Source organism: Pristiophorus japonicus, unplaced genomic scaffold (assembly GCF_044704955.1).
Source record: "Pristiophorus japonicus isolate sPriJap1 unplaced genomic scaffold, sPriJap1.hap1 HAP1_SCAFFOLD_29, whole genome shotgun sequence".
In the NCBI taxonomy this organism is placed as follows: domain Eukaryota; kingdom Metazoa; phylum Chordata; class Chondrichthyes; family Pristiophoridae; genus Pristiophorus; species Pristiophorus japonicus.
Window position 1 is genome coordinate 14,615,252 of NW_027252668.1, and position 72,089 is coordinate 14,687,340.

The following is a 72,089-nucleotide window of genomic DNA, read 5'->3' on the forward strand; positions in this document are numbered from 1 at the left end:
GGGCAGTGGGATTAGTTTGGGGATTGATACAGGACTATGGGGAGAGAGCGGGACAGTGCGATTATTTTGGGGATTGATACAGGATTATGGGGAGAGAGCGGGGCAGTGGGATTAGTTTGGGGATTGATACAGGACTATGGGGAGAGAGCGGGGCAGTGGGATTAGTTTGGGATTGATACAGGACTATGGGTAGAGAGCGGGGCAGTGGATTAGTTTCGGGATTGATACAGGACTATGGGGAGAGGGCGGGGCAGTGCGATTGGTTTGGGGATTGATACAGGGCTATGGGGAGAGAGCGGCGCAGTGGGAGTAGTTTGGGGATTGATACAGGACTATGGGGAGAGAGCGGGTCAGTGCGATTGGTTTGGGTGAGATTGATACAGGATTATGGGGAGAGAGCGGGGCAGTGGGACTAGTTTGGGGATTGATACAGGCCTATGGGGAGAGAGCCGGGCAGTGGGATTGGTTTGGGTGAGATTGATACAGGGCTATGGGGTGAGAGCGGGGCAGTGGATTAGTTTGGGGATTGATAGAGGGCTATGGGGAGAGAGCGGGGCAGTGAGAGTAGTTTGGGGATTGATACAGGACTATGGAGAGAGAGCGGGGCAGTGGGATTAGTTTGGAGATTGATACAGGGCTATGGAGAGAGAGCGGGGCAGTAGCATTAGATTGGGGATTGATGCAGGGCTATCGGAAGAGAGCGGGGCAGTGAGAATAGTTTGGGGATTGATACAGGGCTATGGGGAGAGAGCGGGGCAGTGGGATTAGTTTGGGGATTTATACAGGGCGATGGGGAGAGAGCGGGGCTGTGGGATTAGTGTGGAGATTGATACAGGGCTATGGGGAGAGAGCGGTGCAGTGGGATTAGTTTGGGTCACATTGATACAGGGCTATGGGGAGAGAGCGGTGCAGTGGGATTAGTGTGGAGATTGATACAGGGCGATGGGGAGAGAGCGGGGCAGTGGGATTAGTGTGGAGATTGATACAGGGCTATGGGGAGAGAGCGGTGCAGTGGGATTAGATTGGGTCAGATTGATACAGGGCTATGGGGAGAGAGCGGTGCAGTGGGATTAGTGTGGAGATTGATACAGGGCTATGGGGAGAGAGCGGTGCAGTGGGATTAGTTTGGAGATTGATACAGGGCTACGGGGAGAGAGCGGGGCAGTGGGATTAGATTGGGGATTGATACAGGACTATGGGGAGAGAGCGGGGCAGTGGGATTAGTTTGGAGATTGATACAGGATTATGAGGATAGAGCAGGGAAGTGGGATTAGTTTGGGGATTGATACAGGACTATGGGGAGTGAGCGAGGCAGTTCGATTATTTTGGGGATTGATACAGGTTTATGGGGAGAGAGCGGTGCAGTGGGATTAGTTTGGAGATTGATACAGGGCTACGGGGAGAGAGCGGGGCAGTGGGATTAGATTGGGGATTGATACAGGACTATGGGGAGAGAGCGGGGCAGTGGGATTAGTTTGGAGATTGATACCGGATTATGAGGATAGAGCAGGGAAGTGGGATTAGTTTGGGGATTGATACAGGACTATGGGGAGAGAGCGAGGCAGTTCGATTATTTTGGGGATTGATACAGGTTTATGGGGAGAGAGCGGGGCAGTGGATTTGTTTGGCGATTGATACAGGGCTATGGGGAGAGAGCGGGGCAGTGGGAGTAGTTTGGGGATTGATACAGGACTATGGGGAGCGAGCGGGGAAGTAGGATAAGTTTGGTTGAGATTGATACAGTGCTATGGGGAGAGAGCGGGACAGTGGAATTAGTTTGGGGATTGATACAGGACTATGGGGAGAGAGCGGTGCAGTGCGATTATTTTGGGGATTGATACAGGGTTATGGGGAGAGAGCGGGGCAGTGGATTAGTTTGGGGATTGATACACGGCTATGGGGAGAGAGCGGGGCAGTGGGAGTAGTTTGGGGATTGATACAGGACTATGGGGAATGAGCGGGGCAGTGGGATTAGTTTGGGTGAGATTGATACAGTGCTATGGGGAGAGAGCGGGGCAGTGGAATTAGTTTGGGGGTTGATACAGGACTATGGGGAGAGAGAGAGGCAGTGGGATTAGTTTGGGGATTGATACAGGACTATGGGGAGAGAGCGGGGCAGTGGGACTAGTTTGGGTGAGATTGATACAGGGGTATGGGGAGAGAGCGATGCAGTGGGATTAGTTTGGAAATTGATACAGGGCTATGGGGAGACAGCGGGGCAGTGGGATAAGATTGGGGATTGATGCAGGGCGATCAGAAGAGAGCGGGGCAGTGAGAATAGTTTGGGGATTGATACAGGGCTATGGGGAGAGAGCGGGGCAGTGGGATTAGTTTGGGGAATTGATAAAGGACTATGGGGAAAGAGCGGGGCAGTGGGATTAGTTTGGGTGAGATTGATACAGGGGTATGGGGAGAGAGCGATGCAGTGGGATTAGTTTGGAGATTGATACAGGGCTATGGGGAGAGAGCGGGGCAGTGGGATAAGATTGGGGATTGATACAGGGCTATGAGGAGAGAGCGTGGCAGTGGGATTAGTTTGGGGATTGATATAAGGCTATGGGGAGAGAGCGGGGCAGTGGGAATAGTTTGGGGATTGATATAAGGCTATGGGGAGAGAGCGGGGCAGTGGGAATAGTTTGGGGATTGATACAGGGCTATGGGGAGAGAGCGGGGCAGTGGGATTAGTTTGGGTGAGATTGATACAGGGCGACGGGGAGAGAGCGGTGCAGTGGGATTAGATTGGGGATTGATGCAGGGCTTTTGGAAGAGAGCGGGGCAGTGGGATTAGTTTGGGGATTGATACAGGGCTATGGGGAGAGAGCGGGGCAGTGGGATCAGTTTGGTTGAGATTGATACAGGGCTATGGGGAGAGAGCAGCTTAGTGGGATCAGTTTTGGTGAGATTGATATAGGGCTATCGGAAGAGAGCGGGGCAGTGGGATTAGTTTGGGGATTGATACAGGACTATGGGGAGAGAGCGGGGCAGTGCGATTATTTTGGGGATTGATACAGGACTATGGGGAGAGAGCGGGGCAGTGGGATTAGTTTAGGGATTGATACAGGACTATGGGGAGAGAGCGGGGCAGTGGGATTAGTTTGGGATTGATACAGGACTATGGGTAGAGAGCGGGGCAGTGGATTAGTTTCGGGATTGATACAGGACTATGGGGAGAGGGCGGGGCAGTGCGATTGGTTTGGGGATTGATACAGGGCTAAGGGGAGAGAGCGGCGCAGTGGGAGTAGTTTGGGGATTGATACAGGACTATGGGGAGAGAGCGGGTCAGTGCGATTGGTTTGGGTGAGATTGATACAGGATTATGGGGAGAGAGCGGGGCAGTGGGACTAGTTTGGGGATTGATACAGGGCTATGGGGAGAGAGCCGGGCAGTGGGATTGGTTTGGGTGAGATTGATACAGGGCTGTGGGGTGAGAGCGGGGCAGTGGATTAGTTTGGGGATTGAGAGAGGGCTATGGGGAGAGAGCGGGGCAGTGAGAGTAGTTTGGGGATTGATACAGGACTATGGAGAGAGAGCGGGGCAGTGGGATTAGTTTGGAGATTGATACAGGGCTATGGAGAGAGAGCGGGGCAGTAGCATTAGATTGGGGATTGATGCAGGACTATCGGAAGAGAGCGGGGCAGTGAGAATAGTTTGGGGATTAATACAGGGCTATGGGGAGAGAGCGGGGCAGTGGGATTAGTTTGGGGATTTATACAGGGCGATGGGGAGAGAGCGGGGCTGTGGGATTAGTGTGGAGATTGATACAGGGCTATGGGGAGAGAGCGGTGCAGTGGGATTAGTTTGGGTCAGATTGATACAGGGCTATGGGGAGAGAGCGGTGCAGTGGGATTAGTGTGGAGATTGATACAGGGCTATGGGGAGAGAGCGGTGCAGTGGGATTAGTTTGGAGATTGATACAGGGCTACGGGGAGAGAGCGGGGCAGTGGGATTAGATTGGGGATTGATACAGGACTATGGGGAGAGAGCGGGGCAGTGGGATTAGTTTGGAGATTGATACAGGATTATGAGGATAGAGCAGGGAAGTGGGATTAGTTTGGGGATTGATACAGGACTATGGGGAGAGAGCGAGGCAGTTCGATTATTTTGGGGATTGATACAGGTTTATGGGGAGAGAGCGGTGCAGTGGGATTAGTTTGGAGATTGATACAGGGCTACGGGGAGAGAGCGGGGCAGTGGGATTAGATTGGGGATTGATACAGGACTATGGGGAGAGAGCGGGGCAGTGGGATTAGTTTGGAGATTGATACAGGATTATGAGGATAGAGCAGGGAAGTGGGATTAGTTTGGGGATTGATACAGGACTATGGGGAGAGAGCGAGGCAGTTCGATTATTTTGGGGATTGATACAGGTTTATGGGGAGAGAGCGGGGCAGTGGATTTGTTTGGCGATTGATACAGGGCTATGGGGAGAGAGCGGGGCAGTGGGAGTAGTTTGGGGATTGATACAGGACTATGGGGAGAGTGCGGGGCAGTGGGATTAGTTTGGGTGAGATTGATACAGTGCTATGGGGAAAGAGCGGGGCAGTGGGATTAGTTTAGGGATTGATACAGGAATATGGGGAGAGAGAGAGGCAGTGGGATTAGTTTGGGGATTGATACAGGACTATGGGGAGAGAGCGGGGCAGTGGGATTAGTTGGAGATTGATACAGGGCTATGGGGAGAGAGCGGGGTAGTGGGATTAGATTGGGGATTGATGCAGGGCTATCGGAAGACAGAGTGGCAGTGGGATTAGTTTGGGGATTGATACAGGGCTATGGGGAGAGAGCGGGGCAGTGGATTTGTTTGGGGATTGATACAGGGCTATGGGGAGAGAGCGGGGCAGTGGGATTAGTTTGGAGACTGATACATGACTATATGGAGAGAGCGGGGCAGTGCGATTATTTTGGGGATTGACACAGGGCTATGGGGAGAGAGCCGGGCAGTGGGATTAGTTTGGGGATTGATACAGGGCTATGGGGAGAGAGCGGGGCAGTGGATTAGTTTGGGGATTGATAATGGCTATGGGGAGAGAGCGGGGCAGAGGGATTAGTTTGGGGATTGATACAGGACTATGGGGAGAGAGCGGGGCAGTGGGATTAGTTTGGGGATTGATACAGGGCTATGGGGAGAGAGCGGGGCAGTGGGATTAGTTTGGGGATTGATACAGGACTATGGGGAGAGAGCGGGGCAGTGGGCCTAGTTTGGGTGAGATTGATACAGGGCTATGGGGAGAGAGCGGGGCAGTGGGATTAGTTTGGAGATTGATACAGAGCTATGGGGAGAGAGCGGGGCAGTGGGATTAGATTGGGGATTGATGCAGGGCGATCGGAAGAGAGCGGGGCAGTGAGATTTGTTTGGGGATTGATACAGGGCTATGGGGAGAGAGCGGGGCAGTGGGATTAGTTTGGGTGAGATTGATACAGGGCTATGGGGAGAGAGCGGGGCACTGGCATTAGTTTGGAGATTGATAAAGGACTATGAGGAGAGACCGGAGCAGTGCGATTATTTTGGGGATTGATACAGGGTTATGGGCAGAGAGCGGGGCAGTGGATTAGTTTGGGTGAGATTGATACAGTGCTATGGGGAGAGAGCGGGGAAGTGGGATTAGTTTGGGGATTGATACAGGACTATGGGGAGAGAACGGGGCAGTGGGATTAGTTTGGGATTGATACAGGACTATGGGGAGAGAGCGGGGCAGTGGGATTAGTTTGGGGATTGAAACAGGACTATGGGGAGAGAGCGGGGCAGTGGGATTAGTTTGGTAATTGATACAGGACTATGGGGAGAGAGCGGGGCAGTGGGAGCAGTTTGGGGATTGATACAGGATTATGGGGAGAGAGCGGGGCAGTGGGATTAGTTTGGGTGAGATTGATACAGTGCTATGGGGAGAGAGCGGGGTAGTGGGATTAGATTGGGGATTGATGCAGGGTTATCGGAAGACAGCGTGGCAGTGGGATTAGTTTGGGGATTGATACAGGGCTATGGGGAGAGAGCGGGGCAGTGGATTTGTTTGGGGATTGATACAGGGCTATGGGGAGAGAGCGGGGTAGTGGGAGTAGTTTGGGTATTGATACAGGACTATGGGAAGAGAGCGTGCAGTGGGATTAGTTTGGTTGAGATTGATACAGTGCTATGGGGAGAGAGCGGGGCAGTGGGATTAGTTTGGAGACTGATACATGACTATATGGAGAGAGCGGGTCAGTGCGATTATTTTGGGGATTGATAAAGGGCTATGGGGAGAGAGCCGGGCAGTGGGATTAGTTTGGGGATTGATACAGGGCTATGGGGAGAGAGCGGGGCAGTGGATTAGTTTGGGGATTGATACAGGACTATGGGGAGAGAGCGGGGCAGTGGGATTAGTTTGGGGATTGACACAGGACTATGGGGAGAGAGCTGGGCAGTGGGATTAGTTTGGGGATTGATACAGGGCTATGGGGAGAGAGCGGGGCAGTGCGATTATTTTGGGGATTGATACAGGACTATGGGGAGAGAGCGGGGCAGTGGGATTAGTTTGGGTGAGATTGATACAGTGCTATGGGGAGAGAGCGGGGCAGTGGGATTAGTTTGGGGATTGATACAGGGCTATGGGGAGAGATAGAGGCAGTGGGATTCGTTTGGGGATTGATACAGGACTATGGGGATAGAGCGGGGCAGTGGGACTAGTTTGGTTGAGATTGATACAGTGCTATGGGGAGATAGCGGGGTAGTGGGATTAGTTTGGGGTTTGATACAGGACTATGGGGAGAGAGAGAGGCAGTGGGATTAGTTTGGGGATTGATACAGGACTGTGGGGAGAGAGCGGGGCAGTGGGACTAGTTTGGGTGAGATTGATACAGGGCTATGGGGAGAGAGCGGTGCAGTGGGATTAGTTTGGAGATTGATACAGGGCTATGGGGAGAGAGCGGGGCAGGGATATTAGATTGGGGATTGATGCAGGGCTATCGGAAGGGAGCGGGGCAGTGGGAATAGTTTGGGTGAGATTGATACAGGGCTATGGGGAGAGAGCGGGGCAGTGGGATTAGTTTGGGGATTGATACAGGACTGTGGGGAGAGAGCGGGGCAGTGGGACTAGTTTGGGTGAGATTGATACAGGGCTATGGGGAGAGAGCGGTGCATTGGATTAGTTTGGGGATTGATACAGGGCTATGCGGAGAGAGCGGGGTAGTGGGAGTATTTTGGGGATTGATACAGGACTATGGGGAGCGAGCGGGGAAGTGGGATAAGTTTGGTTGAGATTGATACAGTGCTATGGGGAGAGAGCGGGGCAGTGGAATTAGTTTGGGGATTGATACAGGACTATGGGGAGAGAGCGGGGCAGTGCGATTATTTTGGGGATTGATACAGGGTTATGGGGAGAGAGCGGGGCAGTGGATTAGTTTGGGGATTGATACACGGCTATGGGGAGAGAGCGGGGCAGTGGGAGTAGTTTGGGGATTGATACAGGACTATGGGGAGAGAGCGGTGCAGTAGGATTAGTTTGGGTGAGATTGATACAGTGCTATGGGGAGAGAGCGGGGCAGTGGAATTAGTTTGGGGTTTGATACAGGACTATGGGGAGAGAGAGAGGCAGTGGGATTAGTTTGGGGATTGATACAGGACTATGGGGAGAGAGCGGGGCAGTGGGACTAGTTTGGGTGAGATTGATACACGGGTATGGGGAGAAAGCGATGCAGTGGGATTAGTTTGGAAATTGATACAGGGCTGTGGGGAGAGAGCGGGGCAGTGGGATAAGATTGGGGATTGATGCAGGGCGATCAGAAGAGAGCGGGGCAGTGAGAATAGTTTGGGGATTGATACAGGGCTATGGGGAGAGAGCGGGGCAGTGGGATTAGTTTGGGGAATTGATAAAGGACTATGGGGAAAGAGCGGGGCAGTGGGATTAGTGTGGAGATTGATACAGGGCTATGGGGAGAGAGCGGTGCAGTGGGATTAGATTGGGTCAGATTGATACAGGGCTATGGGGAGAGAGCGGTGCAGTGGGATTAGTGTGGAGATTGATACAGGGCTATGGGGAGAGAGCGGTGCAGTGGGATTAGTTTGGAGATTGATACAGGGCTACGGGGAGAGAGCGGGGCAGTGGGATTAGATTGGGGATTGATACAGGACTATGGGGAGAGAGCGGGGCAGTGGGATTAGTTTGGAGATTGATACAGGATTATGAGGATAGAGCAGGGAAGTGGGATTAGTTTGGGGATTGATACAGGACTATGGGGAGAGAGCGAGGCAGTTCGATTATTTTGGGGTTTGATACAGGTTTATGGGGAGAGAGCGGTGCAGTGGGATTAGTTTGGAGATTGATACAGGGCTACGGGGAGAGAGCGGGGCAGTGGGATTAGATTGGGGATTGATACAGGACTATGGGGAGAGAGCGGGGCAGTGCGATTAGTTTGGAGATTGATACAGGATTATGAGGATAGAGCAGGGAAGTGGGATTAGTTTGGGGATTGATACAGGACTATGGGGAGAGAGCGAGGCAGTTCGATTATTTTGGGGATTGATACAGGTTTATGGGGAGAGAGCGGGGCAGTGGATTTGTTTGGCGATTGATACAGGGCTATGGGGAGAGAGCGGGGCAGTGGGAGTAGTTTGGGGATTGATACAGGACTATGGGGAGAGTGCGGGGCAGTGGGATTAGTTTGGGTGAGATTGATACAGTGCTATGGGGAGAGAGCGGGGCAGTGGGATTAGTTTGGAGACTGGTACATGACTATATGGAGAGAGCGGGGCAGTGCGATTATTTTGGGGATTGACACAGGGCTATGGGGAGAGAGCCGGGCAGTGGGATTAGTTTGGGGATTGATACAGGGCTATGGGGAGAGAGCGGGGCAGTGGATTAGTTTGGGGATTGATAATGACTATGGGGAGAGAGCGGGGCAGAGGGATTAGTTTGGGGATTGATACAGGACTATGGGGAGAGAGCGGGGCAGTGGGATTAGTTTGGGGATTGATACAGGGCTATGGGGAGAGAGCGGGGCAGTGGGATTAGTTTGGGGATTGATACAGGACTATGGGGAGAGAGCGGGTCAGTGGGCCTAGTTTGGGTGAGATTGATACAGGGCTATGGGGAGAGAGCGGGGCAGTGGGATTAGTTTGGAGATTGATACAGAGCTATGGGGAGAGAGCGGGGCAGTGGGATTAGATTGGGGATTGATGCAGGGCGATCGGAAGAGAGCGGGGCAGTGAGATTTGTTTGGGGATTGATACAGGGCTATGGGGAGAGAGCGGGGCAGTGGGATTAGTTTGGGTGAGATTGATACAGGGCTATGGGGAGAGAGCGGGGCACTGGCATTAGTTTGGAGATTGATAAAGGTCTATGAGGAGAGACCGGAGCAGTGCGATTATTTTGGGGATTGATACAGGGTTATGGGCAGAGAGCGGGGCAGAGGGCCTAGTTTGGGTGAGATTGATACAGTGCTATGGGGAGAGAGCGGGGAAGTGGGATTAGTTTGGGGATTGATACAGGACTATGGGGAGAGAACGGGGCAGTGGGATTAGTTTGGGATTGATACAGGACTATGGGGAGAGAGCGGGGCAGTGGGATTAGTTTGGGGATTGAAACAGGACTATGGGGAGAGAGCGGGGCAGTGGGATTAGTTTGGTAATTGATACAGGTCTATGGGGAGAGAGCGGGGCAGTGGGAGCAGTTTGGGGATTGATACAGGATTATGGGGAGAGAGCGGGGCAGTGGGATTAGTTTGGGTGAGATTGATACAGTGCTATGGGGAGAGAGCGGAGTAGTGGGATTAGATTGGGGATTGATGCAGGGTTATCGGAAGACAGCGTGGCAGTGGGATTAGTTTGGGGATTGATACAGGGCTATGGGGAGAGAGCGGGGCAGTGGATTTGTTTGGGGATTGATACAGGGCTATGGGGAGAGAGCGGGGTAGTGGGAGTAGTTTGGGTATTGATACAGGACTATGGGAAGAGAGCGTGCAGTGGGATTAGTTTGGTTGAGATTGATACAGTGCTATGGGGAGAGAGCGGGGCAGTGGGATTAGTTTGGAGACTGATACATGACTATATGGAGAGAGCGGGTCAGTGCGATTATTTTGGGGATTGATAAAGGGCTATGGGGAGAGAGCCGGGCAGTGGGATTAGTTTGGGGATTGATACAGGGCTATGGGGAGAGAGCGGGGCAGTGGATTAGTTTGGGGATTGATACAGGACTATGGGTGAGAGCGGGGCAGTGGGATTAGTTTGGGGATTGATACAGGACTATGGGGAGAGAGCTGGGCAGTGGGATTAGTTTGGGGATTGATACAGGGCTATGGGGAGAGAGCGGGGCAGTGCGATTATTTTGGGGATTGATACAGGACTATGGGGAGAGAGCGGGGCAGTGGGATTAGTTTGGGTGAGATTGATACAGTGCTGTGGGGAGAGAGCGGGGCAGTGGGATTAGTTTGGGGATTGATACAGGGCTATGGGGAGAGATAGAGGCAGTGGGATTCGTTTGGGGATTGATACAGGACTATGGGGATAGAGCGGGGCAGTGGGACTAGTTTGGTTGAGATTGATACAGTGCTATGGGGAGAGAGCGGGGTAGTGGGATTAGTTTGGGGTTTGATACAGGACTATGGGGAGAGAGAGAGGCAGTGGGATTAGTTTGGGGATTGATACAGGACTGTGGGGAGAGAGCGGGGCAGTGGGACTAGTTTGGGTGAGATTGATACAGGGCTATGGGGAGAGAGCGGTGCAGTGGGATTAGTTTGGAGATTGATACAGGGCTATGGGGAGAGAGCGGGGCTGTGGGATTAGATTGGGGATTGATGCAGGGCGATCAGAAGAGAGCGGGATAGTGAGAATATTTTGGGGATTGATACAGGGCTATGAGGAGAGAGCGGGGCAGTGGGATTAGTTTGGGGATTGATACAGGGCTATGGGGAGAGAGCGGGGCAGTGGGAATAGTTTGGGTGAGATTGATACAGGGCTATGGGGAGAGAGCGGTGCAGTGGGATTAGTTTGGAGATTGATACAGGGCTATGGGGAGAGAGCGGGGCAGGGATATTAGATTGGGGATTGATGCAGGGCTATCGGAAGGCAGCGTGGCAGTGAGAATAGTTTGGGGATTGATACAGGGCTATGGGGAGAGAGCGGTGCATTGGATTAGTTTGGGGATTGATACAGGGCTATGCGGAGAGAGCGGGGTAGTGGGAGTATTTTGGGGATTGATACAGGACTATGGGGAGCGAGCGGGGAAGTGGGATAAGTTTGGTTGAGATTGATACAGTGCTATGGGGAGAGAGCGGGGCAGTGGAATTAGTTTGGGGATTGATACAGGACTATGGGGAGAGAGCGGGGCAGTGCGATTATTTTGGGGATTGATACAGGGTTATGGGGAGAGAGCGGGGCAGTGGATTAGTTTGGGGATTGATACACGGCTATGGGGAGAGAGCGGGGCAGTGGGAGTAGTTTGGGGATTGATACAGGACTATGGGGAGAGAGCGGTGCAGTAGGATTAGTTTGGGTGAGATTGATACAGTGCTATGGGGAGAGAGCGGGGCAGTGGAATTAGTTTGGGGTTTGATACCGGACTATGGGGAGAGAGAGAGGCAGTGGAATTAGTTTGGGGATTGATACAGGACTATGGGGAGAGAGCGGGGCAGTGGGACTAGTTTGGGTGAGATTGATACACGGGTATGGGGAGAAAGCGATGCAGTGGGATTAGTTTGGAAATTGATACAGGGCTGTGGGGAGAGAGCGGGGCAGTGGGATAAGATTGGGGATTGATGCAGGGCGATCAGAAGAGAGCGGGGCAGTGAGAATAGTTTGGGGATTGATACAGGGCTATGGGGAGAGAGCGGGGCAGTGGGATTAGTTTGGGGAATTGATAAAGGACTATGGGGAAAGAGCGGGGCAGTGGGATTAGTTTGGGTGAGATTGATACAGGGGTATGGGGAGAGAGCGATGCAGTGGGATTAGTTTGGAGATTGATACAGGGCTATGGGGAGAGAGCGGGGCAGTGGGATAAGATTGGGGATTGATACAGGGCTATGAGGAGAGAGCGTGGCAGTGAGATTAGTTTGGGGATTGATATAAGGCTATGGGGAGAGAGCGGGGCAGTGGGATCAGTTTGGGTGAGATTGATACAGGGCTATGGGGAGAGAGCAGCTTAGTGGGATCAGTTTTGGTGAGATTGATATAGGGCTATCGGAAGAGAGCGGGGCAGTGGGATTAGTTTGGGGATTGATACAGGACTATGGGGAGAGAGCGGGGCAGTGCGATTATTTTGGGGATTGATACAGGACTATGGGGAGAGAGCGGGGCAGTGGGATTAGTTTGGGGATTGATACAGGACTATGGGGAGAGAGCGGGGCAGTGGGATTAGTTTGGGATTGATACAGGACTATGGGTAGAGAGCGGGGCAGTGGATTAGTTTGGGGATTGATACAGGAATATGGGGAGAGGGCGGGGCAGTGCGATTGATTTGGGGATTGATACAGGGCTATGGGGAGAGAGCGGCGCAGTGGGAGTAGTTTGGGGATTGATACAGGACTATGGGGAGAGAGCGGGTCAGTGCGATTGGTTTGGGTGAGATTGATACAGGATTATGGGGAGAGAGCGGGGCAGTGGGACTAGTTTGGGGATTGATACAGGGCTATGGGGAGAGAGCCGGGCAGTGGGATTGGTTTGGGTGAGATTGATACAGGGCTATGGGGAGAGAGCGGGGCAGTGGGATTAGTTTGGGGATTGATACAGGACTATGGGGTGAGAGCGGGGCAGTGGATTAGTTTGGAGATTGATAGAGGGCTATGGGGAGAGAGCGGGGCAGTGAGAGTAGTTTGGGGATTGATACAGGACTATGGAGAGAGAGCGGGGCAGTGGGATTAGTTTGGAGATTGATACAGGGCTATGGAGAGAGAGCGGGGCAGTGGGATTAGATTGGGGATTGATGCAGGGCTATCGGAAGAGAGCGGGGCAGTGAGAATAGTTTGGGAATTGATACAGGGCTATGGGGAGAGAGCGGGGCAGTGGGATTAGTTTGGGTGAGATTGATACAGGGCTATGGGGAGAGAGCGGTGCAGTGGGATTAGTGTGGAGATTGATACAGGGCTATGGGGAGAGAGCGGTGCAGTGGGATTAGTTTGGAGATTGATACAGGGCTACGGGGAGAGAGCGTGGCAGTGGGATTAGATTGGGGATTGATACAGGACTATGGGGAGAGAGCGGGGCAGTGGGATTAGTTTGGAGATTGATACAGGATTATGAGGATAGAGCAGGGAAGTGGGATTAGTTTGGGGATTGATACAGGACTATGGGGAGAGAGCGAGGCAGTTCGATTATTTTGGGGATTGATACAGGTTTATGGGGAGACAGCGGGGCAGTGGATTTGTTTGGGGATTGATACAGGGCTATGGGGAGAGAGTGGGGCAGTGGGAGTAGTTTGGGGATTGATACAGGACTATGGGGAGAGTGCGGGGCAGTGGGATTAGTTTGGGTGAGATTGATACAGTGCTATGGGGAAAGAGCGGGGCAGTGGGATTAGTTTAGGGATTGATACAGGAATATGGGGAGAGAGAGAGGCAGTGGGATTAGTTTGGGGATTGATACAGGACTATGGGGAGAGAGCGGGGCAGTGTGATTAGTTGGAGATTGATACAGGGCTATGGGGAGAGAGCGGGGTAGTGGGATTAGATTGGGGATTGATGCAGGGCTATCGGAAGACAGAGTGGCAGTGGGATTAGTTTGGGGATTGATACAGGGCTATGGGGAGAGAGCGGGGCAGTGGATTAGTTTGGGGATTGATACAGGGCTATGGGGAGAGAGCGGGGCAGTGGGATTAGTTTGGAGACTGATACATGACTATATGGAGAGAGCGGGGCAGTGCGATTATTTTGGGGATTGATACAGGGCTATGGGGAGAGAGCCTGGCAGTGGGATTAGTTTGGGGATTGATACAGGGCTATGGGGAGAGAGCGGGGCAGTGGATTAGTTTGGGGATTGATACAGGACTATGGGGAGACAGCGGGGCAGAGGGATTAGTTTGGGGATTGATACAGGACTATGGGGAGAGAGCGGGGCAGTGGGATTAGTTTGGGGATTGATACAGGGCTATGGGGAGAGAGCGGGGCAGTGCGATTATTTTGGGGATTGATACAGGACTATGGGGAGAGAGCGGGGCAGTGGGATTAGTTTGGGTGAGATTGATACAGTGCTATGGGGAGAGAGCGGGGCAGTGGGATTAGTTTGGGGTTTGATACAGGACTATGGGGAGAGAGCGGGGCAGTGAGATTAGTTTGGGGATTGATACAGGGCTATGGGGAGAGAGAGAGGCAGTGGGATTCGTTTGGGGATTGATACAGGACTATGGGGATAGAGCGGGGCAGTGGGACTAGTTTGGTTGAGATTGATACAGTGCTATAGGGAGAGAGCGGGGCAGTGGGATTAGTTTGGAGATTGATACAGTGCTATGGGGAGAGAGCGGTGCAGTGGGATTAGTATGGAGATTGATACAGGGCTATGGGGAGAGAGCGGGGCTGTGGGATTAGATTGGGGATTGATGCAGGGCGATCAGAAGAGAGCGGGGTAGTGAGAATATTTTGGGGATTGATACAGGGCTATGAGGAGAGAGCGGGGCAGTGGGATTAGTTTGGGGATTGATACAGGGCTATGGGGAGAGAGCGGGGCAGTGGGAATAGTTTGGGTGAGATTGATACAGGGCTATAGAGAGAGCGGTGCAGTGGGATTAGTTTGGAGATTGATACAGGGCTATGGGGAGAGAGCGGGGCAGCGCGATTATTTTGGGGATTGATACAGGGTTATGGGGAGAGAGCGATACAGTGGATTAGTTTGGGGATTGATACACGGCTATGGGGAGAGAGCGGGGCAGTGGGAGTAGTTTGGGGATTGATACAGGACTATGGGGAGAGAGCGGTGCAGTGGGATTAGTTTGGGTGAGATGGATACAGTGCTATGGGTGAGAGCGGGGCAGTGGAATTAGTTTGGGGTTTGATACAGGACTATGGGGAGAGAGAGAGGCAGTGGGTTTAGTTTGGGGATTGATACAGGACTATGGGGAGAGAGCGGGGCTGTGGGACTAGTTTGGGTGAGATTGATACAGGGGTATGGGGAGAGAGCGATGCAGTGGGTTTAGTTTGGAAATTGATACAGGGCTATGGGGAGAGAGCGGGGCAGTGGGATAAGATTGGGGATTGATGCAGGGCGATCAGAAGAGAGCGGGGCAGTGAGAATAGTTTGGGGATTGATACAGGGCTATGGGGAGAGAGCGGGGCAGTGGGATTAGTTTGGGGAATTGATAAAGGACTATGGGGAAAGAGCGGGGCAGTGGGATTAGTTTGGGATTGATACAGGACTATGGGTAGAGAGCGGGGCAGTGGATTAGTTTGGGGATTGATACAGGACTATGGGGAGAGGGCTGGGCAGTGCGATTGGTTTGGGGATTGATACAGGGCTATGGGGAGAGAGCGGCGCAGTGGGAGTAGTTTGGGGATTGATACAGGACTATGGGGAGAGAGCGGGTCAGTGCGATTCGTTTGGGTGAGATTGATACAGGATTATGGGGAGAGAGCGGGGCAGTGGGACTAGTTTGGGGATTGATACAGGGCTATGGGGAGAGAGCCCGGCAGTGGGATTGGTTTGGGTGAGATTGATACAGGGCTATGGGGAGAGAGCGGGGCAGCGGGATTAGTTTGGGGATTGATACAGGACTATGGGGTGAGAGCGGGGCAGTGGATTAGTTTGGGGATTGATAGAGGGCTATGGGGAGAGAGCGGGGCAGTGGGAGTAGTTTGGGGATTGATACAGGACTATGGAGAGAGAGCGGGGCAGTGGGATTAGTTTGGAGATTGATATAGGGTTATGGAGAGAGAGCGGGGCAGTGGGATTAGATTGGGGATTGATGCAGGGCTATCGGAAGAGAGCGGGGCAGTGAGAATAGTTTGGGGATTGATACAGGGCTATGGGGAGAGAGCGGGGCAGTGGGATTAGTTTGGGGATTAATACAGGGCGATGGGGAGAGAGCGGGGCTGTGGGATTAGTGTGGAGATTGATACAGGGCTATGGGGAGAGAGCGGTGCAGTGGGATTAGTTTGGGTGAGATTGATACAGGGCTATGGGGAGAGAGCGGTGCAGTGGGATTAGTGTGGAGATTGATACAGGGCTATGGGGAGAGAGCGGTGCAGTGGGATTAGTTTGGAGATTGAAACAGGGCTATGGGGAGAGAGCGGGGCAGTGGGATTAGATTGGGGATTGATACAGGACTATGGGGAGAGAGCGGGGCAGTGGGATTAGTTTGGAGATTGATACAGGATTATGAGGAGAGAGTGGGGCAGTGGGATTAGTTTGGGGATTGATGAAGGGCTATCGGAAGAGAGCGGGGCAGTGGGATTAGTTTGGGGATTGATACAGGACTATGGGGAGAGAGCGGGGCAGTGGAATTAGTTTGGGGATTGATACAGGACTATGGGGAGAGAGCGGGGCAGTGGGATTAGTTTGGGATTGATACAGGGCTATGGGGAGAGAGCGGGACAGTGGATTAGTTTGGGTAAAATTGAGCACCCATTTTACATGAGATGCGTGGTTGACCATTTTACACAAGGACACGTGTCTGGGTGATCTGTGAACAAACCTGGTTTGCCTGCCTGGGCTCGGGGCTTTGTGTATTGGTCCCAGTCTCGGGGTCCTTCATGTGTTTGAAGCGTTTGAAGTTGGTCACACAATTTCATTCTTTCAGGGCATTGATGGTAAACAGCTTCAATCCTGTGTATCTGTGAGGGGGCGACACAATCGAATCTACCCCTTATTTAAACCAACAAAACTTGCTTCTCCATTTCCTGCCCTGCGAAGATATCCCACCGTTCCACAATGCAGCATTGTCTGAATCAGCCTTTGATCCCATATACTGCTCAATCTGAAACACTCAAAGCTTTGAGATGGAGAAACGAGATTTACCCCACACATTCCGACCCACAATTGGATGGTTGGCAAATCAAAAATGTCCCAGAAATGTGATTTCTTGTTGTGGGTTTAAACAGTCAGATTGCAATATGTCAAGTTACTTTTCAATCAAGGAAACATCAGAATGGGAATGAGAGACAGGGAGAGAGAAAAAGAGAGGTGGACAGAGAGAAGCAGTGAGAGAATTAGGGATAGAGAGAGTGTGCTGGCAGAAAAAAGAATGAGAGAAATCGGAAATGGACAGCAACAAAGATAGAGGAAAAAGTGAAAGAAATAGATGGATATAAATTGGGAGCGAGGGATAGAGTGAGGGAGCAAGACGGAGAGAGTGAGACAGAGAGACTGACAGAGGGCGAGAGAGAGAGGAACAGTGATACAGAGAGGGAGAGAGAGACAGGGAGACTGAAAGAGAGAGCGAGAGAGAGAAAGGGACACTGATACAGAGAGGGAGAGATACAGGGAGACTGAAAGCGAGAGCGAGAGAGAGAGTGGGAGACAGAGAGAGACAGAGAGAGAGTTAGAGAGACAGAGATATATCGTGAGGCAGAGAGAGAGAGAGAGAGAGACATCGAGAGAGTGAGAGAGAGAGACAGATAGAGAGAGACAGAGGGAAAGAGAGAATGAAAGACAGAGAGGGCGAATGAGACTGAGAGAGAGATTCAGAGAGAGAGTAAAACAGAGAGAGAAAGACAGAGGGAAAGAGAGAATGAAAGACAGAGAGGGCGAATGAGACTGAGAGAGAGATTCAGAGAGAGAGTAAAAGAGAGAGAGAAAGACAGAGGGAAAGCGAGAATGAAAGAAACACAGAGAGAGCGAATGAGACTGAGAGAGAGATTCAGAGAGACAGTAAAACAGAGAGAGACAGATTGACATAGATACGTAGAAACATAGACAATAGATGCAGGAGCAGGCCATTCTGCCCTTGGAGCCTGCACCACCATTCAATAAGATCATGTCTGATCATTCCCTCAGTACCCATTTCCTGCATTCTCTCCTTACCCCTTGATCACTTTGTCTGTAAGGGCCATATCCGATTGCCTTTTGAATATATCCAATGAATTGGCATCAACAAATCTCTGGGGTAGAGAATTCCACAGGATAACCACTCTCTGAGTGAAGAAGTTACTCCTCATCTGGGTCCGAAATGGCTTACACCTTATTCTTAGACTGTGACCCCTAGTTCTGGAACTCCCCAACAGCGGGAACATTCTTCCTGCCTCTAACCTGCCCAGTACCATCAGAAGTTTATATGTTGCTGTGAGATCTCCTCTCATTCTTCTAAACTTCAGTGAAAAAAGGCCCAGTTGATCCAGTCTCTCCTCCTTTGTCAGTCCTGCCATCCCGGGATTCAGTCTGGTGAACCTTCGCTGTACTCCCTCGATAGCAACGAACACCCTTCCTCAGATTAGACCAAAACTGAACACAATATTCCAGGTGAGGCCTCACCAAGGCCCTGTACAACTGCAGTAAGATCTCCCTGATCAAATACTCAAATCCTCTAGCTATGAAGGCCAACAGACAATGAGAGAGAGAGAGAAAGAGAGAGAAAGAGAGAGAGAGAGAGAGAGAGAGAGAGAGAGACAGAAAGAGAGACAGAGAGAGCGAGAGAGGGAGAGAGAGAGAAAGAGAGAGTAGGGAAATACAGATAGAGAAAAACAGAGACACAATTAGACAAAGCAAGAGAGAGAGAGAAAGAGTGAGCGAGAGAGCGAGTGTCAGAGAGAGAGAGAGAGAGTGTGTGTGTGTGTGTGTGTGTGTCTCTATCTGTCTCTCTGTATAGATTCTGGGATTGACACAGGACTATGGGGAGAGAGCGGGACAGTGGAATTAGTTTGAGGATTAATACAGGGCTATGGGGAGAGAGCGCGGCAGTGGGATTAGTTTGAGGATTAATACAGGGCTATGGGGAGAGAGCGGGGCAGTGGGATTAGTTTGGCGATTGATACAGGGCTTTGGGGAGAGAGCGGGGCAGTGGGATTAGTTTGGGGATTGATACAGGACTATGGGGAGAGAGCGGGGCAGTGGGATTAGTTTGGGATTGATACAGGACTATGGAGAGAGAGCGGGGCAGTGGGATTAGTTTGGGATTGCTCCAGGACTATGCGGAGAGAGCGGGGCAGTGGGATTAGTTTGGGGATTGAAACAGGACTATGGGGTGAGAGAGGGGTAGTGGGATTAGTTTGGGGATTGATACAGGACTATGGGGAGCGAGCGGGGCAGTGCGATTAGTTTGGGGGTTGATACAGGACTATGGGGAGAGAGCGGGGTAGTGGGATTAGTTTGGGGATTGATACAGGACTATGGTGAGCGAGCGGGGCAGTGGGATTAGTTTGGAGATTGATACAGGACTATGGGGAGAAGGCGGGGCAGTGGGATTAGTTTGGAGATTGATACAGGACTATGGGGAGAAGGCGGGGCAGTGGGATTAGTTTGGGGTTTGATACAGGACTATGGTGAGCGAGCGGGGCAGTGGGATTAGTTTGGAGATTGATACAGGACTATGGGGAGAAGGCGGGGCAGTGGGATTAGTTTGGAGATTGATACAGGACTATGGGGAGAAGGCGGGGCAGTGGGATTAGTTTGGGGATTGATACAGGACTATGGGGAGGGAGCGGGGCAGCGGGATTAGTTTGAGGATTGATACAGGACTATGGGGAGAGAGCGGGGCAGTGAGATTAGTTTGGAGATTGATACAGGACTATGGGGAGAGAGCGGGACAGTGGGATTAGTTTGGAGATTGATACAGGACTATGGGGATAAGGCGGGGCAGTGGGATTAGTTTGGGGATTGATACAGGACTATGGGGTGAGAGCGGGGCAGTGGGATTAGTTTGGTGATTGATACAGGACTATGGGGAGAGAGCGGGGCAGTGGGATTAGTTTGGGGATTGATACAGGACTATGGGGAGCGAGCGGGGCAGTGCGATTAGTTTGGGGGTTGATACAGGACTATGGGGAGTGAGCAGGGCAGTGGGATTAGTTTGGAGATTGATACAGGGCTATGGAGAGAGAGCGAGGCAGTGGGATTAGTTTTGAAATTGATACAGGACTATGGGGAGAGAGCGGGACAGTGGAATTAGTTTGAGGATTAATACAGGGCTATGGGGAGAGAGCGGGGCTGTGGGATTAGTTTGAGGATTAATACAGGGCTATGGGGAGAGAGCGGGGCAGTGGGATTAGTTTGGCGATTGATACAGGGCTTTGGGGAGAGAGCGGGGCAGTGGGATTAGTTTGGGGATTGATACAGGACTATGGGGAGAGAGCGGGGCAGTGGGATTAGTTTGGGATTGACACAGGACTATGGAGAGAGAGCGGGGCAGTGGGATTAGTTTGGGATTGCTCCAGGACTATGCGGAGAGAGCGGGGCAGTGGGATTAGTTTGGGGATTGAAACAGGACTATGGGGTGAGAGAGGGGTAGTGGAATTAGTTTGAGGATTGATACAGGACTATGGGGAGCGAGCGGGGCAGTGCGATTAGTTTGGGGGTTGATACAGGACTATGGGGAGTGAGCAGGGCAGTGGGATTAGTTTGGAGATTGATACAGGGCTATGGAGAGAGAGCGAGGCAGTGGGATTAGTTTTGAAATTGATACAGGACTATGGGGAGAGAGCAGAGCAGTGGGATTAGTTTAGGATTGAAACAGGACTATGGGGAGAGAGCGGGGCAGTGGGATTACGTTGGAGATTGATAATGGGCTATGGGGAAAGGGCGGGGCAGTGGGATTAGTTTGGGGATTGATACAGGACTATGGGGAGAGAGCGGCCCAGTGGGATTAGTTTGGGATTGAGACAGGTCTATGGGGAGAGAGTGGGGCAGTGGGATTAGTTTGGGGATTGATACAGGACTATGGGGAGAGAGCGGGGCAGTGGATTAGTTTGGGGATTGATACAGGGCTATGAGGTGAGAGCGGGGCAGCGGGATTAGATTGGGGATTGATACAGGACTTTGGGGAGAGAGCGGAACAGCGGGATTAGATTGGGGATTGATACAGGACTTTGGGGAGAGAGCGGGGCAGTGGGATTAGTTTGGGTGAGATTGAGCAGACATTTTACATGAAATGTGTGGTGACAATTTTACACCACGACACGTGTTACAGAGAAAGAGAGTGAGAGAGAGACAGAGAGAGAGAAGACAGTGATAGAGAGAGAGAGAGAGAGACAAGAGAGTGAGAGTGACAGAAACAGTGAGCGAGAGAGGCACAGAGAGGGAGAAAGAGAGAGGCATAGAGAAAGAGACAGAGGGAGAGAGACCGATAGAGCCAGAGAGAGAGAGAGAGAGAGAGAGAGAGAGAGAGAGAGAGACAGAGAGAGACTGAGAGTGAGAGTCAGAGAGAGAGAAAAAACAGAGACACAGATAGACAGAGAAACAAAGAGAGAAAGGGAGAGATAGAGACAGAGAGAGAGAGAAACAGAGAGAGATACAGAGCGAGATGGAGAGAGAGATTCAGAGAGAGAGACACAAAAAATACAGAGCGAGAGTAAGAGAGAGAGAGATCGACAGAGAGAGAGAGAGAGTCGGAGAGAGAGACTCAAAGAGAGGGGGACAGAGGGACAGAGAGAGCGAGAGAGAGAGAGAGAGAGGCAAACTTATAGAGAAATAGAGAGAGAGAGACAGAGAGATAGAGAGAGAATGATGGAGAGAGAGAGAGACAGAGATTGGCAGACAGAGAGATCTAGAGAGAGAGACTCAAAGAGAGGGGAACAGAGGGACAGAGAGAGCGAGAGAGAGAGAGAGGCAAACTTATAGAGAGATAGACAGAGAGAGACAGAGAGATAGAGAGACAATGATGGAGAGAGAAAGAGACAGAGATCGGCAGACAGAGAGAGAGAGACAGAGATCGTCAGACTGAGAGATCTAGAGAGAGAGACACAAATAGAAAGGGACAGAGAGAGAGAGACTGAGAGAGAGAGTGTGTGTGTGAGTGTGTGTGTCTCTATCTGTCTCCCTGTATCGATTCTGGAATTGATACAGGGCTATGTGGAGAGAGCGGGGCGGTGGGATTCGTTTGGGACTGATACAGGGCCATGGGGAGAGAGCGGGGCAGTGGGATTAGTTTGGGGATTGATACAGTGCTATGGGGAGAGATCGGGGCAGTGGGATTCGTTTGGGACTGATACAGGGCCATGGGGAGAGAGCGGGGCAGTGGGATTAGTTTGGGACTGATACAGGACTATGTGGAGAGAGCGGGGCAGTGGGATTAGTTTGGGGATTGATACAGGTCCATGGGAAGAGAGCGGGGAAGTGGGATTATTTTGGGGATTGATCCAGGACTATGGGGAGAGAGCGGGGCAGTGGGATTAGTTTGCGGACTGATACAGGGCTATGAGGAGAGAGCGGGGCAGTGGGATTAGTTTGGGGATTGATACAGGGCTATGGGGAGAGTGCGGGGCAGTGGGATTAGTTTGGGACTGATACAAGGCTATGGGGAGAGAGCGGGGTAGTGGAATTAGTTTGGGACTGATACAGGGCCAGGGGGAGAGAGCGGGGCTGTGGGATTAGTTTGGGGATTGATACAGGACAATGGGGAGAGAGCGGGGCTGAGGGATTAGTTTGGAGATCGATACAGAGCCAAGCGGAGAAGGTGGGGCAGTGGGATTAATTAGGGGTTTGATACAGGAGCATGGGGAAAGAGCGGGGCAGTGGGATTAGTTTGGGGATTGACACAGGAATATGGGGAGAGAGCGGGGCAGTGAGATTAGTTTGGGGATTGATACAGGACTATGGGAAGAGAGCGGGGCAGTGGGATAAGTTTGGGGATTGACACAGGGCTGTGGGGAGAGAGCGGGGCAGTGGTATTAGATTGGGGATTGATACAGGGCTCTGGGGAGAGAGGGGGGGAGTGGGATTAGTTTGGGATTGATACAGGACTATGGGGAGAGAGCGGGGCAGTTGGATTACTTTGGGGATTGATACAGGGCTATGGGGAAAGGGCGGGGCAGTGGAATTAGTTTGGGGAATTTATAGCGGACCATGGAGAGAGAGCGGGGCAGTGGGATTAGCTTGGGGATTGATACAGGGCTTTGAGGAGAGAGTGGGGCAGTGGGATTAGTTTGGGGATTGATACAGGACAATGGGGAGGGAGCGATGCAGTGTGATTAGTTTGGGGATTGATACAGGACTATGGGAGAGAGCGGGGCAGTGGGATTAGTTTGGGGATTGATACAGAACTATGGGGAGAGAGCAGGGCAGTGGGATTAGTTTGGGGATTGATAAAGGACTATGGGGCGAGAGCGGGGCAGTGGGGTTAGCTTGGGGAATTGATACAGGACTATGGGGAGAGAGCGGGGCAGTGGGATTAGTTTGGGATTGATACATGGCTATGGGGAGAGAGTGGGGCAGTGGGATTAGATTGGGAATTGAAACAGGGATATGGTGAGAGAGCGGGGCAGTGGGATTAGTGTGGAGATTGATTCAGGACTATGAGGAGAGAGCGGGGCAGTGGGATTAGTTTGGGGATTGATACAGGGCTAAGGGGAGAGAGCGGGGCAGTGGGATTAGTTTGGGTGAGATTGAGCAGCTATTTTACATGAGATGTGTGGTGACCATTTTACACCACGACACGTGTTACAGACTAAGAGAGAGAGAGAGAGAGAGACAGAGAGAGAGAAGACAGTGATAGAGAGAGAGAGAGAGAAGAAAGTGAGAGTGAAATAAATAGTGAGCGAGAGGGGCACAGAGAGGGAGAAAGAGAGCGACAAAGAGAACGAGACAGAGGGAGAGAGACCGATATAGCCAGAGAGAGAGAGAGAGAGAGAGAGAGAGAGAGAGAGAGAGAGAGAGAGAGAGAGAGAGAGAGAGAGAGAGAGACAGACAGAGAGAGAGAAGGCAGTGATAGAGAGAGAGAGAGAGAGACAAGAGAGTGAGAGTGACAGAAATAGTGAGCGAAAGAGGAACAGAGAGGGAGTAAGAGAGACACATAGAGAAAGAGACAGAGGGAGAGAGACCGATAGACCCAGAGAGAGAGAGAGAGAGAGAGTGAGAGAGAGAGAGAGAGAGAGAGAGAGAGAGAAAGAAAGAAAGACAGGGAGAGACTAAGAGTGAGAGTCAGAGAGAGAGAAAAAACAGAGACACAGATAGGCAGAGAAACAAAGAGAGAAAGGGAGAGACAGAGACAGAGAGAGAGAGAAACAGAGAGAGACACAGAGCGAGATGGAGAGAAAGAGAGTCAGAGAGAGAGACACAAAAAATACAGAGCGAGAGAGAGAGAGAGAGAGATCGACAGAGAGAGAGAGAGTGTCGGAGAGAGAGACTCAGAGAGAGGGGGACAGAGGGACAGAGAGAGCGAGAGAGAGAGAGAGGTAAACTTATAGAGAGAGAGAGAGACAGAGAGAGAGAGAGAGAGAGAATGATGGAGAGAGAGAGCGACAGAGATCGGCAGACAGAGAGAGAGAGACAGAGAGAGAGACTCAGAGAGAGGGGAACAGAGGGACAGAGAGAGCGAGAGCGAGAGAGGCAAACTTCTAGAGAGATAGAGAGAGAGAGACAGAGAGAGAGAGAGAGAGAATGATGGAGAGAGAGAGAGACAGAGATCGGCAGCCAGAGAGAGAGAGACAGAGAGAGACTCAGAGAGAGGGGAACAGAGAGACAGAGAGAGCGAGAGAGAGAGAGGCAAACTTCTAGAGAGATAGAGAGAGAGAGACAGAGAGAGAGAGAGAGAATGATGGAGAGAGAGAGAGACAGAGATCGGCAGACAGAGAGAGAGAGACAGAGAGAGAGACTCAGAGAGAGGGGAACAGAGGGACAGAGAGAGCGAGAGAGGCAAACTTCAAAGAGATAGAGAGAGAGAGACAGAGAGAGAGAGAGAGAGAATGATGGAGAGAGAGAGAGACAGAGATCGGCAGACAGAGAGAGAGAGACAGAGAGAGAGACTCAGAGAGAGGGGAACAGAGGGACAGAGAGAGCGGGAGAGAGAGAGGCAAACTTCGAGAGAGATAGAGAGAGAGAGACAAAGAGAGAGAGAGAGAGAATGATGGAGATAAAGAGAGACAGAGATCGGCAGACAGAGAGAGAGAGACAGAGAGAGAGACTCAGAGAGAGGGGAACAGAGGGACAGAGAGAGCGAGAGAGAGAGAGGCAAACTTATAGAGAGATAGAGAGAGAGACAGAGAGAGAGAGAGAGAATGATGGAGAGAGAGAGAGACAGAGATCGGCAGACAGAGAGATCAAGAGAGAGAGACTCAAAGAGAAAGGGACAGAGAGAGAGAGACTGAGAGAGAGAGTGTGTGTGTGAGTGTGTGTGTCTCTATCTGTCCCCCTGTATAGATTCTGGAATTGATACAGGACTATGGGGAGAGAGCGGGGCAGTGGGATTAGTTCAGGGTTTGATACAGGGCTTTGGGGACAGAGCGGGGCAGTGGGATTAGACCGAGAGAGAGAGCCAGAGCGATGGAGAGAGAGCGAGAAAGGCAGCGAGAGTGAGACTGAGAGAGAGGCAGAGAAAAATACAAAATGAGATAGAGAGACAGAGAGATTGAGAGACATAGAAACATAGAAAATTGAAACATAGAAAATAGGTGCAGGAGTAGGCCATTCGGCCCTTCTAGCCTGCACCGCCATTCAATGAGTTCATGGCTGAACATTCAACTTCAGTACCCCCTTCCTGCTTTCTCGCCATACCCCTTGATCCCCCGAGTAGTAAGGACCACATCTAACTCATTTTTGAATATATTTAGTGAATTGGCCTCAACAACTTTCTGTGGTAGAGAATTCCACAGGTTCACCACTCTCTGGGTGAAGAAGTTCCTCCGCATCTCGGTCCTAAATGGCTTACCCCTTATCCTTAGACTATGACCTCTGGTTCTGGACTTCCCCAACATTGGGAACATTCTTCCTGCATCTAACCTGTCTAACCCCGTCAGAATTTTAAATGTTTCTATGAGGTTCCCTCTCATTCTTCTGAACTCCAGTGAATACAAGCCCAGTTGATCCAGTCGTTCTTGATAGGTCACTCCCGTCATCCCGGGAATCAGTCTGCTGAACCTTTGCTGCACTCCTTCAATAGCAAGAATGTCCTTCCTCAGATTAGAAGGACAAAACTGCACACAATACTCCAGGTGTGGCCTCACCAAGGCCCTGTACAACTGTAGCAACACCTCCCTGCCCCTGCACTCAAATCCCCTCGCTATGAAGGCCAACATGCCATTTGCATTCTTAACCGCCTGCTGTACCTGCATGCCAACCTTCAATGACTGATGTACCATGACACCCAGGTCTCTTTGCACCTCCCCTTTTCCTAATCTGTCACCATTCAGATAATAGTCTGTCTCTCTGTTTTTACCACCAAAGTGGATAACCTCACATTTATCCACATTATACTTCATCTGCCATGCATTTGCCTACTCACCTAACCTATCCAAGTCGCTCTGCAGCCTCACAGCATCCTCCTCGCAGCTCACACTGCCACCCAACTTAGTGTCATCCGCAAATTTGGAGATACTACATTTAATCCCCTCGTCTAAATCATTAATGTACAGTGTAAACAGCTGGGGCCACAGCATATAAACTTGCGGTACCCCACTAGTCACTGCCTGCCATTCTGAAAAGTACCCATTTACTCCTACTCTTTGCTTCCTGTCTGACAACCAGTTCTCAATCCATGTCAGTACACTACCCCCAATCCCATGTGCTTTAACTTTGCACATTAATCTCTTGTGTGGGACCTTGTCGAACGCCTTCTGAAAGTCCAAATATACCACATCAACAGGTTCTCCCTTGTCCACTTTACTGGAAACATCCTCAAAAAATCCCAGAAGATTTGTCAAGCATGATTTCCCTTTCACAAATCCATGCTGACTTGGACCTATCATGTCACCTCTTTCCAAATGCACTGCTATGACATCCTTAATAAGTGATTCCATCATTTTACCCACTACCGATGTCAGGCTGACCTGTCTATAATTCCCTGTTTTCTCTCTCCTTCCTTTTTTAAAAAGTGGGGTTACATTGGCTACCCTCCACTCCATAGAAACTGATCCAGAGTCAATGGAATGTTGGAAAATGAATGTCAACGCATCCACTATTTCCAAAGCCACCTCCTTAAGTACTCTGGGATGCAGTCCATCAGGCCCTGGGGATTTATCGGCCTTCAATCCCATCAATTTCCCCAACACAATAACCCGGCTAATAAGGATTTCCCTCAGTTCCTCCTCCTTACTAGAACCCCGACCCCTTTTATAACCGGAAGGTTGTTCGTGTCCTCCTTCGTGAATACCGAACCAAAGTACTTGTTCAATTGGTCCGCCATTTCTTTGTTCCCCGTTATGACTTCCCCTGATTCTGACTGCAGGGGACCTACGTTTGTCCTTACTAACCTTTTTCTCTTTACATATCGACAGAAACTTTTGCAATCCGTCTTAATGTTCCCTGCAAGCTTCTTCTCATACTCCATTTTCCCTGCCCTAATCAAACCCTTTGTTCTCCTCTGCTGAGTTCTAAATTTCTCCCAGTCCCCAGGTTCGCTGCTATTTCTGGCCAATTTGTATGCCACTTCCTTGGCTTTAATACTATCCCTGATTTCCCTTGATAGCCACGGTTGAGCCACCTTCCCTTTTTTATTTTTATGCCAGACAGGAATGTATAATTGTTGTAGTTCATCCATGCGGTCTCTAAATGTCTGCCATTGCCCATCCACAGTCAACCCCTAAAGTATCATTCGCCAATCCATCCCAGCCAATTCACGCCTCATACCTTCAAAGTTAGCCTTCTTTAAGTTCTGGACCATGGTCTCTGAATTAACTTTTTCATTCTCCATCCCAATGCAGAATTCCACCATATTATGGTCACTCTTCCCCAAGGGGCCTCGCACAACGAGATTGCTAATTAACCCTCTCTCATTACATAACACCCAGTCTAAGATGGCCTCCCCCCTAGTTGGTTCCTCGACATATTGGTTTAAAAAACCACCCTTTATGCACTCCAGAAAATCCTCCTCCACCATATTGCTTCCAGTTTGGTTAGCCCAATCTATGTGCATATTAAAGTCACGCATTGTAACTGCTGCACCTTTATTGCACGCACCCGTAATTTCATGTTTGATGCCCTCCCCAACATCGCTACTACTGTTTGGAGGTCTGTACACAACTCCCACTAACGTTTTTTGCCCTTTGGTGTTCTGCAGCTCTACCCATATAGATTCCACATCATCCAAGCTAATGTCCTTCCTAACTTTTGCCTTAATCTCCTCCTCAACCAGCAATGCTACCCCACCTCCTTTTCCTTTTATTCGATCCTTCCTGAATGTTGAATACCCCTGGATGTTGAGTTCCCAGCCCTGATCATCCTGGAGCCACGTCTCCGTAATCCCAATCACATCATATTTGTTAACATCTATTTGCACAGTTAATTCATCCATCTTATTGCGGATACTCCTTGCATTAAGACACAAAGCCTTTAGGCTTGTTTTTTTAACACCCTCTGTCCTTTTAGAATTTTGCTGTACAATGGCCCTTTTTGTTCTTTGCCTTGGGTTTCTCTGCCCTCCACTTTTCCTCATCTCCTTTCTGTCTTTTGTTTTTACCTCCTTTTTGTTTCCCTCTATCTCCCTGCATTGGTTCCCATCCCCCTGCCATATTAGTTTAACTCCTCCCCAACAGCACTAGCAAACACTCCCCCGAGGACATTGGTTCCGGTCCTGCCCAGGTGCAGACCGTCCGGTTTGTACTGGTCCCACGTCCCCCAGAACCGGTTCCAATGCCCCAGGAATTGGAATCCCTCCCTGCTGCACCATTGCTCAAGCCACGTATTCATCTGAGTTATCCTGCGATTCCTACTCTGACTAGCACGTGGCACTGGTAGCAATCCCGAGATTACTACTTTTGAGGTCCTACTTTTTAATTTAGCTCCTAGCTCCTTAATTTCATTTCGGAGGAACTCATCCCTTTTTTTACCTATGTCATTGGTACCAACGTGCACCACGACAACTGGCTGTTCTCCTTCCCTTTTTAGAATGTCCTGCACCCGCTCCGAGACATCCTTGACTCTTGCACCAGGGAGGCATCATACCATCCTGGAGTCTCGGTTGCGGCCGCAGAAACGCCTATCTATTCCCCTTAAAATTAAATCCCCTATTAGTATCGCTCGCCCACATTTTTTCCTGCCCTCCTGTGCAACAGAGCCAGCCACGGTGCCATGAACTTGGCTGCTGCTGATGCCCTCCCCTGATGAGTCATCCCCCTCAACAGCACTCAAAGCAGTGTATCTGTTTTGCAGGGGGATGATCACAGGGGACCCCTGCACTACCTTCCTTGTACTACTCTTCCTGCTGGTCTTCCATTCCCTATCTGGCTGTGGACCCTTCTCCTGCGGTAAGACCAACTCGCTACACGTGATACTCACGTCATTCTCAGCATCGTGGATGCTCCAGAGTGAATCAACCTTCAGCTTCAACTCCGCAACGCGGACCGTCAGTAGCCGGAGGTGGACACACTTCCCGCACATGTAGTCGTCAGGGACTATCGAGAGAGAGAGAGAGAGAGACAGGGAGAGTGAGAGAGGCAGAGACAGAGACAGAGAGACAGAGTTATAGAGAGATACAGAGAAAGAGAGACAGAGAGATACATAGCGAGAGAGAGAGAGTCGGCGAGAGAGAGAGAGAGAGAGAGAGAGACAGAGATACAGAGAGACAGAGATACAGAGAGAGAGAGACAGAGATAGGCAGACCGAGAGCGATAGAGAGAGACTCAGAGTGATTAGGACAGAAAGACAGAGACAGAAAGCGTAAGAGACAGACAGAAATTGAGAGACAGACAGAGACAGAGCGAGAGAGAGAGAGGATAGCGAGCCAAAGAGAGAGACAGAGTGAGAAGGAAAGACTGTGAGAGCGAGCGAGAGAGACAGATTGACAGAGAGAGGAAGGCAGAGATAGAGCGAGAAAGAGAGAGAGACCGAGAGAGAGAGAGACAGAGACAGAGAGGAGGAGATTGCGTGTGTGTATCTCTCTATCTGTGTCTCTTCCTGCATAGATTCTGGGATTGATACACGGCTATGGGGAGAGAGCGGGGCAGTGGGATTAGTTTGGGGATTGATACAGGACTATGGGGAGAGAGCGGGGCAGTGGGATTAGTTTGGGGATTGATACAGGACTATGGGGAGAGAGCGGGGCAGTGGGATTAGTTTGGGGATTGATACAGGACTATGGGGAGAGAGCGGGGCAGTGGGATTAGTTTGTGGATTCACACAGGGCTATGCGGAGAGAGCGGGGCAGTGGGATTAGTTTGGGGATTGATAGAGGGCTTTGGGGAGAGAGCGGGGCAGTGGGATTAGTTCAGGGATGATACAGGGCTTTGGGGAGAGTGCGGGCAGTGGGATTAGACCGAGAGAGAGAGCCAGAGCGATGGAGAGAGAGAGAGAAAGGCAGCGAGAGTGAGACTGAGAGAGAGGCAGAGAAAAATACAAAATGAGAGAGAGAGAGACAGAGAGATTGAGAGACAGATCGAGAGAGAGAGAGAGAGAGACAGGGAGAGAGAGAGAGGCAGAGACAGAGACAGAGAGACAGAGAGAGAGAGAGGCAGAGAGAGCGAGAGAGACAGAGAGCGAGAGACAGAGTTATAGAGAGATACAGAGAAAGAGAGACAGAGCGATACATAGCGAGAGAGAGAGAGTCGGCGAGAGAGAGAGAGAGAGAGACAGAGATACAGAGAGACAGAGATACAGAGAGAGAGAGACAGAGATAGGCAGACAGAGAGCGATAGAGAGAGACTCAGAGTGATGAGGACAGAAAGACAGAGACAGAAAGCGTAAGAGACAGACAGAGATTGAGAGACAGACAGAGACAGAGCGAGAGAGAGAGGATAGCGAGCCAAAGAGAGAGACAGAGTGAGAAGGAAAGACAGTGAGAGCGAGTGAGAGATACAGATTGTCAGAGAGAGGAAGACAGAGATAGTGAGAGAAAGAGAGAGAGAGACAGAGAGAGAGAGACAGAGAAAAATACAGAGCGAGAGAGAGAGACAGAGAGAGAAAGGCAGAGAGAGAAAGAGAGAGAAAGAAATAGAGACAGATAGTGAGAGATAGAGATAAAGAAATATAAAGATCGGGGGAGAGGCTCAGAGAGAGAGAAAGAGAGTGAGAGAGAGAAGACAGGTAGTGACAGAGAGAGATAGAAAGAAAGACAGAGAGAGAGGTTGAGCGAGAGTCAGAGAGAGAAAAACAGAGAAAGATAGACAGAGAGACAGAGAGAGACAGAGCAAGGCAGAAACAGAGGGAGAGACAGAGAGAGACAAAGAGAGAGAGTGAAAGTGAGAGAGAGAGAGGCAGAGAGAGAGAAAGAGACAGAGACAGAGACAGAGAGAGAGACCAAAAGAGATAGACAGTGAAAAATACAAAGCGAGAGAGGCAGAGAGCGTGACAGACAGACCGAGGGAGAGAGACAGAGTGACAGTGATAGAGACAGAGAGGCAGGGAGATAGAGAGGCAGAGAGAGAGAGAGAGAGAGACCGAGAGAGGGAACGACAGAAAAAATACCGAGTGAGAGATAGTGAGAGGTAGGGAGAGAGTGAGTGAGAGACAGGGCGAGGGAGAGAATCAGGGAGAGAGTGAAACAGAGAGTGAGAGACAGAGGGATATCAACAGACAGACAGAGAGGGAAAGAGAACGGGAAAGGGAGAGACAGAGTGAGAGAGAGAGAGAGAGTGAGTGAGAGTTCTCGAGAGATGCAGAGAGAGAGAGACAAAGGGATACATAGCAAGAGAGAGACAGAGAGAGAGCGACAGAGACAGAGAGAGTCAGAGAGAGAGTGATGGAGAGAGAGAGACAGAAATAGGCATACAGAGAGAGATAGAGAGGGAGATTCAGAGAGAGAGGGATAGAGAGACAGAGAGAGAGTGCGAGAGAGAGATACAGAGAGAGAGACAGAGAGATACAGAGGGAGAGTGAGAGAGAGAGAGAGACCGAGAGAGAGACAGAGAGACCGAGAGAGAGAGGCAGAGATAGAGACAGAGAGAGAGAAAGAGAGAGAGAGAGAGAGGCAGAGAGAGAGAGAGATTTAGTCACAGCGAGAGAAAGACAGAAACAATGCAGAGTGAGAGAGAGAGAGAGAGAGAGCAAGTGAGACAGACAGAGTGACAAAGAGAGTGCGAGACAGATCGAGAGAGAGAGAGACAGGGAGAGAGATGGGGAGAGAAAGGGCGAGAGAGGGAGAGAGAGAGAGAGAGAGAGAGAGAGAGAGACAGGGAGTCAGAGAGAGAGAGATAGAGAGGGTGGGAGACAAGAGAGAGACAGAGAAAGATACAGAGCGAGGGAGAGAGCGAGAAAGAGCGAGAGAGATACAGAGAGACAGAGACAGAGAGACAGAGAGCGAGAGAGAGACCGAATTGTAGAGCGATACATAGAGTGAGACAGAGAGATACATAGAGAGAGGGAGACGGAGGGAGAGAGAGACAGAGATAGGCAGACAAAGAGACAGAGTGATGGACTCAGAGAGAGAGGGACAAACTGTCAGAGCGAGAGAGAGACAGAGAGATAGAGAGAGAGAGACAGATCGTTGGAGAGAGAGAGAGAGTCAGAGAGAGAGAGAAACAGAGAGATACAGATAAACAATGCGAGAGAGAGAGAACGAGAGAGACAGACAGATTGAGAGAGCAAGAGAAAGAGAGACAGACAGAGAGAAAGACACAGAGAGCGAGGGAGAGAGACAGAGAGACAGAGAGAGAGACAGATGGAGAGGCATAGAGAGAGAGAGAGACAGAGAGAGAGACAGACTGAGAGAAATACACAGAGAGCGAGAGAGAGAGACAGAGAGTGAGACAGACAGAGAGACAGTCAGCGGGAGAGATAAGACAGATAGAGAGAGAGAAACAGAGAGAGAGAGACAGAGAGAGAGAGACAAAAGAGAGAGAGCGAGATAGACAGAGAGCGAGACAGAGAGACAGAGAGAGGGAGACCGACAGAGAGAGTGAGAGACAGAGAGAGAGACACACATAGAGGGAGAGAGATATAGACAGAGAGGGACAGAGAGTGAGAGACAGACAGAGACAGAGAGGAGGAGATTGCGTGTGTGTGTCTCTTCCTGCATAGATTCTGGGATTGATACAAGGCTATGGGGAGAGAGTGGGGCAGTGGGATTAGTTTGGGGATCGATACAGGTCTATGGGGAGAGAGCGGGGCAGTGGGATTAGTTTGCAGATTGAAACAGGACAATGGGAAGAGAGCGGGGCAGTGGGATTAGTTTGGGAATTGATACAGGATTATGGGGAGAGAGCGGGGCAGTGCGATTCGTTTGCGGTTTGATACAGGGCTATGGGGTGTGAGCGGGGCAGTGGGATTAGTTTGGGGATCGATACAGGTCTATGGGGAGAGAGCGGGGCAGTGGGATTAGTTTGCAGATTGATACAGGACAATGGGGAGAGAGCGGGGCAGTGGGATTAGTTTGGGATTGATACAGGACTATGGGGAGAGAGCGGGGCAGTGGGATTAGTTTGGGGATTGAAACCGGACTATGTGGAGAGAGCGGGGCAGTGGGATTAGTTTGGGAATTGATACAGGACTATGGGGAGAGAGCGGGGCAGTGGGATTAGTTTGGGGATTGATACAGGACTATGGGGAGAGAGCGGGGGAGTGCGATTATTTTGGGGATTGATACAGGGTTATGGGGAGAGAGCGGGGCAGTGGATTAGTTTGGGTGAGATTGATACAGGACTATGGGGAGAGAGCGGGGCAGTGGGATTAGTTTGGGATTGATACAGGACTATGGGGAGAGAGCGGGGCAGCGGGAATAGTTTGGGGATGGAAACCGGACTATGGGGAGAGAGCGGGGCAGTGGGATTAGTTTGGGAATTGATACAGGACTATGGGAGAGAGCGGGGCAGTGGGATTAGTTTGGGTGAGATTGATACAGTGCTATGGGGAGAGATCGGGGCAGTGGGATTAGTTTGGGGATTGATACAGGATTATGGGGAGAGAGCGGGGCAGTGCGATTATTTTCGGGATTGATACAGGGTTATGGGGAGAGAGCGGGGCAGTAGATTAGGTTGGGGATTGTTACAGGGCTATGGGGAGAGAGCGGGGCAGTGGGAGTAGTTTGGGGATTGATACAGGACTATGGGAAGAGAGCGGGGCAGTGGGATTAGTTTGGGTGAGATTGATACAGTGCTATGGGGAGAGAGCGGGGCAGTGGGATAAATTTGGGGTTTGATACAGGACTATGGGGAGAGAGAGAGGCAGCGGGATTAGTTTGGGGATTGATACAGGACTATGGGGAGAGAGCGGGGCAGTGGGACTAGTTTGGGGATTGATACAGGGTTATGGGGAGAGAGTGGGGCAGTGGATTAGTTAGGGTGAGATTGATACAGTGCTATGGGGAGAGAGCGGTGCAGTGGGATTAGTTTGGGGATTGATACAGGTCTATGGGGAGAGCGGGGCAGTGGGATTAGTTTGGGATTGATACAGGACTATGGGGAGAGAGCGGGGCAGTGGGATTAGTTTGGGGATTGAAACAGGACTATGGGGAGAGAGCGGGGCAATGGGATTAGTTTGGGAATTAATACAGGACTATGGGGAGAGTGCGGGGCAGTGGGATTAGTTTGGGTGAGATTGATACAGGGCTATGGGGAGAGAGCGGTGCAGTGGAATTAGTTTGGAGATTGATACAGGGTTATGGGGAGAGAGCGGGTCAGTGGGATTAGATTGGGGATTGATGCAGGGCTATCGGAAGAGAGCGGGGCATTGAGAATAGTTTGCGGATTGATACAGGGCTATGGGGAGAGAGCGGGGCAGTGGGATTAGTTTGGGGATTCATACAGGACTATGAGGAGAGAGTGGGGCAGTGGGATTAGTTTGGGGATTGATACAGGGTTATGGGGAGAGAGCAGGGCAGTGGGATTAGTTTGGGGATTGATACAGGACTATGGGGAGAGAGCGGGGCAGTGGGATTAGTTTGGGTGAGATTTATACAGGGCTATGGGGAGAGAGCGGTGCAGTGGGATTAGTTTGGAGATTCATACAGGGCTATGGGGAGAGAGCGTGGCAGTGGGATTAGATTGGGGATTGATGCAGGGCTATCGGAAGAGAGCGGGGCAGTGAGATTAGTTTGGGGATTGATACAGGATTAGGGGGATAGAGCGGGGCAGTGGGATTAGTTTGGGTGAGATTGATACAGGGCTATGGGGAGAGTGCGGGGCAGTGGGATTCGTTTGGAGATTGATACAGAGCTATGGGGAGAGAGAGGAGCAGTGGGATTAGATTGGGGATTGATGCAGGGCTATCGGAAGAGAGCGGGGCAGTGGATTAGTTTGGGGATTGATACAGGGCTATGGGGAGAGAGCGGGGCAGTGGGAGCAGTTTGGGGATTGATACAGGACTATGGGGAGAGAGCGGGGCAGTGGGATTAGTTTGGGGATTGATACAGGGCTATGGGCAGAGAGCGGGGCAGTGGGAGTAGTTTGGGGATTGATACAGGACTATGGGGAGAGAGCGGGGCAGTGGGATTAGTTTGGGTGAGATTGATACAGTGCTATGGGGAGAGAGCGGGGCAGTGGGATTAGTTTGGGGTTTGATACAGGACTATGGGGAGAGAGCATGGCAGTGCGATTATTTTGGGGATTGATACAGGACTATGGGGAGAGAGCGGGGCAGTGCGATTATTTTGGGGATTGTTACAGGGCTATGGGGAGAGAGCGGGGCAGTGGGAGTATTTTGGGGATTGATAAAGGACGATGGGGAGAGAGCGGGGCAGTGGGATTAGTTTGGGTGAGATGGATACAGTGCTATGGGGAGAGTGCGGGGCAGTGGGATTAGTTTGGGATTTGATACAGGACTATGGGGAGAGAGGGAGGCAGTGGGATTAGTTAGGGTGAGATTAATACAGTGCTATGGGGAGAGAGCGGTGCAGTGGGATTAGTTTGGAGATTGATACAGGGCTTTGGGGAGAGAACGGGGCAGTGGGTTTAGTTTTGGGATTGATACAGGGCTATGCGGAGAGAGCGGGGCAGTCGGATTATTTTGGGGATTGATACAGGACAATGTGGAGAGAGCGGGGCAGTGGGATTAGTTTGGGTGAGATTGATACAGGGCTATGGGGAGAGAGCGGTGCAGTGGGATTAGTTTGGAGATTGATACAGGGCTATAGGTAGAGAGCGGGTCAGTGGGATTAGATTGGGGATTGATGCAGGGCTATCGGAAGAGAGCGGGGCAGTGAGAATAGTTTGGGGATTGATACAGGGCTATGGGGAGAGAGCCGGGCAGTGGGATTAGTTTGGGGATTGTTACAGGGCTATGGGGAGAGAGCGGGGCAGTGGGAGTAGTTTTGGGATTGATAAAGAACTATGGGGAGAGAGCGGGGCAGTGGGATTAGTTTGGGTGAGATTGATACAGTGCTATGGGGAGAAAGCGGGGCAGTGGGCTAAATGTAGGGTTTGATACAGGACTATGGGGAGAGAGAGAGGCAGTGGGATTAGTTTGGGGATTGATACAGGACTATGGGGAGAGAGCGGGGCAGTGGGACTAGTTTGGGGATTGATACAGGGTTATGGGGAGAGAGCGGGGCAGTGGATTAGTTAGGGTGAGTTTGATACAGTGCTATGGGGAGAGAGCGGTGCAGTGGGATTAGTTTGGGGATAGATACAGGTCTATGGGGAGAGAGCGGGTCAGTGGGATTAGTTTGGGATTGATACCGGACTATGGGGAGAGAGCGGGGCAGTGGGATTAGTTTGGGGATTGAAACAGGACTATGGGGAGAGAGCGGGGCAGTGGGATTAGTTTGGGAATTAATACAGGACTATGGGGAGAGAGCGGGGCAGTGGGATTAGTTTGGGTGAGATTGATACAGGGCGATAGGGAGAGAGCGGTGCAGTGGGATTAGTTTGGAGATTGATACAGGGCTATGGGGAGAGAGCGGGTCAGTGGGATTAGATTGGGGATTGCTGCAGGGCTATCGGAAGAGAGCGGGGCATTGAGAATAGTTTGGGGATTTATACAGGGCTATGGGGAGAGAGCGGGGCAGTGGGATTAGTTTGGGTGAGATTTATACAGGGCTATGGGGAGAGAGCGGTGCAGTGGGATTAGTTTGGAGATTCATACAGGGCTATGGGGAGAGAGCATGGCAGTGGGATTAGATTGGGGATTGATGCAGGGCTATCGGAAGAGAGCGGGGCAGTGAGATTAGTTTGGGGATTGATACAGGGCTATGGGGAGAGAGCGGTGCAGTGGGATTAGTTTGGGTGAGATTGATACAGGGCTATGGGGAGAGAGCGGGGCAGTGGGATTAGTTTGGAGATTGATACAGGACTATGAGGAGAGAGCGGGGCAGTGGGATTATTTTGGGGATTGATACAGGGTTCTGGGGAGACAGCGGGGCAGTGGATTAGTTTGGGGATTGATACAGGGCTATGGGGAGAGAGCGGGGCAGTGGGAGCAGTTTGGGGATTGATACAGGACTATGGGGAGAGAGCGGGGCAGTGGGATTAGTTTGGGGATTGATACAGGGCTATGGGGAGAGAGCGGGGCAGTGGGATTAGTTTGGGGATTGATACAGGACTATGGGGAGAGAGCGAGGCAGTGCGATTATTTTGGGGATTGATACAGGGTTATGGGGAGAGAGCGGGGCAGTGGATTAGTTTGGGGATTGATACAGGACTATGTGGAGAGAGCGGGGCAGTGGGATTAGTTTGGAGATTGATACAGGACTATGGGGAGAGAGCGGGGCAGTGGGATTAGTTTGGGATTGATACAGGACTATGGCTAGAGAGCGGGGCATTGAGAATAGTTTGGGGATTGATACAGGGCTATGGGGAGAGAGCGGTGCAGTGGGATTAGTTTGGGGATTGATACAGGTCTATGGGGAGAGAGCGGGGCAGTGGGATTAGTTTGGGTGAGATTTATACAGGGCTATGGGGAGAGAGCGGTGCAGTGGGATTAGTTTGGAGATTCATACAGGGCTATGGGGAGAGAGCGTGGCAGTGGGATTAGATTGGGGATTGATGCAGGGCTATCGGAAGAGAGCGGGGCAGTGAGATTAGTTTGGGGATTGATACAGGATTAGGGGGATAGAGCGGGGCAGTGGGATTAGTTTGTGTGAGATTGATACAGGGCTATGGGGAGAGAGCGGGGCAGTGGGATTAGTTTGGGTGAGATTGATACAGGGCTATGGGGAGAGAGCGGAGCAGTGGGATTAGTTTGGAGATTGATACAGGACTATGAGGAGAGAGCGGGGCAGTGCGATTATTTTGGGGATTGATACAGGGTTCTGGGGAGAGAGCGGGGCAGTGGATTAGTTTGGGAATTGATACAGGGCTATGGGGAGAGAGCGGGGCAGTGGGATTAGTTTGGGGATTGAAACATTGCTATGGGGAGAGAGCGGTGCAGTGGGATTAATTTGGAGATTGATACAGGGCTATGCGGAGAGAGCGGGGCAGTGGGATTAGTTTGGGGTTTGATACAGGAAAATGGGGAGAGAGAGAGGCAGTGGGATTAGTTTGGGCATTGATATAGGACTATGGGGAGAGAGCGGGGCAGTGGGACTAGTTTGGGTGAGATTGATACAGGGCTATGGGGAGAGAGCGGTGCAGTGGGATTAGTTTGGAGATTGATACAGGGCTATGGGGAGATAGCGGGGCAGTGGGATTAGATTGGGGATTGATGCAGGGCGATCAGAAGAGAGCGGGGTAGTGAGAATATTTTGGGGATTGATACAGGTCTATGAGGAGAGAGCGGGGCAGTGGGATTAGTTTGGGGATTGACACAGGGCTATGGGGAGAGAGCGGGGCAGTGGGAATAGTTTGGGTGAGATTGATACAGGGCTATGGGGAGAGAGCGGTGCAGTGGGATTAGTTTGGAGATTGATACAGGGCTCTGGGGAGAGAGCGGGGCAGGGGGATTAGATTGGGGATGATGCAGGGCTATCGGAAGGCAGCGTGGCAGTGAGAATAGTTTGGGGATTGATACAGGGCTATGGGGAGAGAGCGGGGCAGTGGATTAGTTTGGGGATTGATACAGGGCTATGCGGAGAGAGCCGGTTAGTGGGAGTATTTTGGGGATTGATACAGGACTATGGGGAGAGAGCGGGGCAGTGGAATTAGTTTGGGGATTGATACAGGACTATGGGGAGAGACCGGGGCAGTGCGATAATTTTGGGGATTGATACAGGGTTATGGGGAGAGAGCGGGGCAGTGGATTAGTTTGGGGATTGATACACGGCTATGGGGAGAGAGCGGGGCAGTGGGAGTAGTTTGGGGATTGATACAGGACTATGGGGAGAGAGCGGGGCAGTGGGACCAGTTTGGGTGAGATTGATACAGGGCGATCAGAAGAGAGCGGGGCAGTGAGAATAGTTTGGGGATTGATACAGGGCTATGGGGAGAGAGCGGGGCAGTGGGATTAGTTTGGGGATTGATAAAGGACTATGGGGAAAGAGCGGGGCAGTGGGATTAGTTTGGGTGAGATTGATACAGGGGTATGGGGAGAGAGCGATGCAGTGGGATTAGTTTGGAGATTGATACAGGGCTCTGGGGAGAGAGCGGGGCAGTGGTATAAGATTGGGGATTGATACAGGGCTATGAGGAGAGAGCGGGGCAGTGGGATTAGTTTGGGGATTGATACAAGGCTATGGGGAGAGAGCGGGCAGTGGGAATAGTTTGGGGATTGATACAGGACTATGGGGAGAGAGCGGGGCAGTGGGATTAGTTTGGGTCAGATTGATACAGGGCTACGGGGAGAGAGCGGTGCAGTGGGATTAGATTGGGGATTGATACAGGGCTATTGGAAGAGAGCAGGGCAGTGCGATTAGTTTGGGGATTGATACAGGGCTATGGGGAGAGAGCGGGGCCTTGGGATTAGTTTGGGGATTGATACAGGGCTATGGGGAGAGAGCCGAACAGTGGGATTAGTTTGGGGATTGATACAGGGCTATGGGGAGACAGCGGGGCAGTGGGAGTAGTTTGGGGATTGAACAGGACTATGGGGAGAGAGCGGGGCAGTGGATTAGTTTGGGGATTGATAGAGGGCTATGGGGAGAGAGCGGGGCAGTGGGAGAAGTTTGGGGATTGATACAGGACTATGGGGAGAGAGCGGGGCAGTGGGATTAGTTTGGAGATTGTTACAGGGCTATGGGGAGAGAGCGGGGCAGTGGGATTAGATTGGGGATTGATGCAGGGCTATCGGAAGAGAGCGGGGCAGTGAGAATAGTTTGGGGATTGATACAGGGCTATGGGGAGAGAGCGGTGCAGTGGGATTAGTTTGGGTGAGATTGATACAGGGCTATGGGGTGAGAGCGGTGCAGTGGGATTAGTGTGGAGATTGATACAGGGCTATGGGGAGAGAGCGGTGCAGTGGGATTAGTTTGGAGATTGATACAGGGCTATGGGGAGAGAGCGGGGCAGTGGGATTAGATTGGGGATTGATACAGGACTCTGGGGAGAGAGCGGGGCAGTGGGATTAGTTTGGAGATTGATACAGGATTATGAGGAGAGAGTGGGGCAGTGGGATTAGTTTGGGGATTGATGCAGGGCTATCGGAAGTGAGCGCGGCAGTGGGATTAGTTTGGGGATTGATACAGGACTATGGGGAGAGAGCGGGGCAGTGGAATTTGTTTGGGGATTGATGCAGGGCTATGGGGAAAGAGAGAGGCAGTGGGATTAGTTTGGGGATTGATACAGGACTATGGGGAGAGAGCGGGGCAGTGGGACTAGTTTGGGTGAGATTGATACAGGGCTATGGGGAGAGAGCGGGGCAGTGGGATTAGATTGGGGATTGATGCAGGGCGATCAGAAGAGAGCGGGGTAGTGAGAATATTTTGGGGATTGATACAGGGCTATGAGGAGAGAGCGGGGCAGTGGGATTAGTTTGGGGATTGATACAGGGCTATGGGGAGAGAGCGGGGCAGTGGGAATAGTTTGGGTGAGATTGATACAGGGCTATGGGGAGAGAGCGGTGCAGTGGGATTAGTTTGGAGATTGATACAGGGCTATGGGGAGAGAGCGGGGCAGGGGGATTAGATTGGGGATTGATGCAGGGCTATCGGAAGGCAGCGTGGCAGTGAGAATAGTTTGGGGATTGATACAGGGCTATGGGGAGAGAGTGGGGCAGTGGATTAGTTTGGGGATTGATACAGGGCTATGCGGAGAGAGCCGGGTAGTGGGAGTATTTTGGCGATTGATACAGGACTATGGGGAGAGAGCGGGGCAGTGGGATTAGTTTGGTTGAGAATGATACAGTGCTATGGGGAGAGAGCGGGACAGTGGAATTAGTTTGGGGATTGATACAGGACTATGGGGAGAGACCGGGGCAGGGCGACTACTTTGGGGATTGATACACGGCTATGGGGAGAGAGCGGGGCAGTGGGAGTAGTTTGGGGATTGATACAGGACTATGGGGAGAGGGCGGGGCAGTGGGATTAGTTTGGGTGAGATTGATACAGTGCTATGGGGAGAGAGCGGGGAAGTGGGATTAGTTTGGGGATTGATACAGGACTATGGGGAGGGAGCGGGGCAGTGGGATTAGTTTGGGATTGATACAGGACTATGGGGAGAGAGCGGGGCAGTGGGATTAGTTTGGGGATTGAAACAGGACTATGGGGAGAGAGCGGGGCAGTGGGATTAGTTTGGGTGAGATTGATACAGGGCGATAGGGAGAGAGCGGTGCAGTGGGATTAGTTTGGAGATTGATACAGGGCTATGGGGAGAGAGCGGGTCAGTGGGATTAGATTGGGGATTGCTGCAGGGCTATCGGAAGAGAGCGGGGCATTGAGAATAGTTTGGGGATTTATACAGGGCTATGGGGAGAGAGCGGGGCAGTGGGATTAGTTTGGGTGAGATTTATACAGGGCTATGGGGAGAGAGCGGTGCAGTGGGATTAGTTTGGAGATTCATACAGGGCTATGGGGAGAGAGCATGGCAGTGGGATTAGATTGGGGATTGATGCAGGGCTATCGGAAGAGAGCGGGGCAGTGAGATTAGTTTGGGGATTGATACAGGGCTATGGGGAGAGAGCGGTGCAGTGGGATTAGTTTGGGTGAGATTGATACAGGGCTATGGGGAGAGAGCGGGGCAGTGGGATTAGTTTGGAGATTGATACAGGACTATGAGGAGAGAGCGGGGCAGTGGGATTATTTTGGGGATTGATACAGGGTTCTGGGGAGACAGCGGGGCAGTGGATTAGTTTGGGGATTGATACAGGGCTATGGGGAGAGAGCGGGGCAGTGGGAGCAGTTTGGGGATTGATACAGGACTATGGGGAGAGAGCGGGGCAGTGGGATTAGTTTGGGGATTGATACAGGGCTATGGGGAGAGAGCGGGGCAGTGGGATTAGTTTGGGGATTGATACAGGACTATGGGGAGAGAGCGAGGCAGTGCGATTATTTTGGGGATTGATACAGGGTTATGGGGAGAGAGCGGGGCAGTGGATTAGTTTGGGGATTGATACAGGACTATGTGGAGAGAGCGGGGCAGTGGGATTAGTTTGGAGATTGATACAGGACTATGGGGAGAGAGCGGGGCAGTGGGATTAGTTTGGGATTGATACAGGACTATGGCTAGAGAGCGGGGCATTGAGAATAGTTTGGGGATTGATACAGGGCTATGGGGAGATAGCGGGGCAGTGGGATTAGTTTGGGGATTGATGCAGGACTTTGAGGAGAGAGCGGGGCAGTGGGATTAGTTTGGGGATTGATACAGGGCTATGGGGAGAGAGCAGGGCAGTGGTATTAGTTTGGGGATTGATACAGGTCTATGGGGAGAGAGCGGGGCAGTGGGATTAGTTTGGGTGAGATTTATACAGGGCTATGGGGAGAGAGCGTGGCAGTGGGATTAGATTGGGGATTGATGCAGGGCTATCGGAAGAGAGCGGGGCAGTGAGAATAGTTTGGGGATTGATACAGGGCTATGGGGAGAGAGCGGTGCAGTGGGATTAGTTTGGGGATTGATACAGGTCTATGGGGAGAGAGCGGGGCAGTGGGATTAGTTTGGGTGAGATTTATACAGGGCTATGGGGAGAGAGCGGTGCAGTGGGATTAGTTTGGAGATTCATACAGGGCTATGGGGAGAGAGCGTGGCAGTGGGATTAGATTGGGGATTGATGCAGGGCTATCGGAAGAGAGCGGGGCAGTGAGATTAGTTTGGGGATTGATACAGGATTAGGGGGATAGAGCGGGGCAGTGGGATTAGTTTGTGTGAGATTGATACAGGGCTATGGGGAGAGAGCGGGGCAGTGGGATTAGTTTGGGTGAGATTGATACAGGGCTATGGGGAGAGAGCGGAGCAGTGGGATTAGTTTGGAGATTGATACAGGACTATGAGGAGAGAGCGGGGCAGTGCGATTATTTTGGGGATTGATACAGGGTTCTGGGGAGAGAGCGGGGCAGTGGATTAGTTTGGGAATTGATACAGGGCTATGGGGAGAGAGCGGGGCAGTGGGATTAGTTTGGGGATTGAAACATTGCTATGGGGAGAGAGCGGTGCAGTGGGATTAATTTGGAGATTGATACAGGGCTATGCGGAGAGAGCGGGGCAGTGGGATTAGTTTGGGGTTTGATACAGGAAAATGGGGAGAGAGAGAGGCAGTGGGATTAGTTTGGGCATTGATATAGGACTATGGGGAGAGAGCGGGGCAGTGGGACTAGTTTGGGTGAGATTGATACAGGGCTATGGGGAGAGAGCGGTGCAGTGGGATTAGTTTGGAGATTGATACAGGGCTATGGGGAGATAGCGGGGCAGTGGGATTAGATTGGGGATTGATGCAGGGCGATCAGAAGAGAGCGGGGTAGTGAGAATATTTTGGGGATTGATACAGGGCTATGAGGAGAGAGCGGGGCAGTGGGATTAGTTTGGGGATTGACACAGGGCTATGGGGAGAGAGCGGGGCAGTGGGAATAGTTTGGGTGAGATTGATACAGGGCTATGGGGAGAGAGCGGTGCAGTGGGATTAGTTTGGAGATTGATACAGGGCTCTGGGGAGAGAGCGGGGCAGGGGGATTAGATTGGGGATGATGCAGGGCTATCGGAAGGCAGCGTGGCAGTGAGAATAGTTTGGGGATTGATACAGGGCTATGGGGAGAGAGCGGGGCAGTGGATTAGTTTGGGGATTGATACAGGGCTATGCGGAGAGAGCCGGTTAGTGGGAGTATTTTGGGGATTGATACAGGACTATGGGGAGAGAGCGGGGCAGTGGAATTAGTTTGGGGATTGATACAGGACTATGGGGAGAGACCGGGGCAGTGCGATAATTTTGGGGATTGATACAGGGTTATGGGGAGAGAGCGGGGCAGTGGATTAGTTTGGGGATTGATACACGGCTATGGGGAGAGAGCGGGGCAGTGGGAGTAGTTTGGGGATTGATACAGGACTATGGGGAGAGAGCGGGGCAGTGGGACCAGTTTGGGTGAGATTGATACAGGGGTATGGGGAGAGAGCGATGCAGTGGGATTAGTTTGGAAATTGATACAGGGCTATGGGGAGAGAGCGGGGCAGTGGGATAAGATTGGGGATTGATGCAGGGCGATCAGAAGAGAGCGGGGCAGTGAGAATAGTTTGGGGATTGATACAGGGCTATGGGGAGAGAGCGGGGCAGTGGGATTAGTTTGGGGATTGATAAAGGACTATGGGGAAAGAGCGGGGCAGTGGGATTAGTTTGGGTGAGATTGATACAGGGGTATGGGGAGAGAGCGATGCAGTGGGATTAGTTTGGAGATTGATACAGGGCTCTGGGGAGAGAGCGGGGCAGTGGTATAAGATTGGGGATTGATACAGGGCTATGAGGAGAGAGCGGGGCAGTGGGATTAGTTTGGGGATTGATACAAGGCTATGGGGAGAGAGCGGGCAGTGGGAATAGTTTGGGGATTGATACAGGACTATGGGGAGAGAGCGGGGCAGTGGGATTAGTTTGGGTCAGATTGATACAGGGCTACGGGGAGAGAGCGGTGCAGTGGGATTAGATTGGGGATTGATACAGGGCTATTGGAAGAGAGCAGGGCAGTGCGATTAGTTTGGGGATTGATACAGGGCTATGGGGAGAGAGCGGGGCCTTGGGATTAGTTTGGGGATTGATACAGGGCTATGGGGAGAGAGCCGAACAGTGGGATTAGTTTGGGGATTGATACAGGGCTATGGGGAGACAGCGGGGCAGTGGGAGTAGTTTGGGGATTGAACAGGACTATGGGGAGAGAGCGGGGCAGTGGATTAGTTTGGGGATTGATAGAGGGCTATGGGGAGAGAGCGGGGCAGTGGGAGAAGTTTGGGGATTGATACAGGACTATGGGGAGAGAGCGGGGCAGTGGGATTAGTTTGGAGATTGTTACAGGGCTATGGGGAGAGAGCGGGGCAGTGGGATTAGATTGGGGATTGATGCAGGGCTATCGGAAGAGAGCGGGGCAGTGAGAATAGTTTGGGGATTGATACAGGGCTATGGGGAGAGAGCGGTGCAGTGGGATTAGTTTGGGTGAGATTGATACAGGGCTATGGGGTGAGAGCGGTGCAGTGGGATTAGTGTGGAGATTGATACAGGGCTATGGGGAGAGAGCGGTGCAGTGGGATTAGTTTGGAGATTGATACAGGGCTATGGGGAGAGAGCGGGGCAGTGGGATTAGATTGGGGATTGATACAGGACTCTGGGGAGAGAGCGGGGCAGTGGGATTAGTTTGGAGATTGATACAGGATTATGAGGAGAGAGTGGGGCAGTGGGATTAGTTTGGGGATTGATGCAGGGCTATCGGAAGTGAGCGCGGCAGTGGGATTAGTTTGGGGATTGATACAGGACTATGGGGAGAGAGCGGGGCAGTGGAATTTGTTTGGGGATTGATGCAGGGCTATGGGGAAAGAGAGAGGCAGTGGGATTAGTTTGGGGATTGATACAGGACTATGGGGAGAGAGCGGGGCAGTGGGACTAGTTTGGGTGAGATTGATACAGGGCTATGGGGAGAGAGCGGGGCAGTGGGATTAGATTGGGGATTGATGCAGGGCGATCAGAAGAGAGCGGGGTAGTGAGAATATTTTGGGGATTGATACAGGGCTATGAGGAGAGAGCGGGGCAGTGGGATTAGTTTGGGGATTGATACAGGGCTATGGGGAGAGAGCGGGGCAGTGGGAATAGTTTGGGTGAGATTGATACAGGGCTATGGGGAGAGAGCGGTGCAGTGGGATTAGTTTGGAGATTGATACAGGGCTATGGGGAGAGAGCGGGGCAGGGGGATTAGATTGGGGATTGATGCAGGGCTATCGGAAGGCAGCGTGGCAGTGAGAATAGTTTGGGGATTGATACAGGGCTATGGGGAGAGAGTGGGGCAGTGGATTAGTTTGGGGATTGATACAGGGCTATGCGGAGAGAGCCGGGTAGTGGGAGTATTTTGGCGATTGATACAGGACTATGGGGAGAGAGCGGGGCAGTGGGATTAGTTTGGTTGAGAATGATACAGTGCTATGGGGAGAGAGCGGGACAGTGGAATTAGTTTGGGGATTGATACAGGACTATGGGGAGAGACCGGGGCAGTGCGACTACTTTGGGGATTGATACACGGCTATGGCGAGAGAGCGGGGCAGTGGGAGTAGTTTGGGGATTGATACAGGACTATGGGGAGAGGGCGGGGCAGTGGGATTAGTTTGGGTGAGATTGATACAGTGCTATGGGGAGAGAGCGGGGAAGTGGGATTAGTTTGGGGATTGATACAGGACTATGGGGAGGGAGCGGGGCAGTGGGATTAGTTTGGGATTGATACAGGACTATGGGGAGAGAGCGGGGCAGTGGGATTAGTTTGGGGATTGAAACAGGACTATGGGGAGAGAGCGGGGCAGTGGGATTACTTTGGTAATTGATACAGGACTATGGGGAGAGAGCGGGGCAGTGGGAGCAGTTTGCGGATTGATACAGGATTATGGGGAGAGAGCGGGGCAGTGGGATTAGTTTGGGTGAGATTGATACAGTGCTATGGGGAGAGAGCGGGGAAGTGGGATTAGTTTGGGGATTGATACATGACTATGGGGAGAGAGCGAGGCAGTGCGATTATTTTGGTGATTGATACAGGTTTATGGGGAGAGAGCGGGGCAGTGGATTTGTTTGGGGATTGATACAGGGCTATGGGGAGAGAGCGGGGCAGTGGGAGTAGTTTGGGGATTGATACAGGGCTATGGGGAGAGAGCGGGGCAGTGGGATTAGTTTGGGTGAGATTGATACAGTGCTATGGGGAAAGAGCGGGGCAGTGGGATTAGTTTAGGGTTTGATACAGGAATATGGGGAGAGAGAGAGGCAGTGGGATTAGTGTGGGGATTGATACATGACTATGGGGAGAGAGCGGGGCAGTGGGATTAGTTTGGAGATTAATACAGGGCTATGGGGAGAGAGCGGGGTAATGGGATTAGATTGGGGATTGATGCAGGGCTATCGGAAGACAGCGTGGCAGTGGGATTAGTTTGGGGATTGATACAGGGCTATGGTGAGAGAGCGGGGCAGTGGATTAGTTTGGGGATTGATACAGAGCTATGGGGAGAGAGCGGGGTAGTGGGAGTAGTTTGGGGATTGATACAGGACTATGGGGAGAGAGCGTGCAGTGGGATTAGTTTGGTTGAGTTTGATACAGTGCTATGGGGAGAGAGCGGGGCAGTGGGATTAGTTTGGAGACTGATACATGACTATATGGAGACAGCGGGGCAATGCGATTATTTTGGGGATTGATACAGGGCTATGGGGAGAGGGCCGGGCAGTGGGATTAGTTTGGGGATTGATACAGGACTATGGGGAGAGAGCGGGGCTGTGGATTAGTTTGGGGATTGATACAGGACTATGGGGAGAGAGCTGGGCAGTGGGATTAGTTTGGGGATTGATACAGGACTATGGGGAGAGAGCGGGGCAGTGGGTTTAGTTTGGGGATTGATACAGGGCTATGGTGAGAGAGCGGGGCAGTGCGATTATTTTGGGGATTGGTACAGGACTATAGGGAGAGAGCGGGGCAGTGGGATTAGTTTGGGTGAGATTGATACAGTGCTATGGGGAGAGAGCGGGACAGTGGGATTAGTTTGGGGTTTGATACAGGATTATGGGGAGAGAGCGGGGCAGTGAGATTAGTTTGGGGACTGATACAGGGCTATGGGGAGAGAGAGAGGCAGTGGGATTAGTTTGGGGATTGATACAGGACTATGGGGATAGAGCGGGGCAGTGGGACTAGTTTGGTTGAGATTAATACAGTGCTATGGGGAGAGAGCGGGGCAGTGGGATTAGCTTGGGGTTTGATACAGGACTATGGGGAGAGAGAGAGGCAGTGGGATTAGTTTGGGGATTGATACAGGACTATGGGGAGAGAGCGGGGCAGTGGGACTAGTTTGGGTGAGATTGATACAGGGCTATGGGGAGAGAGCGGTGCAGTGGGATTAGGTTGGAGATTGATACAGGGCTATGGGGAGAGAGCAGGGCAGTGGGATTAGATTGGGGCTTGATGCAGGGCGATCAGAAGAGAGCGGGGTAGTGAGAATATTTTGGGGATTGATACAGGGCTATGAGGATAGAGGGGGGCAGTGGGATTAGTTTGGGGATTGATACAGGGCTATGGGGAGAGAGCGGGGCAGTGGGAATAGTTTGGGTGAGATTGATACAGGGCTATGGGGAGAGAGCGGTGCAGTGGGATTAGTTTGGAGATTGATACAGGGCTATGGAGAGAGAGCGGGGCAGGGGGATTAGATTGTGGATTGATGCAGGGCTATCGGAAGGCAGCGTGAATGTGAGAATAGTTTGGGGATTGATACAGGGCTATGGGGAGAGAGCGGGGCAGTGGGTTAGTTTGGGGATTGATACAGGGCTATGCGGAGAGAGCCGGGTAGTGGGAATACTTTGGGGATTGATACAGGACTATGGGGAGAGAGCGGGGCAGAGGGATCAGTTTGGTTGAGATTAATACAGTGCTATGGGGAGAGAGCGGGGCAGTGCGATTATTTTGGGAATTGATACAGGGTTATGGGGAGAGAGCGGGGCAGTGGATTAGTTTGGGGATTGATACACGGCTATGGGGAGAGAGCGGGGCAGTGGGAGTAGTTTGGGGATTGACACAGGACTATGGGGAGAGAGCGGGGAAGTGGGACCAGTTTGGCTGAGATTGATACAGGGGCATAGGGAGAGAGCGATGCTGTGGGATTAGTTTGGAAATTGATACAGGGCTATGGGGAGAGAGCGGGGCAGTGGGATAAGATTGGGGATTGATGCAGGGCGATCAGAAGAGAGCGGGGCAGTGAGAATAGTTTGGGGATTGATATAGGGCTATGGGGAGAGAGCGGGGCAGTGGGATTAGTTTGGGGATTGATATAGGGCTATGGGGAGAGAGCGGGGCAGTGGGAGTAGTTTTGGGATTGATACAGGACTATGGGGAGAGAGCGGGGCAGTGGATTAGTTTGGGGATTGATAGAGGGCTGTGGAGAGAGAGCGGGGCAGTGGGAGTAGTTTGGAGATTGATACAGGACTATGGATGAGAGCGGGGCAGTGGGATTAGTTTGGAGATTGATACAGGGCTATGGGAAGAGAGCGGGGCAGTGGGATTACATTGGGGATTGATGCAGGGCTATCGGAAGAGAGCGGGGCAGTGAGAATAGTTTGGGGATTGATACAGGGCTATGGGGAGAGAGCGGGGCAGTGGGATTAGTTTGGGGATTGATACAGGGCTATGGGGAGAGAGCGGGGCAGTAGGAGTAGTTTGGGGATTGATACAGGAATATGGGGAGAGAGCGGGGCAGTGGATTAGTTTGGGGATTGATAGAGGGCTGTGGGGAGAGAGCGGGGCAGTGGGAGTAGTTTGGGGATTGATACAGGACTATGGATGAGAGCGGGGCAGTGGGATTAGTTTGGAGATTGATACAGGGCTATGGGGAGAGAGCGGTGCAGTGGGATTAGTTTGGGTGAGATTGATACAGGGCTATGGGGAGAGAGCGGTGCAGTGGGATAAGATTGGGGATTGATGCAGGGCGATCAGAAGAGAGCGGGGCAGTGAGAATAGTTTGGGGATTGATACAGGCCTGTGGGGAGAGAGCGGGGCAGTGGGATTAGTTTGGGGATTGATAAAGGACTATGGGGAAAGAGCGGGGCAGTGGGATTAGTTTGGGTGAGATTGATACAGGGGTATGGGGAGAGAGCGATGCAGTGGGATTAGTTTGGAGATTGATACAGGGCTATGGGGAGAGAGCTGGTCAGTGGGATAAGATTGGGGATTGATACAGGGCTATGAGGAGAGAGCGGGGCAGTGGGATTAGTTTGGGGATTGATACAAGGCTATGGGGAGAGAGCGGGGCAGTGGGAATAGTTTGGGGATTGATACAGGAATATGGGGAGAGAGCGGGGCAGTGGGATTAGTTTGGGTGAGATTGATACAGGGCTACGGGGAGAGAGCGGTGCAGTGGGATTAGATTGGGGATTGATGCAGGGCTATTGGAAGAGAGCGGGGCAGTGGGATTAGTTTGGGGATTGATACAGGGCTATGGGGAGAGAGCGGGGCAGTGGGATCAGTTTGGGTGAGATTGATACAGGGGTTTGGGGAGAGAGCGGATTGGTGGGATCAGTTTTGGTGAGATTGATACAGGGCTATCGGAAGAGAGCGGGGCAGTGGGATTAGTTTGGGGATTGATACAGGACTATGGGGAGAGAGCGGGGCAGTGCGATTATTTTGGGGATTGATACAGGACTATGGGGAGAGAGCGGGGCAGTGGGATTAGTTTGGGGATTGATACAGGACTATGGGGAGAGAGCGGGGCAGTGGATTAGTTTGGGGATTGATACAGGACTATGGGGAGAGGGCGGGGCAGTGCGATTGGTTTGGGGATTGATACAGGGCTATGGGGAGAGAGCGGCGCAGTGGGAGTAGTTTGGGGATTGATACAGGACTATGGGGAGAGAGCGGGGCAGTGCGATTGGTTTGGGTGAGATTGATACAGGACTATGGGGAGAGAGCGGGGCAGTGGGATTAGTTTGGGGATTGATACAGGGCTATGGGGAGAGAGCCGGGCAGTGGGATTGGTTTGGGTGAGATTGATACAAGGCTATGGGGAGAGAGCGGGGCAGTGGGATTAGTTTGGGGATTGATACAGGGCTATGGGGAGAGAGCGGGGCAGTGGGAGTAGTTTGGGGATTGATACAGGACTGTGGGGAGAGAGCGGGGCAGTGGATTAGTTTGGGGATTGATTCAGGGCTGTGGGGAGAGAGCTGGGCAGTGGGATTAGTTTGGGTGAGATTGATACAGGGGTATGGGGAGAGAGCGGGGCTGTGGGATTAGTGTGGAGATTGATACAGGGCTATGGGGAGAGAGCAGTGCAGTGGGATTAGTTTGGGTGAGATTGATACAGGGCTATGGGGAGAGAGCGGTGCAGTGGGATTAGTGTGGAGATTGATACAGGGCTATGGGGAGAGAGCGGGGCAGTGGGATTAGATTGGGGATTGATACAGGACTATGGGGAGAGAGCGGGGCAGTGGGAGTAGTTTGGGGATTGATACAGGACTATGGATGAGAGCGGGGCAGTGGGATTAGTTTGGGGATTAATGCAGGGCTATGGGGAGAGAGCGGTGCAGTGGGATTAGTTTGGGTGAGATTGATACAGGGCTATGGGGAGAGAGCGGGGCAGTGGGATTAGTTTGGAGATTGATACAAGGCTATGGGGAGAGAGCGGGGCAGTGGGATTAGTTTGGGGATTCATAAAGGACTATGGGGAAAGAGCGGGGCAGTGGGATTAGTTTGGGTGAGATTGATACAGGGGTATGGGGAGAGAGCGATGCAGTGGAATTAGTTTGGAGATTGATACAGGGCTATGGGGAGAGAGCGGGGCAGTGGGAGTAGTTTGGGGATTGATACAGGGCTATGGGGAGAGAGCGGGGCAGTGGGATAAGTTTGGGGATTAATGCAGGGCGATGCGGAGAAAGCGGGGCTGTGGGATTAGTGTGGAGATTGATACAGGGCTATGGGGAGAGAGCGGTGCAGTGGCATTAGTTTGGGTGAGATTGATACAGGGCTATGGGGAGAGAGCGGGGCAGTGGGATTAGTTTGGAGATTGATACAGGGCTATGGGGAGAGAGCGGGGCAGTGGGATTAGTTTGGGGATTGATACAGGACTATGGGGAGAGAGCGGGGCAGTGGGATTAGTTTGGGTGAGATTGATACAGGGCTACGGGGAGAGAGCGGTGCAGTGGGATTAGTTTGGGTGAGATTGATACAGGGCTATGGGGAGAGAGCGGTGCAGTGGGATTAGTGTGGAGATTAATACAGGGCTATGGGGAGAGAGCGGTGCAGTGGGATTAGTTTGGGGATTGATACAGGGCTATGGGGAGAGAGCGGGGCAGTGGGAGCAGTTTGGGGATTGATACAGGACTATGGGGAGAGAGCGGGGCAGTGGATTAGTTTGGGGATTGATACAGGACTATGGGGAGAGGGCGGGGCAGTGCGATTGGTTTGGGGATTGATACAGGGCTATGGGGAGAGAGCGGCGCAGTGGGAGTAGTTTGGGGATTGATACAGGACTATGGGGAGAGAGCGGGGCAGTGCGATTGGTTTGGGTGAGATTGATACAGGACTATGGGGAGAGAGCGGGGCAGTGGGATTAGTTTGATGATTGATACAGGGCTATGGGGAGAGAGCCGGGCAGTGGGATTGGTTTGGGTGAGATTGATACAAGGCTATGGGGAGAGAGCGGGGCAGTGGGATTAGTTTGGAGATTGATACATGACTATATGGAGAGTGCGTGGCAGTGCGATTATTTTGGGGATTGATACAGGGCTATGGGGAGAGAGCGGGGCAGTGGGATTAGTTTGGGGATTGATACAGGGCTATGGGGAGAGAGCCGGGAAGTGGGATTAATTTGGGGATTGATACAGGGCTATGGGGAGAGAGCGGGGCAGTGGGAGTAGTTTGGGGATTGATACAGGACTGTGGGGAGAGAGCGGGGCAGTGGATTAGTTTGGGGATTGATAGAGGGCTGTGGGGAGAGAGCGGGGCAGTGGGAGTAGTTTGGGGATTGATACAGGACTATGGATGAGAGCGGGGCAGTGGGATTAGTTTGGAGATTGATACAGAGGTATGGGGAGAGAGCGGGGCAGTGGGATTAGATTGGGGATTGATGCAGGGCTATCGGAAGAGAGCGTGGCAGTGAGAATAGTTTGGGGATTGATACAGGGCTATGGGGAGAGAGCGGGGCAGTGGGATTAGTTTGGGGATTAATGCAGGGCGATGGGGAGAGAGCGGGGCTGTGGGATTAGTGTGGAGATTGATATAGGGCTATGGGGAGAGAGCGGTGCAGTGGGATTAGTTTGGGTGAGATTGATACAGGGCTATGGGGAGAGAGCGGTGCAGTGGGATAAGATTGGGGATTGATGCAGGGCTATCGGAAGGCAGCGTGGCAGTGAGAATAGTTTGGGGATTGATACAGGGCTATGGGGAGAGAGCGGGGCAGTGGGATTAGATTGGGGATTGATGCAGGGCGATTGGAAGAGAGCGGAGCAGTGGGATTAGTTTGGGGATTGATACAGGGCTATGGGGAGAGAGCGGGGCAGTGGGATCAGTTTGGGTGAGATTGATACAGGGGTTTGGGGAGAGAGCGGATTAGTGGGATCAGTTTGGGTGAGATTGATACAGGGGTATGGGGAGAGAGCGATGCAGTGGGATTAGTTTAGAAATTGATACAGGGCTATGGGGAGAGAGCGGGGCAGTGGGTTAGTTTGGGGATTGATACAGGTCTATGCGGAGAGAGCCGGGTTGTGGGAGTATTTTGGGGATTGATACAGGACTATGGGGAGAGAGCGGGGCAGTGGGATTAGTTTGGTTGAGATTGATACAGTGCTATGGGGAGAGAGCGGGGCAGTGGAATTAGTTTGGGGATTGATACAGGACTATGGGGAGAGAGCGGGGCAGTGCGATTATTTTGGGGATTGATACAGGGTTATGGGGAGAGAGCGGGGCAGTGGATTAGTTTGGGGATTGATACACGGCTATGGGGAGAGAGCGGGGCATTGGGAGTAGTTTGGGGATTGATACAGGACTATGGGGAGAGAGCGGGGCAGTGGGACCAGTTTGGGTGAGATTGATACAGGGGTATGGGGAGGGAGCGATGCAGTGGGATTAGTTTAGAAATTGATACAGGGCTATGGGGAGAGAGCGGGGCAGTGGGATAAGATTGGGGATTGATGCAGGGCGATCAGAAGAGAGCGGGGCAGTGAGAATAGTTTGGGGATTGATACAGGGCTATGGGGAGAGAGCGGGGCAGTTGGATTAGTTTGGGGATTGATAAAGGACTGTGGGGAAAGAGCGGGGCAGTGGGATTAGTTTGGGTGAGATTGATACAGGGGTATGGGGAGAGAGCGATGCAGTGGGATTAGTTAGGAGATTGATACAGGGCTATGGGGAGAGAGCGGGGCAGTGGGATAAGATTGGGGATTGATACAAGGCTATGGGGAGAGAGCGGGGCAGTGGGATCAGTTTGGGTGAGATTGATACAGGGGTTTGGGGAGAGAGCGGATTAGTGGGATCAGTTTTGGTGAGATTGATACAGGGCTATCGGAAGAGAGCGGGGCAGTGGGATTAGTTTGGGGATTGATACAGGACTATGGGGAGAGAGCGGGGCAGTGGGATTAGTTTGGGGATTGATACAGGGCTATGGGGAGAGAGCGGGGCAGTGGGATTAGTTTGGGGATTGATACAGGACTATGGGGAGAGAGCGGGGTAGTGGAATTTGTTTGGGGATTGATACAGGGCTATGGGGAGAGAGCGGGGCAGTGCGATTATTTTGGGGATTGAAACAGGACTATGGGGAGAGAGCGGGGCAGTGGGATTAGTTTGGGTGAGATAGATACAGTGCTATGCGGAGAGAGCGGGGCAGTGGGATTAGTTTGGGGTTTGATACAGGACTATGGGGAGAGAGCGGGGCATTGAGATTAGTTTGGGGATTGATACAGGGCTATGGGGAGAGAGAGAGGCAGTGGGATTAGTTTGGGGATTGATACAGGACTATGGGGATAGAGCGGGGCAGTGGGACTAGTTTGGTTGAGATTGATACAGTGCTATGGGGAGAGAGCGGGGCAGTGGGATTAGTTTGGGGTTTGATACAGGACTATGGGGAGAGAGAGAGGCAGTGGGATTAGTTTGGGGATTGATACAGGACTATGGGTAGAGAGCGGGGCAGTGGGACTAGTTTGGGTGAGATTGATACAGGGCTATGGGGAGAGAGCGGTGCAGTGGGATTAGTTTGGAGATTGATACAGGGCTATGGGGAGAGAGCGGGGCAGTGGGATAAGATTGGGGATTGATGCAGGGCGATCAGAAGAGAGCGGGGCAGTGAGAATAGTTTGGGGATTGATACAGCGCTATGGGGAGAGAGCGGGGCAGTGGGATTAGTTTGGGGATTGATAAAGGACTGTGGGGAAAGAGCGGGGCAGTGGGATTAGTTTGGGTGAGATTGATACAGGGGTATGGGGAGAGAGCGATGCAGTGGGATTAGTTAGGAGATTGATACAGGGCTATGGGGAGAGAGCGGGGCAGTGGGATAAGATTGGGGATTGATACAAGGCTATGGGGAGAGAGCGGGGCAGTGGGACTAGTTTGGGGATTGATACAGGACTATGGGGAGAGAGCGGGGCAGTGGGATTAGTTTGGGTGAGATTGATACAGGGCTACGGGGAGAGAGCGGTGCAGTGGGATTAGATTGGGGATTGATGCAGGGCGATTGGAAGAGAGCGGAGCAGTGGGATTAGTTTGGGGATTGATACAGGGCTATGGGGAGAGAGCGGGGCTGTGGGATCAGTTTGGGTGAGATTGATACAGGGGTTTGGGGAGAGAGCGGATTAGTGGGATCAGTTTTGGTGAGATTGATGCAGGGCTATCGGAAGAGAGCGTGGCAGTGAGAATAGTTTGGGGATTGATACAGGGCTATGGGGAGAGAGCGGGGCAGTGGGTTAGTTTGGGGATTGATACAGGTCTATGCGGAGAGAGCCGGGTTGTGGGAGTATTTTGGGGATTGATACAGGACTATGGGGAGAGAGCGGGGCAGTGGGATTAGTTTGGTTGAGATTGATACAGTACTATGGGGAGAGAGCGGGGCAATGGAATTAGTTTGGGGATTGATACAGGACTATGGGGAGAGAGCGGGGCAGTGCGATTATTTTGGGGATTGATACAGGGATATGTGGAGAGAGCGGGGCAGTGGATTAGTTTGGGGATTGATACACGGCTATGGGGAGAGAGCGGGGCATTGGGAGTAGTTTGGGGATTGATACAGGACTATGGGGAGAGAGCGGGGCAGTGGGACCAGTTTGGGTGAGATTGATACAGGGGTATGGGGAGGGAGCGATGCAGTGGGATTAGTTTAGAAATTGATACAGGGCTATGGGGAGAGAGCGGGGCAGTGGGATAAGATTGGGGATTGATGCAGGGCGATCAGAAGAGAGCGGGGCAGTGAGAATAGTTTGGGGATTGATACAGGGCTATGGGGAGAGAGCGGGGCAGTGGGATTAGTTTGGGGATTGATAAAGGACTGTGGGGAAAGAGCGGGGCAGTGGGATTAGTTTGGGTGAGATTGATACAGGGGTATGGGGAGAGAGCGATGCAGTGGGATTAGTTAGGAGATTGATACAGGGCTATGGGGAGAGAGCGGGGCAGTGGGATAAGATTGGGGATTGATACAAGGCTATGGGGAGAGAGCGGGGCAGTGGGACTAGTTTGGGGATTGATACAGGACTATGGGGAGAGAGCGGGGCAGTGGGATTAGTTTGGGTGAGATTGATACAGGGCTACGGGGAGAGAGCGGTGCAGTGGGATTAGATTGGGGATTGATGCAGGGCGATTGGAAGAGAGCGGAGCAGTGGGATTAGTTTGGGGATTGATACAGGGCTATGGGGAGAGAGCGGGGCAGTGGGATCAGTTTGGGTGAGATTGATACAGGGGTTTGGGGAGAGAGCGGATTAGTGGGATCAGTTTTGGTGAGATTGATACAGGGCTATCGGAAGAGAGCGGGGCAGTGGGATTAGTTTGGGGATTGATACAGGACTATGGGGAGAGAGCGGGGCAGTGGGATTAGTTTGGGGATTGATACAGGGCTATGGGGAGAGAGCGGGGCAGTGGGATTAGTTTGGGGATTGATACAGGACTATGGGGAGAGAGCGGGGCAGTGGAATTTGTTTGGGGATTGATACAGGGCTATGGGGAGAGAGCGGGGCAGTGCGATTATTTTGGGGATTGAAACAGGACTATGGGGAGAGAGCGGGGCAGTGGGATTAGTTTGGGTGAGATAGATACAGTGCTATGCGGAGAGAGCGGGGCAGTGGGATTAGTTTGGGGTTTGATACAGGACTATGGGGAGAGAGCGGGGCATTGAGATTAGTTTGGGGATTGATACAGGGCTATGGGGAGAGAGAGAGGCAGTGGGATTAGTTTGGGGATTGATACAGGACTATGGGGATAGAGCGGGGCAGTGGGACTAGTTTGGTTGAGATTGATACAGTGCTATGGGGAGAGAGCGGGGCAGTGGGATTAGTTTGGGGTTTGATACAGGACTATGGGGAGAGAGAGAGGCAGTGGGATTAGTTTGGGGATTGATACAGGACTATGGGTAGAGAGCGGGGCAGTGGGACTAGTTTGGGTGAGATTGATACAGGGCTATGGGGAGAGAGCGGTGCAGTGGGATTAGTTTGGAGATTGATACAGGGCTATGGGGAGAGAGCGGGGCAGTGGGATTAGATTGGGGATTGATGCAGGGCGATCAGAAGAGAGCGGGGTAGTGAGAATATTTTGGGGATTGATACAGGGCTATGAGGAGAGAGCGGGGCAGTGGGATTAGTTTGGGGATTGATAGAGGGCTATGGGGAGAGAGCGGGGCAGTGGGAATAGTTTGGGTGAGATTGATACAGGGCTATGGGGAGAGAGCGGTGCAGTGGGATTAGTTTGGAGATTGATACAGGGCTATGGGGAGAGAGCGGGGCAGGGGGATTAGATTGGGGATTGATGCAGGGCTATCGGAAGGCAGCGTGGCAGTGAGTATAGTTTGGGGATTGATACAGGGCTATGGGGAGAGAGCAGTGCAGTGGATTAGTTTGGGGATTGATACAGGTCTATGCGGAGAGAGCCGGGTTGTGGGAGTATTTTGGGGATTGATACAGGACTCTGGGGAGAGAGCGGGGCAGTGGGATTAGTTTGGTTGAGATTGATACAGTGCTATGGGGAGAGAGCGGGGCAGTGGAATTAGTTTGGGGATTGATACAGGACTATGGGGAGAGAGCGGGACAGTGCGATTATTTTGGGGATTGATACAGGGTTATGGGGAGAGAGTGGGGCAGTGGATTAGTTTGGGGATTGATACACGGCTATGGGGAGAGAGCGGGGCAGTGGGAGTAGTTTGGGGATTGATACAGGACTATGGGGAGAGAGCGGGGCAGTGGGATTAGTTTGTGTGAGATTGATACAGGACTACGGGGAGAGAGCGGTGCAGTGGGATTAGATTGGGGATTGATGCAGGGCTATTGGAAGAGAGCGGGGCAGTGGGATTAGTTTGGGGATTGATACAGGGCTATGGGGAGAGAGCGGGGCAGTGGGATCAGTTTGGGTGAGATTGATACAGGGCTATGGGGAGAGAGCGGATTAGTGGGATCAGTTTTGGTGAGATTGATACAGGGCTATCGGAAGAGAGCGGGGCAGTGGCATTAATTTGGGGATTGATACAGGACTATGGGGAGAGAGCGGGGCAGTGGGATTAGATTGGGGATTGATACAGGACTATGGGGAGGGAGCGGGGCAGTGGGAGTAGTTTGGGGATTGATACAGGACAATGGGGAGAGAGCGGGGCAGTGCGATTGGTTTGGGTGAGATCGATACAGGACTATGGGGAGAGAGCGGGGCAGTGGGATTAGTTTGGGGATTGATACAGGGCTATGGGGAGAGAGCCGGGCAGTGGGATTAGTTTGGAGATTGATACATGACTATATGGAGAGTGCGTGGCAGTTCGATTATTTTGGGGATTGATACAGGGCTATGGGGAGAGAGCGGGGCAGTAGGATTAGTTTGGGGATTGATACAGGGCTATGGGGAGTGAGCCGGGCAGTGGGATTAGTTTGGGGATTGATACAGGGCTATGGGGAGGGAGCGGGGCAGTGCGAGTAGTTTGGGGATTGATACAGGACTATGGGGAGAGAGCGGGGCAGTGGATTAGTTTGGGGATTGATAGAGGGCTATGGGGAGAGAGCGGGGCAGTGGGAGTAGTTTGGGGATTGATACAGGGCTATGGGGAGAGAGCGGGGCAGTGGGATTAGTTTGGAGATTGATACAGGGCTATGGGGAGAGAGCGGGGCAGTGGGATTAGATTGGGGATTGATGCAGGGCTATCGGAAGAGAGCGGGGCAGTGAGAATAGTTTGGGGATTGATACAGGGCTTTGGGGAGAGAGCGGGGCAGTGGGATTAGTTTGGGGATTAATACAGGGCGAAGGGGAGAGAGCGGGGCTGTGGGATTAGTGTGGAGATTGATACAGGGCTATGGGGAGAGAGCGGTGCAGTGGGATTAGTTTGGGTGAGATTGATACAGGGCTATGGGGAGAGAGCGGTGCAGTGGGATTAGTGTGGAGATTGATACAGGGCTATGGGGAGAGAGCGGTGCAGTGGGATTAATTTGGAGATTGATACAGGGCTATGGGGAGAGAGCGGGGCAGTGGGATTAGATTGGGGATTGATACAGGACTATGGGGAGAGAGCGGGGCAGTGGGTTTAGTTTGGAGATTGATACAGGATTATGAGGAGAGAGTGGGGCAGTGGGATTAGTTTGGGGATTGATGCAGGGCTTTCGGAAGAGAGCGGGGAAGTGGGATTAGTTTGGGGATTGATACAGGACTATGGGGAGGGAGCGGGGCAGTGGAATTTGTTTGGGGATTGATACAGGGCTATGGGGAGAGAGAGAGGCAGTGGGATTAGTTTGGGGATTGATACAGGACTATGGGGATAGAGCGGGGCAGTGGGACTAGTTTGGTTGAGATTGATACAGTGCTATGGGGAGAGAGCGGGGCAGTGGGATTAGTTTGGGGTTTGATACAGGACTATGGGGAGAGAGAGAGGCAGTGGGATTAGTTTGGGGATTGATACAGGACTATGGGTAGAGAGCGGGGCAGTGGGACTAGTTTGGGTGAGATTGATACAGGGCTATGGGGAGAGAGCGGTGCAGTGGGATTAGTTTGGAGATTGATACAGGGCTATGGGGAGAGAGCGGGGCAGTGGGATTAGATTGGGGATTGATGCAGGGCGATCAGAAGAGAGCGGGGTAGTGAGAATATTTTGGGGATTGATACAGGGCTATGAGGAGAGAGCGGGGCAGTGGGATTAGTTTGGGGATTGATAGAGGGCTATGGGGAGAGAGCGGGGCAGTGGGAATAGTTTGGGTGAGATTGATACAGGGCTATGGGGAGAGAGCGGTGCAGTGGGATTAGTTTGGAGATTGATACAGGGCTATGGGGAGAGAGCGGGGCAGGGGGATTAGATTGGGGATTGATGCAGGGCTATCGGAAGGCAGCGTGGCAGTGAGTATAGTTTGGGGATTGATACAGGGCTATGGGGAGAGAGCAGTGCAGTGGATTAGTTTGGGGATTGATACAGGTCTATGCGGAGAGAGCCGGGTTGTGGGAGTATTTTGGGGATTGATACAGGACTATGGGGAGAGAGCGGGGCAGTGGGATTAGTTTGGTTGAGATTGATACAGTGCTATGGGGAGAGAGCGGGGCAGTGGAATTAGTTTGGGGATTGATACAGGACTATAGGGAGAGAGCGGGACAGTGCGATTATTTTGGGGTTTGATACAGGGTTATGGGGAGAGAGCGGGGCAGTGGATTAGTTTGGGGATTGATACACGGCTATGGGGAGAGAGCGGGGCAGTGGGAGTAGTTTGGGGATTGATACAGGACTATGGGGAGAGAGCGGGGCAGTGGGATTAGTTTGTGTGAGATTGATACAGGACTACGGGGAGAGAGCGGTGCAGTGGGATTAGATTGGGGATTGATGCAGGGCTATTGGAAGAGAGCGGGGCAGTGGGATTAGTTTGGGGATTGATACAGGGCTATGGGGAGAGAGCGGGGCAGTGGGATCAGTTTGGGTGAGATTGATACAGGGCTATGGGGAGAGAGCGGATTAGTGGGATCAGTTTTGGTGAGATTGATACAGGGCTATCGGAAGAGAGCGGGGCAGTGGCATTAATTTGGGGATTGATACAGGACTATGGGGAGAGAGCGGGGCAGTGTGATTATTTTGGGGATTGATACAGGACTATGGGGAGAGAGCGGGTCAGTGGGATTAGATTGGGGATTGATACAGGACTATGGGGAGGGAGCGGGGCAGTGGGAGTAGTTTGGGGATTGATACAGGACTATGGGGAGAGAGCGGGGCAGTGCGATTGGTTTGGGTGAGATCGATACGGGACTATGGGGAGAGAGCGGGGCAGTGGGATTAGTTTGGGGATTGATACAGGGCTATGGGGAGAGAGCCGGGCAGTGGGATTAGTTTGGAGATTGATACATGACTATATGGAGAGTGCGTGGCAGTTCGATTATTTTGGGGATTGATACAGGGCTATGGGGAGAGAGCGGGGCAGTAGGATTAGTTTGGGGATTGATACAGGGCTATGGGGAGTGAGCCGGGCAGTGGGATTAGTTTGGGGATTGATACAGGGCTATGGGGAGGGAGCGGGGCAGTGCCAGTAGTTTGGGGATTGATACAGGACTATGGGGAGAGAGCGGGGCAGTGGATAAGTTTGGGTGAGATTGATACAGGGCTATGGGGAGAGAGCGGGGCAGTGGGATTAGTTTGGAGATTGATACAAGGCTATGGGGAGAGAGCGGGGCAGTGGGATTAGTTTGGGGATTGATAAAGGACTATGGGGAAAGAGCGGGGCAGTGGGATTAGTTTGGGTGAGATTGATACAGGGGTATGGGGAGAGAGCGATGCAGTGGAATTAGTTTGGAGATTGATACAGGGCTATGGGGAGAGAGCGGGGCAGTGGGAGTAGTTTGGGGATTGATACAGGGCTATGGGGAGAGAGCGGGGCAGTGGGATTAGATTGGGGATTGATGCAGTGCTATCGGAAGAGAGCGGGGCAGTGAGAATAGTTTGGGGATTGATACAGGGCTATGGGGAGAGAGCGGGGCAGTGGGATAAGTTTGGGGATTAATGCAGGGCGATGCGGAGAAAGCGGGGCTGTGGGATTAGTGTGGAGATTGATACAGGGCTATGGGGAGAGAGCGGTGCAGTGGCATTAGTTTGGGTGAGATTGATACAGGGCTATGGGGAGAGAGCGGGGCAGTGGGATTAATTTGGAGATTGATACAGGGCTATGGGGAGAGAGCGGGGCAGTGGGATTAGTTTGGGGATTGATACAGGACTATGGGGAGAGAGCGGGGCAGTGGGATTAGTTTGGGTGAGATTGATACAGGGCTACGGGGAGAGAGCGGTGCAGTGGGATTAGTTTGGGTGAGATTGATACAGGGCTATGGGGAGAGAGCGGTGCAGTGGGATTAGTGTGGAGATTGATACAGGGCTATGGGGAGAGAGCGGTGCAGTGGGATTAGTTTGGGGATTGATACAGGACTATGGGGAGAGAGCGGGGCAGTGGGATTAGTTTGGGGATTGATACAGGACTATGGGGAGAGAGCGGGGCAGTGGATTAGTTTGGGGATTGATACAGGACTATGGGGAGAGAGCGGGGCAGTGGGATTAGATTGGGGATTGATGCAGGGCTATCGGAAGAGAGCGTGGCAGTGAGAATAGTTTGGGGATTGATACAGGGCTATGGGGAGAGAGCGGGGCAGTGGGATTAGTTTGGGGATTAATGCAGGGCGATGGGGAGAGAGCGGGGCTGTGGGATTAGTGTGGAGATTGATATAGGGCTATGGGGAGAGAGCGGTGCAGTGGGATTAGTTTGGGTGAGATTGATACAGGGCTATGGGGAGAGAGCGGTGCAGTGGGATAAGATTGGGGATTGATGCAGGGCTATCGGAAGGCAGCGTGGCAGTGAGAATAGTTTGGGGATTGATACAGGGCTATGGGGAGAGAGCGGGGCAGTGGGATTAGATTGGGGATTGATGCAGGGCGATTGGAAGAGAGCGGAGCAGTGGGATTAGTTTGGGGATTGATACAGGGCTATGGGGAGAGAGCGGGGCAGTGGGATCAGTTTGGGTGAGATTGATACAGGGGTTTGGGGAGAGAGCGGATTAGTGGGATCAGTTTGGGTGAGATTGATACAGGGGTATGGGGAGAGAGCGATGCAGTGGGATTAGTTTAGAAATTGATACAGGGCTATGGGGAGAGAGCGGGGCAGTGGGTTAGTTTGGGGATTGATACAGGTCTATGCGGAGAGAGCCGGGTTGTGGGAGTATTTTGGGGATTGATACAGGACTATGGGGAGAGAGCGGGGCAGTGGGATTAGTTTGGTTGAGATTGATACAGTGCTATGGGGAGAGAGCGGGGCAGTGGAATTAGTTTGGGGATTGATACAGGACTATGGGGAGAGAGCGGGGCAGTGCGATTATTTTGGGGATTGATACAGGGTTATGGGGAGAGAGCGGGGCAGTGGATTAGTTTGGGGATTGATACACGGCTATGGGGAGAGAGCGGGGCATTGGGAGTAGTTTGGGGATTGATACAGGACTATGGGGAGAGAGCGGGGCAGTGGGACCAGTTTGGGTGAGATTGATACAGGGGTATGGGGAGGGAGCGATGCAGTGGGATTAGTTTAGAAATTGATACAGGGCTATGGGGAGAGAGCGGGGCAGTGGGATAAGATTGGGGATTGATGCAGGGCGATCAGAAGAGAGCGGGGCAGTGAGAATAGTTTGGGGATTGATACAGGGCTATGGGGAGAGAGCGGGGCAGTGGGATTAGTTTGGGGATTGATAAAGGACTGTGGGGAAAGAGCGGGGCAGTGGGATTAGTTTGGGTGAGATTGATACAGGGGTATGGGGAGAGAGCGATGCAGTGGGATTAGTTAGGAGATTGATACAGGGCTATGGGGAGAGAGCGGGGCAGTGGGATAAGATTGGGGATTGATACAAGGCTATGGGGAGAGAGCGGGGCAGTGGGATCAGTTTGGGTGAGATTGATACAGGGGTTTGGGGAGAGAGCGGATTAGTGGGATCAGTTTTGGTGAGATTGATACAGGGCTATCGGAAGAGAGCGGGGCAGTGGGATTAGTTTGGGGATTGATACAGGACTATGGGGAGAGAGCGGGGCAGTGGGATTAGTTTGGGGATTGATACAGGGCTATGGGGAGAGAGCGGGGCAGTGGGATTAGTTTGGGGATTGATACAGGACTATGGGGAGAGAGTGGGGTAGTGGAATTTGTTTGGGGATTGATACAGGGCTATGGGGAGAGAGCGGGGCAGTGCGATTATTTTGGGGATTGAAACAGGACTATGGGGAGAGAGCGGGGCAGTGGGATTAGTTTGGGTGAGATAGATACAGTGCTATGCGGAGAGAGCGGGGCAGTGGGATTAGTTTGGGGTTTGATACAGGACTATGGGGAGAGAGCGGGGCATTGAGATTAGTTTGGGGATTGATACAGGGCTATGGGGAGAGAGAGAGGCAGTGGGATTAGTTTGGGGATTGATACAGGACTATGGGGATAGAGCGGGGCAGTGGGACTAGTTTGGTTGAGATTGATACAGTGCTATGGGGAGAGAGCGGGGCAGTGGGATTAGTTTGGGGTTTGATACAGGACTATGGGGAGAGAGAGAGGCAGTGGGATTAGTTTGGGGATTGATACAGGACTATGGGTAGAGAGCGGGGCAGTGGGACTAGTTTGGGTGAGATTGATACAGGGCTATGGGGAGAGAGCGGTGCAGTGGGATTAGTTTGGAGATTGATACAGGGCTATGGGGAGAGAGCGGGGCAGTGGGATAAGATTGGGGATTGATGCAGGGCGATCAGAAGAGAGCGGGGCAGTGAGAATAGTTTGGGGATTGATACAGCGCTATGGGGAGAGAGCGGGGCAGTGGGATTAGTTTGGGGATTGATAAAGGACTGTGGGGAAAGAGCGGGGCAGTGGGATTAGTTTGGGTGAGATTGATACAGGGGTATGGGGAGAGAGCGATGCAGTGGGATTAGTTAGGAGATTGATACAGGGCTATGGGGAGAGAGCGGGGCAGTGGGATAAGATTGGGGATTGATACAAGGCTATGGGGAGAGAGCGGGGCAGTGGGACTAGTTTGGGGATTGATACAGGACTATGGGGAGAGAGCGGGGCAGTGGGATTAGTTTGGGTGAGATTGATACAGGGCTACGGGGAGAGAGCGGTGCAGTGGGATTAGATTGGGGATTGATGCAGGGCGATTGGAAGAGAGCGGAGCAGTGGGATTAGTTTGGGGATTGATACAGGGCTATGGGGAGAGAGCGGGGCTGTGGGATCAGTTTGGGTGAGATTGATACAGGGGTTTGGGGAGAGAGCGGATTAGTGGGATCAGTTTTGGTGAGATTGATGCAGGGCTATCGGAAGAGAGCGTGGCAGTGAGAATAGTTTGGGGATTGATACAGGGCTATGGGGAGAGAGCGGGGCAGTGGGTTAGTTTGGGGATTGATACAGGTCTATGCGGAGAGAGCCGGGTTGTGGGAGTATTTTGGGGATTGATACAGGACTATGGGGAGAGAGCGGGGCAGTGGGATTAGTTTGGTTGAGATTGATACAGTACTATGGGGAGAGAGCGGGGCAGTGCGATTATTTTGGGGATTGATACAGGGATATGTGGAGAGAGCGGGGCAGTGGATTAGTTTGGGGATTGATACACGGCTATGGGGAGAGAGCGGGGCATTGGGAGTAGTTTGGGGATTGATACAGGACTATGGGGAGAGAGCGGGGCAGTGGGACCAGTTTGGGTGAGATTGATACAGGGGTATGGGGAGGGAGCGATGCAGTGGGATTAGTTTAGAAATTGATACAGGGCTATGGGGAGAGAGCGGGGCAGTGGGATAAGATTGGGGATTGATGCAGGGCGATCAGAAGAGAGCGGGGCAGTGAGAATAGTTTGGGGATTGATACAGGGCTATGGGGAGAGAGCGGGGCAGTGGGATTAGTTTGGGGATTGATAAAGGACTGTGGGGAAAGAGCGGGGCAGTGGGATTAGTTTGGGTGAGATTGATACAAGGGTATGGGGAGAGAGCGATGCAGTGGGATTAGTTAGGAGATTGATACAGGGCTATGGGGAGAGAGCGGGGCAGTGGGATAAGATTGGGGATTGATACAAGGCTATGGGGAGAGAGCGGGGCAGTGGGACTAGTTTGGGGATTGATACAGGACTATGGGGAGAGAGCGGGGCAGTGGGATTAGTTTGGGTGAGATTGATACAGGGCTACGGGGAGAGAGCGGTGCAGTGGGATTAGATTGGGGATTGATGCAGGGCGATTGGAAGAGAGCGGAGCAGTGGGATTAGTTTGGGGATTGATACAGGGCTATGGGGAGAGAGCGGGGCAGTGGGATCAGTTTGGGTGAGATTGATACAGGGGTTTGGGGAGAGAGCGGATTGGTGGGATCAGTTTTGGTGAGATTGATACAGGGCTATCGGAAGAGAGCGGGGCAGTGGGATTAGTTTGGGGATTGATACAGGACTATGGGGAGAGAGCGGGGCAGTGGGATTAGTTTGGGGATTGATACAGGGCTATGGGGAGAGAGCGGGGCAGTGGGATTAGTTTGGGGATTGATACAGGACTATGGGGAGAGAGCGGGGCAGTGGAATTTGTTTGGGGATTGATACAGGGCTATGGGGAGAGAGCGGGGCAGTGCGATTATTTTGGGGATTGAAACAGGACTATGGGGAGAGAGCGGGGCAGTGGGATTAGTTTGGGTGAGATAGATACAGTGCTATGCGGAGAGAGCGGGGCAGTGGGATTAGTTTGGGGTTTGATACAGGACTATGGGGAGAGAGCGGGGCATTGAGATTAGTTTGGGGATTGATACAGGGCTATGGGGAGAGAGAGAGGCAGTGGGATTAGTTTGGGGATTGATACAGGACTATGGGGATAGAGCGGGGCAGTGGGACTAGTTTGGTTGAGATTGATACAGTGCTATGGGGAGAGAGCGGGGCAGTGGGATTAGTTTGGGGTTTGATACAGGACTATGGGGAGAGAGAGAGGCAGTGGGATTAGTTTGGGGATTGATACAGGACTATGGGTAGAGAGCGGGGCAGTGGGACTAGTTTGGGTGAGATTGATACAGGGCTATGGGGAGAGAGCGGTGCAGTGGGATTAGTTTGGAGATTGATACAGGGCTATGGGGAGAGAGCGGGGCAGTGGGATTAGATTGGGGATTGATGCAGGGCGATCAGAAGAGAGCGGGGTAGTGAGAATATTTTGGGGATTGATACAGGGCTATGAGGAGAGAGCGGGGCAGTGGGATTAGTTTGGGGATTGATAGAGGGCTATGGGGAGAGAGCGGGGCAGTGGGAATAGTTTGGGTGAGTTTGATACAGGGCTATGGGGAGAGAGCGGTGCAGTGGGATTAGTTTGGAGATTGATACAGGGCTATGGGGAGAGAGCGGGGCAGGGGGATTAGATTGGGGATTGATGCAGGGCTATCGGAAGGCAGCGTGGCAGTGAGTATAGTTTGGGGATTGATACAGGGCTATGGGGAGAGAGCAGTGCAGTGGATTAGTTTGGGGATTGATACAGGTCTATGCGGAGAGAGCCGGGTTGTGGGAGTATTTTGGGGATTGATACAGGACTCTGGGGAGAGAGCGGGGCAGTGGGATTAGTTTGGTTGAGATTGATACAGTGCTATGGGGAGAGAGCGGGGCAGTGGAATTAGTTTGGGGATTGATACAGGACTATGGGGAGAGAGCGGGACAGTGCGATTATTTTGGGGATTGATACAGGGTTATGGGGAGAGAGTGGGGCAGTGGATTAGTTTGGGGATTGATACACGGCTATGGGGAGAGAGCGGGGCAGTGGGAGTAGTTTGGGGATTGATACAGGACTATGGGGAGAGAGCGGGGCAGTGGGATTAGTTTGTGTGAGATTGATACAGGACTACGGGGAGAGAGCGGTGCAGTGGGATTAGATTGGGGATTGATGCAGGGCTATTGGAAGAGAGCGGGGCAGTGGGATTAGTTTGGGGATTGATACAGGGCTATGGGGAGAGAGCGGGGCAGTGGGATCAGTTTGGGTGAGATTGATACAGGGCTATGGGGAGAGAGCGGATTAGTGGGATCAGTTTTGGTGAGATTGATACAGGGCTATCGGAAGAGAGCGGGGCAGTGGCATTAATTTGGGGATTGATACAGGAATATGGGGAGAGAGCGGGGCAGTGTGATTATTTTGGGGATTGATACAGGACTATGGGGAGAGAGCGGGGCAGTGGGATTAGATTGGGGATTGATACAGGACTATGGGGAGGGAGCGGGGCAGTGGGAGTAGTTTGGGGATTGATACAGGACTATGGGGAGAGAGCGGGGCAGTGCGATTGGTTTGGGTGAGATCGATACAGGACTATGGGGAGAGAGCGGGGCAGTGGGATTAGTTTGGGGATTGATACAGGGCTATGGGGAGAGAGCCGGGCAGTGGGATTAGTTTGGAGATTGATACATGACTATATGGAGAGTGCGTGGCAGTTCGATTATTTTGGGGATTGATACAGGGCTATGGGGAGAGAGCGGGGCAGTAGGATTAGTTTGGGGATTGATACAGGGCTATGGGGAGTGAGCCGGGCAGTGGGATTAGTTTGGGGATTGATACAGGGCTATGGGGAGGGAGCGGGGCAGTGCGAGTAGTTTGGGGATTGATACAGGACTATGGGGAGAGAGCGGGGCAGTGGATTAGTTTGGGGATTGATAGAGGGCTATGGGGAGAGAGCGGGGCAGTGGGAGTAGTTTGGGGATTGATACAGGACTATGGGGAGAGAGCGGGGCAGTGGGATTAGTTTGGAGATTGATACAGGGCTATGGGGAGAGAGCGGGGCAGTGGGATTAGATTGGGGATTGATGCAGGGCTATCGGAAGAGAGCGGGGCAGTGAGAATAGTTTGGGGATTGATACAGGGCTTTGGGGAGAGAGCGGGGCAGTGGGATTAGTTTGGGGATTAATACAGGGCGAAGGGGAGAGAGCGGGGCTGTGGGATTAGTGTGGAGATTGATACAGGGCTATGGGGAGAGAGCGGTGCAGTGGGATTAGTTTGGGTGAGATTGATACAGGGCTATGGGGAGAGAGCGGTGCAGTGGGATTAGTGTGGAGATTGATACAGGGCTATGGGGAGAGAGCGGTGCAGTGGGATTAATTTGGAGATTGATACAGGGCTATGGGGAGAGAGCGGGGCAGTGGGATTAGATTGGGGATTGATACAGGACTATGGGGAGAGAGCGGGGCAGTGGGTTTAGTTTGGAGATTGATACAGGATTATGAGGAGAGAGTGGGGCAGTGGGATTAGTTTGGGGATTGATGCAGGGCTTTCGGAAGAGAGCGGGGAAGTGGGATTAGTTTGGGGATTGATACAGGACTATGGGGAGGGAGCGGGGCAGTGGAATTTGTTTGGGGATTGATACAGGGCTATGGGGAGAGAGAGAGGCAGTGGGATTAGTTTGGGGATTGATACAGGACTATGGGGATAGAGCGGGGCAGTGGGACTAGTTTGGTTGAGATTGATACAGTGCTATGGGGAGAGAGCGGGGCAGTGGGATTAGTTTGGGGTTTGATACAGGACTATGGGGAGAGAGAGAGGCAGTGGGATTAGTTTGGGGATTGATACAGGACTATGGGTAGAGAGCGGGGCAGTGGGACTAGTTTGGGTGAGATTGATACAGGGCTATGGGGAGAGAGCGGTGCAGTGGGATTAGTTTGGAGATTGATACAGGGCTATGGGGAGAGAGCGGGGCAGTGGGATTAGATTGGGGATTGATGCAGGGCGATCAGAAGAGAGCGGGGTAGTGAGAATATTTTGGGGATTGATACAGGGCTATGAGGAGAGAGCGGGGCAGTGGGATTAGTTTGGGGATTGATAGAGGGCTATGGGGAGAGAGCGGGGCAGTGGGAATAGTTTGGGTGAGATTGATACAGGGCTATGGGGAGAGAGCGGTGCAGTGGGATTAGTTTGGAGATTGATACAGGGCTATGGGGAGAGAGCGGGGCAGGGGGATTAGATTGGGGATTGATGCAGGGCTATCGGAAGGCAGCGTGGCAGTGAGTATAGTTTGGGGATTGATACAGGGCTATGGGGAGAGAGCAGTGCAGTGGATTAGTTTGGGGATTGATACAGGTCTATGCGGAGAGAGCCGGGTTGTGGGAGTATTTTGGGGATTGATACAGGACTATGGGGAGAGAGCGGGGCAGTGGGATTAGTTTGGTTGAGATTGATACAGTGCTATGGGGAGAGAGCGGGGCAGTGGAATTAGTTTGGGGATTGATACAGGACTATGGGGAGAGAGCGGGACAGTGCGATTATTTTGGGGATTGATACAGGGTTATGGGGAGAGAGAGGGGCAGTGGATTAGTTTGGGGATTGATACACGGCTATGGGGAGAGAGCGGGGCAGTGGGAGTAGTTTGGGGATTGATACAGGACTATGGGGAGAGAGCGGGGCAGTGGGATTAGTTTGTGTGAGATTGATACAGGACTACGGGGAGAGAGCGGTGCAGTGGGATTAGATTGGGGATTGATGCAGGGCTATTGGAAGAGAGCGGGGCAGTGGGATTAGTTTGGGGATTGATACAGGGCTATGGGGAGAGAGCGGGGCAGTGGGATCAGTTTGGGTGAGATTGATACAGGGCTATGGGGAGAGAGCGGATTAGTGGGATCAGTTTTGGTGAGATTGATACAGGGCTATCGGAAGAGAGCGGGGCAGTGGCATTAATTTGGGGATTGATACAGGACTATGGGGAGAGAGCGGGGCAGTGTGATTATTTTGGGGATTGATACAGGACTATGGGGAGAGAGCGGGTCAGTGGGATTAGATTGGGGATTGATACAGGACTATGGGGAGGGAGCGGGGCAGTGGGAGTAGTTTGGGGATTGATACAGGACTATGGGGAGAGAGCGGGGCAGTGCGATTGGTTTGGGTGAGATCGATACGGGACTATGGGGAGAGAGCGGGGCAGTGGGATTAGTTTGGGGATTGATACAGGGCTATGGGGAGAGAGCCGGGCAGTGGGATTAGTTTGGAGATTGATACATGACTATATGGAGAGTGCGTGGCAGTTCGATTATTTTGGGGATTGATACAGGGCTATGGGGAGAGAGCGGGGCAGTAGGATTAGTTTGGGGATTGATACAGGGCTATGGGGAGTGAGCCGGGCAGTGGGATTAGTTTGGGGATTGATACAGGGCTATGGGGAGGGAGCGGGGCAGTGCGAGTAGTTTGGGGATTGATACAGGACTATGGGGAGAGAGCGGGGCAGTGGATAAGTTTGGGTGAGATTGATACAGGGCTATGGGGAGAGAGCGGGGCAGTGGGATTAGTTTGGAGATTGATACAAGGCTATGGGGAGAGAGCGGGGCAGTGGGATTAGTTTGGGGATTGATAAAGGACTATGGGGAAAGAGCGGGGCAGTGGGATTAGTTTGGGTGAGATTGATACAGGGGTATGGGGAGAGAGCGATGCAGTGGAATTAGTTTGGAGATTGATACAGGGCTATGGGGAGAGAGCGGGGCAGTGGGAGTAGTTTGGGGATTGATACAGGGCTATGGGGAGAGAGCGGGGCAGTGGGATTAGATTGGGGATTGATGCAGTGCTATCGGAAGAGAGCGGGGCAGTGAGAATAGTTTGGGGATTGATACAGGGCTATGGGGAGAGAGCGGGGCAGTGGGATAAGTTTGGGGATTAATGCAGGGCGATGCGGAGAAAGCGGGGCTGTGGGATTAGTGTGGAGATTGATACAGGGCTATGGGGAGAGAGCGGTGCAGTGGCATTAGTTTGGGTGAGATTGATACAGGGCTATGGGGAGAGAGCGGGGCAGTGGGATTAGTTTGGAGATTGATACAGGGCTATGGGGAGAGAGCGGGGCAGTGGGATTAGTTTGGGGATTGATACAGGACTATGGGGAGAGAGCGGGGCAGTGGGATTAGTTTGGGTGAGATTGATACAGGGCTACGGGGAGAGAGCGGTGCAGTGGGATTAGTTTGGGTGAGATTGATACAGGGCTATGGGGAGAGAGCGGTGCAGTGGGATTAGTGTGGAGATTGATACAGGGCTATGGGGAGAGAGCGGTGCAGTGGGATTAGTTTGGGGATTGATACAGGACTATGGGGAGAGAGCGGGGCAGTGGGATTAGTTTGGGGATTGATACAGGACTATGGGGAGAGAGCGGGGCAGTGGATTAGTTTGGGGATTGATAC